The sequence below is a fragment of the Sphaeramia orbicularis genome, chromosome 8, assembly GCF_902148855.1.
Source record: "Sphaeramia orbicularis chromosome 8, fSphaOr1.1, whole genome shotgun sequence".
Taxonomy (NCBI): Eukaryota; Metazoa; Chordata; class Actinopteri; order Kurtiformes; family Apogonidae; genus Sphaeramia; species Sphaeramia orbicularis.
Window position 1 is genome coordinate 17,722,429 of NC_043964.1, and position 72,089 is coordinate 17,794,517.

At 33.7% G+C, this 72,089-nt stretch overlaps 2 protein-coding genes across 3 annotated transcripts; one reads left to right on the top strand and one right to left on the bottom strand.

Annotated features, from left to right (window-relative positions):
* Positions 1-22,829: 22,829 nt before the first annotated feature.
* zfand2a (zinc finger, AN1-type domain 2A) lies at positions 22,830-27,669 on the bottom strand. Of its 2 annotated transcripts, none has more exons than XM_030142197.1 (10): positions 27,491-27,669; positions 26,705-26,809; positions 26,511-26,605; positions 25,845-25,976; positions 25,585-25,736; positions 25,362-25,490; positions 25,193-25,268; positions 25,029-25,105; positions 23,305-23,435; positions 22,830-23,140 (listed from the first exon to the last, which is right to left on the bottom strand). In XM_030142197.1, exons 2-9 carry the CDS (start codon positions 26,757-26,759, stop codon positions 23,324-23,326), a joined length of 828 nt encoding a protein of 275 aa, XP_029998057.1. In that variant the 5' UTR covers positions 26,760-26,809; positions 27,491-27,669; the 3' UTR covers positions 22,830-23,140; positions 23,305-23,323. The 2 variants fall into 2 exon arrangements, with proteins under 2 accessions (XP_029998057.1, XP_029998056.1); XM_030142196.1 differs by having other exon boundaries at positions 23,351-23,435; positions 27,491-27,668.
* A 27,675-nt stretch (positions 27,670-55,344) lies between these two features.
* uncx (UNC homeobox) lies at positions 55,345-58,037 on the top strand. The gene is made up of 3 exons (XM_030142102.1): positions 55,345-55,603; positions 56,184-56,359; positions 56,976-58,037. Exons 1-3 carry the CDS (start codon positions 55,345-55,347, stop codon positions 58,035-58,037), a joined length of 1,497 nt encoding a protein of 498 aa, XP_029997962.1.
* Positions 58,038-72,089: the final 14,052 nt, after the last annotated feature.

Genomic DNA, 72,089 nt, shown 5'->3' on the forward strand with positions numbered 1-72,089 from the left:
ATCCCCCCACAGGAAATATACTGTCATTATGGGTGCATCTTTGAGAATACGAGGAGACACTGTTGTTCTTGATTAAATATTTATTACCACAATGCAAAAGAAGACTGAATGAATGAATTTTATGACAGCTGTCATATAAACAGACAGTTATTGAATACAGCATAACACTGCATGACTGAAAAAATATATATATTTCAATGATTTGCCTTTAGCTTTGTGTATTTTGTGTATTTTATTAACATGTCTAGACAGGAACAATGCACAATATACATTAACCTTAAACAAGAAAGATCACAGGATGCATCCACTATGACACTGATTATACCACACAAGGTTTATGCAATGTCCCAATAAATGTCACAACAATTATTTCCAGAGATACATTAAGTCTTGTATTGATGATGAAGAGTTGGACCACAATGTAAAGCATGGGTAGGCAATTAAGTTTCCTATGGGGCCACATGAGAAACTCTGACAGTTGTTAAGGGCTTAATCTCTCTCTCTCTCTCTCTCTCTCTCTCTCTCTCTCTCTCTCTCTCTCTCTCTCTCCATATATATATATATATATATATATATATATATATATACAGGGTGGGGAAGCAAAATGTACAATATTTTGAGGCAGGGATTGAAAGACAGTGTATGACCAATTAGTTTATTGAAAGTCATGAGAATTTATTTGCCACAAGAAAATTGACATAATAGAAAATGTTTTTATTCTATGTGTCCTCCTTCTTTCTCAATAACTGCCTTCACACGCTTCCTGAAACTTGCGCAAGTGTTCCTCAAATATTGGGGTGACAACTTCTCCCATTCTTCTTTAATAGTATCTTCCAGACTTTCTCGTAATAGTTTTGCTCATAGTCATTCTCTTCTTTCCATTATAAACAGTCTTTATGGACACTCCAACTATTTTTGAAATCTCCTTTGGTGTGACGAGTGCATTCAGCAAATCACACACTCTTTGACGTTTGCTTTCCTGATTACTCATATGGGCAAAAGTTTCTGAAAAGGTATGGATAATAGTGTTAGGTATGATTATGACATCAATATATGTTTGGTTTCAAAACAATTGACGTAGTGCCTGCTGAGAAAAAACAACTAAATGTTCATTGTAAATTTTGCTTTCCCACCCTGTACTTTACTATAATACAAAAACAGTATATGCAACAATACAATAATAAAATGAAAATGTGGAGCACAGAATACAGCTATTTAAGGAATATTCACAAAAAGACTTTCGAAAATGTGCAAAACCAGCTCTACATTAACCCTTTCATGCATAAGTCACTCCAGTGGACAGTTCTTCTCCAGCTGTTCTTTTGTATATTAATGGGTTTAGTTGTTTTAGTTCCATATCAGTCAACACAGTGGACACTTACGCATCATCTCATATCCTGACATTCATACCATTATTGTAACTTTGCTGTTCTTGATAAACCTGATCTGCACTAACATGTTTGAGTGTAAATCAACTGTTATTTGTTAGACAAGAAGTTTTTTTTTGCACATTATCTGGATGAAGTGAGGAATTAATAGCATTAGAATATGTTAAAATGTGAGAAGACCTCAGATTAACAGCATTAAACATGTTTTTATTTCATTGTTTTCATATCCCTCTCTGATATTGGGTTTTAAACACGTTTCTTTACTTCAAAAATTAAATGCATGGATATTTTTGTAACTCCACAGCAAAAAAAACCTTGATCGCATTGTTTTTTTCATGCCTAAGGAGGAATAAAACCACTGAAGAAAAAAATCTTGACTAAGGTTCTCACAATTAATGCATGAAAGGGTTAACTTTACATGAAAAACTATAAATGCATCCAGCTTTGTTTGTTTGCCTATCACAGTTCCTTTTCGTTTTCTTTACCTCTGACTTCAGTAAAGAAATACTTCCAAATCCATGTCTTGTTAAAAACTATGCATTCGGAATCAATCTTTTTTTTCTTTTTTTTTCTTTTTGCTGTTAGCAGACATCTTCATGGGCTGAAACTGACCAACAAACCAATCAGTGCATAAGCTTTATGCAAGTACAGAAAGTATGTGTGGAAAAAAAAAAGGTAAATTAGCAGATCCTTCAAAATAAAGGCAGTGGTGTTGTATTGGTTACGTCTATTATGATGATATATATTTGCATTGACTTTTAATTTGCCAATGACCTCATGTGGGCCAGTTAGGGTCAGCTGTCAGGCCGCATGTGGTCCCCAGGCCTTACAATGCCCAGGTCTGATGTAAAGTCTTCTCCATCACAGCCCAGTTATTCTCACTGGAGTTCAGGTCTGGAGAATGATGTCCAATCTATGTGAGAAAATTATATTTCATGCTTCTAAGTCACTCTAATGCAATATGACGTGATAAATAATGACATCATAATAATGGAATAATGGTGTCATCAACGAAGAAAAACTCCACTGATGTTCAGACCTGGTTATCCATTATATTCAGGTTCAGCAGACCTCATTTCATGGTTACATAATGTTGCTAAACCTAGACTTCATCAACTGTAGCAACCCCAGATCATAGAGTAAAGAATAAACAGCAAATATGTTTTAATACGAGAGTGTCAAACACACAACCCGCGGGCCAAAACCAGCACGCCAAAGGGTCCCATCCGACCCATGGAAAGAATTTGTGAAATAGAAAAATTACACTGAAGACATTAATAACACTGGGTTACAAAAAATGTTTTTTGCAAGTTGTCTAGGTTTTTTCAACTGAATTAGGACCATTTTACACCGCTAAATCCAAAAATGACATCTGTTTTTCTCAATCAGGTCAGGTTTTTTTGCTAATTTGATTTTGAAAAATTTGATCTTCTCACAAAATATAATAATTAATACCAAAATAAGATTGGTAAGCACACTTTATGAAACTTGTGACTTGATTCCTGTTGGGTACAATGGTGTATTCACCGCAGATGTAGCAGAATACGTCAGGCTTATTTTTGCAAGATCTTCTAGTCGAAGCCATTTCATTCACCTGTAATATTAAAAAAACACATTAATCATAAATTGGCAAAAGTAAAATCTTCAGAACTCGTTTATTGCAAGAAATATGAAAGAATTTTGTATCATATGATGTGAAAATGCCCATAAATGTAAACAAAAATGTTAAAAAACCTATATGTAGCATAGTTCAGAAAGTTGACCTGATTGAGCAAAATTAATGTGATTTTTGGATTCAGCACACCAAAATGATCCTAAATCAGCTCAAAAAACTTAAACAATAAATTTGTTGTTGACCAGTGTAATCATTTTAGTTGAGGGGCCACATTCAGCCCAAATTCTTCTCTGTGCAGACAGAAAAGAAAACATGGAATGTCTAAAAGCACTGTTTTTGTCAGTACAATGCCATAGTTATTGATGTAAGAACTTAAGTGATTTTGGTTATTATCAAGAAAACCATGAAAAATGTCTAGATATCAGCTCTGAAATTAAACTACTATGAGCCATTTTTGTTGTCATCATTATATTTGTCCAAACAAATGTACCTTTAGTTGTACCAGGCATTAAAATAAACAAGAAACGGAATAGAACAAGGGTGGTCTAATAATAATCCACTAGTTTTAAATTAGTTCTGTATTGTAAATACCACTGTCAGCACTGAAATATTGATGTATCATATTTTGGTACTTCATACATATTCTAATTGAACATACTCCCATCATGTCTGTTTTGTTGGATTTACATATGTGCTGTTTCTGTGATGAACCCAAAGCCCAGTTGAGCCACGTGAGCATCTGTGAAGATGATGCAGATGATTCGATCGACCGTCAGAACCATCTGGCCTGTTAAAGTGGGTGCCTATCTTCACATGAGGACTCTGCATACGTGAAATGTCCCCTTCTGTTACCATAGCGATCAATTCAGTAAAACTCCCTGGAAAGGTACTCATGATAATATGCATTTCAGAAATGGATGTGAAAACTACTTCACCTAAATAGTGTTGTTTTTTTTGTTGAAGTGGTCTGTTGATGTCTGCCTGGATCCAACAACTTTTCCATTCGAACACAACCAGCGTAGGAAAAATCTGGTCGACACTCCGCCTCCTGCTGCGTCGGGAAATGACACTTGTGACACACGGAAATTGAGTGTCATGTCAGAGTTTATGTGTTTTCCTCCTCAATCTCAAGGTCATGAATCTCCATCTGGGTGACATGTCTCCATCTACAGTTCTGACACTTGTTGTATCCAAGCCATGTGATCAAAAGTGTGTTTTTACAGAAGCAATTTGGAAGATTAATACAACTTGCATATCGGCTAAAATTTGCTTAGAGGTCTTATTTCTGTCTTTGTGCATAAGAAATTGATATAAGTGAGTCCCCAAAGGAACTTTGTGTTGGTAAATGCAAGTTATGCAAATTTACAGGATTTCAGTTCTGTTGCAACATATTGATGCTCATATGAACTATGTTTTCAGGTCAAAAATGTCCAATTTCATCACAATTAATGCTATATTTTCATGTCACAAATGACCAAGTTATATTTGAACTGAATTTACCTGAAAAACAAATATTCTATTCTTTTAGATTCCCCAATTTTTCTTACAAGATTCTATCCTACATATCACGTGTTTTATTTTTACAGGTTGCAATATGGAGTATGGTGCTGATCCATCCTGCTTATGTTACGCCAATACATACATTAAGAATGTCACACATCACTTTTTAAATCAAGTTTTCTAATAATAAGCATTTTTATAAAGAAATAACAATTCTATATTGTTATTTACTCTTTAGTATGATGATGAACTATACAATAAATAATTCTGATCCTAGTTTTTGCACAGGGATCATTTGTGGAAACGGTGACATGGCTGCCGAGCATCAGTATGATGGGATCTGTAACAACCATGTCACATCCGTCCACTGCCACATTTTGTGTTTTTGTGTCAGCTGTTATTGTTTTAGATCCACAATACTAGCATTTATGAATAAGAGGAGAATTAGCAATAGTAAGTCTGTAAGTTTATTCCTAATAAAGTACTGGTACTGACCAGAGCATCATGGGTAATGTCACGTCCGTCCACCAGCAAAAGTTTTCACATACACGTGCTATTCCAAATCCAATATTTCTGAAAATGTAGCGTCCACTGTCAAATAATATCAGTAGTCTGTGCACAAATGTATTAGCATTATTTCAACTCAGTTCTATGCATTTCTTACAACTTTTTTTTTTTTTTTTTTTGACAAAAATGGCCACTCATTTGACCCCCTGAGTAAATTTTAGCCGATATTTTTTCAGCACTTTTGCTCCAGGATTCCAATCTTATAATGTAAAATCGTTGTTGTTGTCATCATTATCTTTGTCCTCGTTGTCGTACCAAAATGGGGCACCTTAAAGCAACTGTACTTAGGGCATCCAAATGATTAGCAGTGGCCCTACCTATATCAGTCATGAATGGGACTGCAATTGTCTCCCAGAACTCCAATAAATGGTCTCCTCAGTTCTCAGATGTTTATGGACTGTTGTTAAAAAAACAATGGAGAAATGCACAGTGGTTACAAAAAAAAAAAAAAAAGCTCCGTCCCAATCTTTACCCCGGTATTGTTTTTGTTTCTGTTCGTTTGTTTGTTAACATTCTAGCAGCGAAACTATTGGTTTAATTTATACCAAATTTGGGTCATATATTGCCAGAGACCCAGAAGAGATCTCATTACATTTTGGGAATAATAGGTCAAAGTTCAAATTTTTTATGAATTTTTCAACCCCCCCTCCACCACCCCCCACCCCATTTACTTATAATGGGCAGAATTTCAAATGTCTTTATCAGCAAAATTGTTGGTTGAATTTATATCAAATTTGGTGTATAGATTGCCAGTGATACAAAATAAATACCATTACATTTTGGGAAAAATAGTTCAAAGGTAAAATTTTTTATGAATTTTTAAAATCTTTTTTTTTTCCTCCCATTTACTTATTATGGCCAAAATTTCAAATGTCTGTAGCAGCAAAACTATTGGTTGAATTCATATCAAATTGGGTTTATAGATTGCCACTTATCCAGAATAGATGTCATCACATTTTGGGAAATGTCAGTCAAAATTCAAATTTTTTATGAATTTTTAAAATATTTTTTCTCCCATTTACTTATAATGGGCAAAATTTCAAATGTCTGTAGCAGCAAAACTATTGGTTGAATTCAAACCAGACTGGGTTTATAGATTGACAGTGACTCAGAATAGATGTGGTTTAATTTTTGGAAAAATAAATCAAAGTTTGGATATTTTTTATGAATTTCTTAAATATTTTTTCTCCTCTCATTTACTTAAAATGTGCGAAACTTCAAATGTCTATAAAAAGCTGGATCGATGCCAACATAAGCTACAATACGTGCAAAGGGCAGGGTTTGTTGTGCCTGTTTTCGATCTCATATTTTTTTCCCAGTTTACTTATTATGGGCAACATTTCACATGTCTATAAAAGCATCAACTTTGTTTCAATTTACTTCAAACTTGGCACATATGTAGAGGCAGTTCATATGCTGACATCAGCACACGCATAGACATGATGACATCAGCTGGATCAATTCCAAAATAAGCTACAATATGAGCGAGGGGAGGGGTTTGTTGTGCCCGGAACCACTTGTTTGAAGGTGTTTTGCTTTTATCATATTTCATTTTGCGCAGCGTCCCAACATTTTTGGAATTGAGGTTTTACGAGTTACAATCACGACCCCAACCCATCTCTGTATCACCGAAGATACGTCTACATTTATTGTGTTACTGCAGCGATGACTCAGAGATTTGCTGTGGACTGGTGAACAATAACAAAAACAATCAACTCCTTTGCTGACAGCTGAAAGCACACTGAAGTTTAGTTTTGCCAACAAAACACATTGCAGCACAAGGGCATGTTTTAGCCATGCATTTAACTGTGAAGACACCGACGGAGTTTATGCCAGATGGCCTGAAAACATGTCTTTCTCCGAGGAGAATCTCAGAGGCATATTCATGAACAGTTTTCCATTCTCTGTACAAATGACACAGCATCAGCCTGTCATAAACTCTGAATATGCACCGGCTAAAATTTGCTTAGAGGTCTTATTTCTGTCTTTGTGCATAAGAAATCAATATCAGTGAATCCCCAAAGGAACTTTGTGTTGGTAAATGCAAGTTATGCAAATTTACAGGATTTCAGTTCTGTTGCAACATGTTGATGCTCATATGAACTATGTTTTCAGCTCAAAAATGTCCAATTTCATCACAATTAATGCTATATTTTCATGTCACAAATGGACAAGTTATATTTGAACTGAATTTACCTGAAAAACAAATATTCTATTCTTTTAGATTCCCCAGTTTTTCTTACAAGATTCTATCCTACATATCACATGTTTTATTTTTACAGGTTCAATATGGAGTATGGTGCTGATCCATCCTGCTTATGTTACACCAATACATACATTAAGAATGTCACACGTCACTTTTTAAATCAACAGTTTTCTAATAATAAGAATTTTTATAAAGAAATAACAATTCTATATTGTTATTTACTCTTTAGTATGATGATAAACTATACAATAAATAATTCTGATCCTAGTTTTTGCACAGGGATCATTTGTGGAAACGGTGACATGGCTGCCGAGCATCAGTATGATGGGATCTGTAACAACCATGTCACATCCGTCCACTGACACATTTTGTGTTTTTGTGTCAGCTGTTATTGTTTTAGATCCACAATACTAACATTTATGAATAAGAGGAGAATTAGCAATAGTAAGTCTATAAGTTTATTATTAATAAAGTACTGGTACTGACCAGAGCATCATGGGTAATGTCACGTCCGTCCACCAGCAAAAGTTTTCACTATCACGTGCTATTCAAAATCCAATATTTCTGAAAATATAGCTTCCACTGTCAAATAATATCAGTAGTCTGTGCACAAATGGATTAGCATTATTTCAGCACAGTTCTATGCATTTCTTACAACTGTTTTTTTTTTTTTTTTTACAAAAATGGCCACTTATTTGACCCCCTGAGTAAATTTTAGCTGACACAAAAACAAACAAACGACAGGAACCAGGTCCTCTTGATGAGACTAATAAATAAAATGGTTATCTGGATGGTGGAGTGATTTCAGTTGTGTTCCAGAGACCAGGTGTGCCAGCCTGTGCTTCAGTAATCTTTATTTCTCCCTGGACTTAAATCCTCACAGAAAATGGAGGCAAGTGATTCTGCTTCACACGGATCGCACTGCGAGTTTGTTCACCCAGAGAGATGACCTTTTCACAACATCACAGAGAGATTTTCTATACTTACACTCTGTTCATACCATCTCATATTTTAATAAGCACTACAGATCTACTCATTTAGAAGAAGGTTAGTATCATTGAGAGCAATAATGTTTTAAATAAATGTTATGACTATTGGTATTACTGCAAGATCATGGGGAAGAAGTGGGGTGTCCCAGTAATAACCTTCCTTTGGTGGTTTAGCTTTAACCCTTTATAGTTCACTCATAGAAATACTTTGAAATTCACAATTTCAGCCTTACACTGTTAAAAAAATCTGTAATTTAACAGAATTTTTACCATTTATTTCACAGATTTTTCCTGTATTTTTAAGATACAGTAAAATATCCATGAAATTACAAAAATAGACTGTGATTTTACATGTTATGTAGAAGAACATGAAAAAACTGTAACTGAATAACCGTAACATTTCTATTTTTTTAAAAAGATTTTATTTTTTCACAGAAAAATACAGTTAAAATACATTTGCAAATGTATCATAATTTCACAAATATTTATTTTCTATTCATGAGATTAAACTGGTAATTTAAAGTTTAATACTGTAAAAAAAATAATAAAACGAAATAAAATTACTGACAATTAACCATTAAAGAAGTATTTGTTCTGTAAGTTTAACAAGACTTGTTTAACTGACAAATATCTTGTGTAATTACAGGAGGTTTCACAATAAAACTGTTGAATAAATGTATTTTTGTGAATGTATAACATGTATAAGCACTGATAAACTGTCCAAATACAGTTTTTATCAGTGGACTGTACAATTTACTCTCACCGAAAATTATTTATATATATATATATATATATATATATATATATATATATATATATATATATATATATATAGGTAATTTGATTGTTTTAATACATGAAAATATTCTTTATTAAACATTAAAAAGTCAAAAAACAAAAACAAAAAAATCTCATGTAAAGTTAGGGCAAAAAACTGTATTTTAATTATGGAAAATTACCATATTTTTATGAGATGGTTATTTTCCGTTATTTAACAGTATTTTTTCGGCACCCCAGCTGCTGGAATACTATCGAGTTTTTTTTTTTTTTTTTACAGTTTTTTTTTTCTTTTTTTTTTTTACAGTGTAGTGTGTTATTGCAGGACATAACAACACCTAGATAAGAGCTCTGAAATTAAACTCTTAGGAGCTATTTTTGTTGTTATCATTATATTTGTCCAAAAAATGTACCTTTAGTTGCACCAGGCATTAAAATGAACAAGAAATTGAAGAAAACAAGAGTGGTCTAATATTTTTTTTTTTTTTTCTGTGACTGTAAATGTGGTTGCTCTGAGACAAATATTCCTTTTTGAGCAAAACCCACTCTCTCATTAATTCTGAAATTTCACATTTTGACCCAAGGCGGCATCTTGGAAACTTCAGCCAACCAACATTTTTGACTTGATTATTCTTTATCAGTGACTCACATGTGGTAAAGTTTCACTACTTTTATTATGGAAGCATTTTACTTGTAGACCAGTGATACTGGAGCAAAGACGATAAGAAGACTTTATTACTTTTGTGAAATGTTTCTTTTTTTTTTTTTTATTGTCATGTAGAAAATAAAGGTCAATGAAGTTACCGTATTTGGTTCCTTACCCATAAGTAGCAAAAAAAAAAAAAAAATCCAAGTAAGATAAGATAAGATAGGACTTTCATAGTTAATCCTTTATATGACACGCATAGAAATATTGTGAAATTCAAAATTTCAACCTTAGCGTGTTATTGGAGGAAATAACAAGACTTTATTGCCTTTGTGAAATTTTTCTGTTATTGTTATGTAGAAAATCAAGGTCAATGAAGGTACCATATTTGGTTCCTTACCTGTAAGTGGCAAAAAAAAAAAAAAAAAAATCCTAGAAATAAAAATGTAAAATCCAAGAAAAACACATGTAAGGTGAAAAGAACATGTATTTGAGAACATTTTTTCTTGTTATTGTTATGTAGAAAATCAAGGTCAATGAAGTTACCATATTTGGTTCCTTACCGGTAAGTGGCCAAAAAAAAAAAAAAAATCCTAGAAATAAATACATAAAATCCAAGAAAAACACATGTAAGGTGAAAGGAACATGTATTTGAGAACATTTTTTTGTTATTGTTATGTAGAAAATGAAGGTCAATGAAGTTACCATATTTCATTCCTTACCTGTAAGTAGATAAAAAAAAAAAAAATCCTATAAATAAATATATAAGGAAAACACATGTAAGGTGAAAAGAACATGTATTTTAGAACATTAGAACACCCTTAGTGTATTAGAGGAAATAACACTTTATTACTTTTGTGAAAATTTTCAAAATATTTTTTTGTCATGTAGAAAATCAAGGTCTGTGAAGTTACCATATTTGGTTCCTTACCTTTAAGTGGCAAAAAAATAAAAAAATCCTAGAAATAAATATATAAAATCCAAGAAAAACACATGTAAGGTGAAAGGAACATGTATTTTAGGCCATTTTTTTGTTATTGTTGTGTAGAAAATCAAGGTCAATGAAGTTACCATATTTGATTCCTTACCTGTAAGTGGGGTAAAAAAAAAAATCCTAGAAATAAATATATAAAATCCAAGAAAAACACATGTAAGGTGAAAGGAACATGTATTTTAGAACTTTTTTTTTGTTATTGTTATGTAGAAAATCGAGGTCAGTGAGGTTACCATATTTGGTTCCTTACCTGTAAGTGGCAAAAAAAAATTAAAAAAAAAAATCCTAGAAATAAATATATATATAATCCAAGAAAAATACATGTAAGGTGAAAGGAACATGTATATGAGAACATTTTTTTGTTATTGTCATGTAGAAAATCAAGGTCAATGAAGTTACCATATTTGGTTCATTACCAGTAAGTAGCAAAAAAACAAACAAACAAACAAAACATCCAAGTAAGATAAGATAAGATAGGACTTTCACAGTTACTCCTTTATATGACACACGAAGAAATATTGTGAAATTCAAAATGTCAACCTTAGTGTGTTAATGGAGAAAATAACAAGACTTCATTGCCTTTGTGAACTTTTTTTGTTATTGTTATGTAGAAAATCAAGGTCAATGAAGTTACCATATTTGGTCCCTTACCTTTAAGTGGCAAAAAAAAAAAAAAAAAATCAAGAAAAACACATGTATGATGAAAAGAACATGCATTTTAGAACATTAGAACACCACTTTTAGAACATTAGACCATCATAAGTGCTGATCCAGACCCCTGTCCACATCCACATTCTCCCTTTGAACATCATTCCTTACATTAGTACCATTACTTCATGGTACCTAACAGAGCAGGTACACTCACTGTTCATGCAGAGGTGGACCTTACAGACCCTGGAGGCCACATCGGACCTGAGATCATTGCCTCACTGTCCGCACTGTAACGATAACTGTAGCTGTCATGTAATGTATGCAGAAATAACCAAAAATAGTCACTTGCCCGATAAAGGGTTAAAAATTACAAGAAATGCAGGACAAAAAATAATAAACCGTCAGTTAGGGCTGTGCAATTAATCGAAATTCAATTACGATTTCGATTATTACACGCAACGATTACAAAAATTATGTAATCGAGAAAAAACAATTATTAATTTTGAGTCGTTTTAATTCACGCGCATGCAAGCTACCATGAGCTGCTCTGCCCCGCCCCCCTCTAAGGTACTGCTGCCTGCTAGCCGGCAGGTCCACCCCAAGAGGAAAGTTGTACCTAGCAGTTTGGAAAAACGGCAGGAGAATCACAGCAGAAGTGCTTGGTAAACAAAAAAGGCAAGTCCAATTCAATTGTATGGAATCACTTTGGGTTTGATGAAGAAGACGAAGAGCAAAAACACATTACGTGCAAAAAGTGTTTCGTAGTTGTGTCTGCACCGACCGGTAACACAACAAACCTTTTTAACCATCTGAAGTTGAACCACCACCACCTTTATCATAATCTTATGAAAAACTAAAACGCATAAAAACAACTTCGTCCGCAATGCAATCTTCAGTCTCAGAATCTCTTTACGCTGCAACTCCCGTATTAACCTAACCCTAACCTGTATAACCCTAACGGCGTATTCTAGATGGCTGATGTAAACAGAAGGCCTGAACTGAAACCTCACGATACGCCACTGAATTTACTGTTTCATACTACATTGAAAACACTTGAATTTATAATTTGCACTTTACGTGAGTTTTTTTTTTTTTTTTTTATTGCTACAGTTCTATGGCAAGTCTATAGCAGTTTAATTACAGTGCATAATTTATTTACAAAAGGAAACATACTTGAATTTACAGTACACTTATTTGCATTCAAAGATTTTTTTTGTTTCATACAAAAGTGAACATACTTTGTTTTAGTGGTTAAAAGCTTTATTTATGTTTAAAGAGTATATTTTACATTGCTTTGCAAGAAAAAAATAAACAACTTTAAGGTTAAAAAATAATTGTTTTTAATAATCACGATTTCAATTATTGCTAAAATAATTGTGATTTTTTTTTTTTTCCTATAATCGAGCAGCCCTACCGTCAGTCGTACATTGTTGTGCCAAACTCCAATTTCTACCCCTATTGTGAAGTCATTAGTGTTTCCCTCCACAGCCACTGCAGACTCTTAGAAACAGCGCCGGCGTAAGAGACGGACTGCATAATGTTCGATTTCTGCCACGCTAAACAAAATACAAGCTTCCTCTGCTCTAATTGAACACATTTTTTTCAGTGCATTGGAAAGCAAATACAGGAATTAAAAAAAAAAAAAAAAAGTATATACAGTCAGAATAATTCATGATTGTATATTCTCTTCAGGCATCTTAATGAGGTCATTTATGCAAACCCATACCTTCAAGGTGTAACGTGTGGGTAGAAATGAATTCCTCGTGTTAAGGAAAGCATCAAACTTTTGATACAATCCTCATTATTGTGATGCAAATGTGCGCAGTATCAACACGGTGTTTAATCAGATCATCCGCTGCATAATTCATGTAACTGAAGGACTTTTTCCATTACAATCAAAATCACAATCTCAGTGATCAATACTTAGAAACCGTAGTGTGAGATGACTTCGGAAACCACATTACTTGCATGTGATGATGGCAATTAGATATTTCATGACAGATTGTAATTGCAACAGGTTGACGAGGTCTTGTTTTGGCAGCTCTTCACTGCTTATTAGAGATTATTATGCAAACGACCTCAGGCAGTTAATGCCACAACACCCTGCTTTTTAGGCGTTTTAACTCTTGGTATTGTTGCTCACATTGGAGAACTGAAGGGGCTTACATAATACTTTTTAATCATACAAATCTATCGTGGCATGGAAAGAGGAAAGTTGGAAAGAGAAAAAAAAAGAACAGTACCAGGGGAGCGTTTGATACATTTTACATGACAAATGAATCCCAGGTGGATTAGGAGCAATTTGCAACAGCTGAGGTGTAAACATCAACCGCTTTTGATCAAATTTAGTATTTGATATCTTACTGCCATCTGCTGTACAAACCCTGAACAACTTTTGCAGCAAAAGACATAGGAAAAAAGTACATCTTTACTCAGACATAAACTGCAGACTTTGAAATGTACAAAGTAAAAAAAGACATTTACTGATTCTTTCAATGCAAACTCAAACTGAGCGTCATGTCATTTTAACCCTTTCATGCATAATGGTCACCACAGTGGACGGGTATTCTACAGCTGTTCTCTTGTATATTCATGGGTTTCAATTCATACCATTACTGTAACTGTGCTGTTCTTGATAAGCCTGATCTGCACCAACATGTTTGAGTTTAAATCAATTTCTAATTGTTATAAGACTCTTATTAACAGTTTTTAGCTTACCGGCCGACAGACCGTAAGCTACTGTCGTCATGCGGGGTTCGTCATCGTCGTCGTAGTCTGTCGTTGTCATCGTCTGGCGCTGTCTGTCGTCTGTCATTGTTGTCGTCTGGCGGCGGCATCTGTCGTCGTCTGGCGTTGTCGTCATCTGACGTCATCGTCTGTTGTTGTCGTCGTCTGGCGTTGTCGTCGTCTGTCATCGTCGTCTGTTACAAAATATTTCAATTGTCTTCTTCTCCGAAACTACAATTCCGATTATTTGGTAAATCTGGATACATTTCCCAAAGCTTTTAATTTGGCCGGTAAGCTACAGGGCCATTGGTCCTATTTTCTTAAACAAAAAGGGTTGTTTTTTTTAATATAACCCAATGAAGTGAGTAATAACTAGTATTAGAGTATGTTAAAGTGTGAGCGAACATTAGATTAGCTGCATTAAAAGTGTTTTTATTTCATAATTTTTACAGTTTATCACTTTCTGATGATGGTTTTAAAAACATGTTTCTTTGCTTTAAAAATTAAACACATGGTGTCCAGCTGAGTGGACATTTTTGTAACTCCATAAAAAAAAATTGGTTCATGAAAAAAACTAAGGTTTTCATCATTTGTGCATGAAAGGGTTAATATAACATGAACATTAATACACCATTATACAGCCCAGTTTGAACTGAAGTGGATTGGACAAGTAAAATACTATTATAATAACCTATAAACAAGTAGTGCCAGGTGCAACAAACCCCACCCCTCGCACATATTGTAGCTTATTTTGGCATCGATCCAGCTGATGTCATCATGTCTATGCATGTGGTGATGTCAGCGTATCAGTTGCCGCTATATATGTGCCAAGTTTGAAGTAAATTGAAACAAAAGTGATATTTTATAGACATGCAAAATCTTGCCCATTAAAGTTAAATGCATGGCTAAAACATGCCCTTGTGCTGCAATGTGTTTTGTTGGCAAAACTAAACTTCAGTGTGCTTTCAGCTGTCAGCAAAGGACTTGATTGTTTTTGTTATTGTTCACCAGTCCACAACAAATCTCTGAGTCATCGCTGCAGTAACACAATAAATGTAGACGTATCTTCGGTGATACAGAGATGGGTTGGGGTCGTGATTGTAACTCGTGAAACCTCAATTCCAAAAACATTGGGACACTGCGCAAAATGAAATATGATAAAAGCAAAACACCTTCAAACAAGTGGTCCCAGGCACAACAAACCCCTCCCCTCGCACATATTGTAGCTTATTTTGGCCTCGATCCAGCTGATGTCATCATGTCTATGTGTGTCCTGATGTCATCATATGAACTGCCTCTACATACGTATGTGCCAAGTTTGATGTAAATTGAAACAAAATTGATGTTTTTATAGACATGTGAAATCTTGCCCATAATAAGTAAATGGGGAAAAAATATGAGATCGAAAACAGGCACAACAAACCCTGCCCTTTGCACGTATTGTATCTTATGTTGGCATCGATCCAGCTTTTTATAGACATTTGAAATTTCGCACATTTTAAGTAAATGGGAGGAGAAAAAATATTTAAGAAATTCATTTTAAAAAATCCAAACTTCGACCTACTTTTCCCAAAATGAAACCACATCTATTCTGAATCACTGTCAGTCTATAAACCCAATTTGGTATGAATTCAACCAATAGTTTTGCTGCTACAGACATTTGAAACTTTGCCCATTATAAGCAAATGGGAGAAAAAAAAGACTTAAAAAATTCATAAAAAATTTGAGCTTTGAACCTACTTTTCCCAAAATGTAATGACATCTATTCTGGGTCACTGGCAATCTATAAACCCAATTTGGTTTGAATTCAACCAATAGTTTTGCTGCTACAGACATTTGAAATTTCACCCATTATAAGTAAATAGGAAAAAGAAAGATTTTAAAAATTCATAAAAAAAATTTTCACTTTGACCTACTGTTCCCAAAATGTAATGAGATCTATTCTGGGTCACCGGCAATCTCTAAACCAAATTTGGTATGAATTCAACTAATAGTTTTGCTGCTAAAGTGTTATCAAAGAAACAAACCGAACCAAAACAATAAAATTCTGAAATGCCTTAAGAGAAGCATTTTTAACAAAATGATGCCTGTTACTAAATATTTTGCACCTTTGTAGATCCACTGTGATCTGTAAGTTGTAATGCACATGTGTAAATGATAAGCTTACACATAGTATTGTTAAAATTGTACTTATTTTTGTTAGTACTACAATACATGCTACAATACATGTTCTTTTCACCTTACATGTGTTTTTGTTATATATTGATTTCGAGGATTTTTATTTTTATTTTTGGGGGCGGCCATGGCTCAGGTGGCAGAGCGGGTCGTCCAATAACTGAAGGGTTGGCGGTTCGAATCCCGCTCTGTCCATGTGCTGTTGTGTCCTTGGGCAAGACACTTCACCCTCCTTGCCTCCAGTGCTACTCACACTGGTGTATGAATGCGTATGAATGTTTGGTAGTGGTCAGAGCGCTTCTGTCAGTCTGCCCCAGGACAGCTGTGGCTACAGTTGTAGTTTACCACCACCAGAGGGAGAATGTGAGAGCGAATGAATAATAGATCAATAATGTAAAGCGCTTTGGGTGTCTAGAAAAGTGCTATATAAAATCCAATCCATTATTATTATTATTTGTAGTAGTAAATTTCAGGTTGTTCACAGATGTTCATTTTATTCACATTTTTTAAAGGATATTTAGTAGATGTAAACATTTTCATAATGTAGTTTTACTTTTTTCACTCTAAAACATAGAGAAAAGTTTAAAGTTGACATTATTTACAGATTATTATGATATTCTTTTACTGATCAGATCCTATCAGGCTGTCTGTGGCCCTTGAACTAACATAAGTTTGACACCCTAGGTCTGGTCTGTTTCTTGCCTCACTTTGCATTTAATTAACTTCATATAGTTCAACATCATTTGGAGGGAGATAATAATTACATACCATTGTTGGTGTGTAATTATTGCTGTTCTTTACCACTTGTGGTATTGCAGTTTTTTTGTTTTTACCATTGTTGGTATGTAATTATTATCATGTAAGTTTATGGTTAACTGTTACCTGTGGTAACACCACCAGGAATGTACTTTGTTTCTATTTTTTTTACACACCTTTTGGTTATGAAATGTAAATACTGTCAAATGAGTTTATTCTAATTTGGTATAGGCCTATTTTGTTCTATTTTGTTCATTGTTCTGGCTTGAAGTCAAAGGACAGGAGTGAGTATTTAGAATGTTATTATGTTCAGTTATTTGATGATGAGAATGGGGGTGGGATTAAATAAGTTTTTCTTCTTCCCACTCCTTTTCGAGTATAAATGAATGATTTTTTTTTCTGGGGGGGGTTGTGAATTTGTATTCTATAAATACTTGAAATAAACAAATGAAAATGAAAAAATGAAAGAAACAGATCTTGAAGACATCCTAAACATCAAGTTTCTTATGTGTTTCTTATTTAAACATATGCCTGTTAAGTCATTCTCTATTATCTAATGCACAGGTGTCAAACATGCGGCCCGGGGGCCAAAACTGGCCCGCCAAAGTTTCCAATCCGGCCCGCGGGATGAATTTACAAAATGCACAAATTACACTGAAGATATCAACAATCTGCAAGTTAGGGCTTCAAACTCAAAAATAATATCATAATAACCTATAAATAATGACAACATCAATTTTTTCTCTTTGATTTAGTGCAAAAAACATTACATTCTGAAAATATTTACATTAAGAAACTATCCTTTAACAATAAAAATGTAAATAACCTGAACAAACATGAACAACTTAAAATGTCTAAAGAAAATTAAGTGGAATTTTAACAATATTCTGCCTGTTACTAAATGCTTTGCACCTTTGTAGATCTGATCTGTAATGCATATGTAGCCTATACATGATGAATCGAGGCATAATATTGATAAAATTGTACTTTCATTTTTCAAGTTATTCACATCCTTTTTGTTTGGATAGTTTGTAAATGTAAATATTGCCATAATTGAATGTTATTTTTTGCACTAAAACAATTTGGAGTTGTCATTATTTATTGCCTGTCATACTATTATTGTACTGGTCCGGCCCACTTCAGATTAAATTGCGTTGAATGTGATGTGGCCCCTGGAAGAAAATGAGTTCGACACCCCTGATCTAATGAGTTAATATTATGGTGATTATACTAATAGTGTTACCTTTACATCCTCTGATCTGGGTAAATATGATGATATTGTGTGAAAAGGATCATCGGTGACATGTGTTCCATCACCATAGCAACCACTGACCTGTCACTGTGTGTCAACGTAAGGTGTGGACATACACGGAGGTGAGACGGGCCGTGTCACAGTGTTTATCACACAGAGACTTTATTGTGACCGGTGTATTAAATGGGTATTTATGACATTTCTGTCACTGTCAAGGATGTTATTCAGTGCAACGCAGACACACAAGGTGGTTCAGTGCTAACCTGTCAGACTCTAAGTCATGTGTCTGTATCAGCTTAGACCAAACAGACAGAAAGTGTCCTCTGCAGCCAAATGCATGCAGTGCTTCCTGGACAGACTACTCATATGATCCTTAACCCATAAAGACCCAAACATGCACTGCAGACCAAAAGCATCTACTGATCTAAAATGTTTAATAACTGTTGATCCATTCATCCTATCAAAACACGTAAATAATTAAGGTAAAATACAGTTTGTCGTCTTTTCATAGTCATCAGATGTGACCCATTTGGACGTTCAGAGGCTTTATAGTGAACATAGAAACACCGTCATCATCTGCAATATTGATTCACCAGTAAAACCCATATAGTCTGACTAATGACACTGGTTGTGGACATTTGGTTTTATGTTCAGTTTATGACATATTTTTTTGAAAAAGTCCAGTTTTTTTTTTTTTTTTTTTTTCAATTGATCTAATAACCTTTGAATTTACCCAGAGCTTTAGTAAGCATCTACATAATCAGTCATTTAAACACAGGAAAATGTCTGATTTTCTGTTTCTAGAATATTATACTAAATGGTGATAAACCACTTGGGAGGGACAAAAAAAATGGAAGTGACAAAAATAGTTGAGTCATTAAAGCAGGGGTGTCAAACTTGTTTTAGTTCAGGGGCCACATTAAGCCAAATTTGATCTGCAGTGAGCCGGACCAGTAATATAATAACATAATAGAATATAAATAATGTCAACTCCAAATTTTCCTGTATGTTTTAGAGCAAAAAAAGTAAAATTATGCGATAAAAATGTTTACATCTACCAACTATCCTTTAAAACAACATGAATAACATGAACAAACTGAAATTTCTTAAGAAAAATAAGTTCAATTTTAATAATATTATGTCTCAGTTTATCATTTACACATGTAAATTACAACTTATAGATCACAGTGGATCAACAAATACACAAAACATTTAATAATGGGCAGACTATTGGTAAACTTGCACTTCAGACATTTCAAAATGTTCATATTTGTTCAGGTTATTCACGATTTTGTAAAATGTTAGTTTGTTTTAGTATAAATACAGTACAATGACATGAAAATGTTTATATTTACAAAGAGAAAAAAATTTGGTGTTGTGAGTTTTTATAGGTTATAATGACAGTATTTTTATTTATTTATTTATTTAATTAAATATAACCTATATTTAATTGAAGGAGTTTTACAAAGTATTACAACACACAAACATACCCATCTATACTTAATAACCATATACATATTTCCCCACCTGTGTATACAGCCACCACCAAAATATACAATTATACTTATTCACAATGATGAATAGAAATAAAACATCTGTATATACACTCATACATAAATTTACATCAACATATATATATACACAATAACAAATGCACATGTGCTTAGAATAACATGCGTACATGTCTACACACACACACACACACATATACAAACTTACACCCTACATACACCTCTTCCCCCTCTTTTTTTTTTAATGAGAAACAGACTTAAAGGATAGTAGAGATAGTATATACTAGAAAGTATTTTACCGATCCAACCCATTGCATATTCATATGTTCAGTGTAATTTTTGCATTTCACAAATTCATCCCACGGGCCGGATTGGAACCTTTGGCGGGTCGGATTTGGGCCTCAGGCCGCATGTTTGACACCTGTGCATTAAAGGGTTAAAGGTTCAGGTTCTGTTGATCAGGTGTGAGAGGATGCCTTTGTGGTCCCAACGTAGCTGAGGGCAATTATCCTGAGTGGGTGTGGATATAAGGAGGCTGACACTCACTGTTCAGTTCAGTTGTGACCTCTGTGGAGTCAATATCTCTATTCTGATCTACCTGTATAGCCCTTAAAAGAAACGAGCCCCCCCCCCCCCCCCCCCAACCTATTGAAACTACTCACCACCCATTCATTTGAATTCTACTTGGTCTTTAGTTTTGTGGGTAAAATGACTTTTGTTTTTTGTCTGTCATTTTGAGAGATTTAGTGAATGTAGTGTCTAGGGCTGCACGATTAATCGATTTTAAATTGAAATCGGATTTTTTAATAAGGACGATTTTTTACAACGGGAAATCGTCAAATCGATTTCATCTTACTTGCTAAATTTTTCATTCACAAATGTACGTTCTGGAACACAAAACCAAATATTATTTATTTTTTAAAAGATGTTGAACTTTATTTAAAGCTGTTAGATAAATCTGGAAACAAAAAGGCTGTAAAAAAAAAAAAAAAACATCAGTATTTGCTCTGATGACATTTTATTGTAGTGTATTCCCCCTGGCAAACTTATGTTATTTTCTTGTTGTATACATTGTTTGTATACTCTACTTCATTCAATATAGATTTAATGAAGAAAAAAAAAAAACTTCTGTGGGTTCATCATGTGATACCATCACAGATTTGAGGTCGGAGCAGTGGCTTGCATTGCGGGCTGCTCATGAAAACGACATGCTGACTTCTGTTGTCTTTTGTAGTTTTACCCAAAAATTGAAAATCGAGTTTTTAGGGGGAAAAAAAAATCGGGATTTTATTTTTTGCCAAAATCATGCAGCCCTAGTAGTGTCTACCAAAACCATATTTTAGAACCTTTTTTCATCCATATTTGTGTAGTATTTTTTTGTTTCTTTTAGTTCTACCCCAAACCTCACTGAATGTGCGGTAAAGGTAACAAATTGAGGGCTCATCCGGGATCTAAAAGAAGTCTATTTTGTGGGTGTTGTCTGGGGTATTTAAGTTACTCGTTATCAATATACAAATACGGAGTTTAATTTGGAATAATTTATGGAAGAACCTGCATGGGAGTTACTCAAAGAATGCGAAAAGGTTGAACTCATACAAACTGCTCATTGTGATGGCATCATAGTGACAACAGGAAGTAGGAAAGGCTTGGTAAAACAGGTTGAAGTTGTTGAGTTATTGGAGAGGCAGATCCTCAATGATGTTAAATCTAAGTGGAGGTGAAGAGAGTGACATTTAGGAGGATGTTGCGGTCCTGTTTCAGTTCTGTTATGTCTTCATTACTACCTAGTGGTGCATGCTGGTGATTTGAGTTAATGGTATTGAAATTATTTAGCTGCTATAAGCATGACTTACTTTAATTTTCTAGTGGGAAAAAGTGACATTTATTCAGAAAACCTGTAAAGTTGGTTTTATTTTACTAGTTTCCTTATTTTCTTTTGATCAGGTGTGAGTGGATGCACCTGTGGTTCTTTCACAGCTGAGGATAATTGTCCTGAGTGGGTATGGATATCTGACACTCACTGTTCAGTTTGATTGATCTCAGAGTCAACATCTCACCCTCATTCATTTGACTTCCACTCAACCTGAACCACCTTTTTAGAAACATTTTTTGCCCTATATTTGTATAGTTTTTAAGTTTTCCTTAGTTGTACTTTAACAATACATTCATGTAAATACCCCATAATTTTACTTTTTTTCCCCCTCTCTCTATGCATGCACATTTTCTTGCACCTGGTCATGCCTTTAATCAAATACATAGTTTCATCTTTAACGTAATAGGAACAAATATTCTCCCAAATATTTTGTCAGGTTTTTTTTTTTTTTACAAATACAAATGTCTTATCTACTGGTAAATTCCACATTAACAAATGCAAATTCAGGAAGAAAAAGTCACAATTCCTCATGCTTCTGAAGGAAATGGAGTTCTGTTTGTATGATTTCCACCTCAAGTGAAGTTGTCAAAACAATTACTTCTTACAATACCCTTTTTAAAGTAGTAGTTTTTAACATTGTTGGACTTTTCCTTGCTGTTACTGAATATCTATACAGCTGGATTCAATAGCTTTCTCAGTTTAAGTTTTTGGTTTTATAGAACTGCTTAAATTAAGTGTTCAACAACAAACCAGTAATTACTACTTTTCACCAGGTGGGGGTGCCAAAGAGAACAAAACCATCATCCTCCTTAAAATTGATATTAAGTCTGACTTTATTTACTGTATTTCATTGTTCAGATTATCATTAGTTTATTTGACATTAATGTATAAGAGTTAAAATGTTATAAAAAGTGCCTTAGTGAAATGTCAAGGATCTATTTGCACGTTAAGCTTAAATTTCATGAATCATTTACAGGAATTGCCCTTGAGAAAATGGTGTGAAAGATGGTGCCTTTTTTATATAATCAGATATTTTTGTGAAAGTTGAAGTTACCAGAGTGACCCTGTTGAAAACCTGAATAAAAAGCTTGATTATTCCCTAATGGAGCTCTAATGAACCATCTGATTTACCTAACCAGCCCATTGCCTCCGGCTATGCATGAAGAGCATCTCCACATCAAAACCAACTGAGGAGCTCAGAATTCAGCGTGCATCTTTGAAATAATTTATTCAATATTCATATATGGTAATAGAATGGTTTCATAATCAGCATATAAAATATGTACAGAGCAAATCATTTGTAAAAATGACAGAACCTGCTGGGAAAGTATGTGCTTATATTGTAGAAGGCGGTAATATCTCAGCAACTTCATTTCCTTGGTTAAACAATCATTGATGCTGGATCGTGATATCCCAGACGTGCAGTTTCTAGTATTTTATTAGCACAGCTTGGAGTCTAAATGAAGGTCCCAGATTAGGAAAGGCTGCAGTTGGACTGTTTGGACTCTCTCCCCTGTGCAAAAAGGAAAAAATCAGTTAGCAACACAGACTCATTTCACCGTGTGTATGTTTAATTATTAATGGCACAGGAGCTTTAGAGATAATTAGACCCGCTTCATCATGTGCCAGTAATGAAAGTACAAAGAGGACAGGCCGCTGTGACGGCAGTGTACCTACACGTGTTCCTGTATGTATGCTACTGACGGCTAAGCTTTCCGGATACCTGTTGTCTCTGCTGCTGACGCCGGTATTCTTCTTCACTGGCAGCGAGAGCCTGAGCGAGAGCCAGATCCTCCTGCTCCTGAGGGCTGAGCAACACACAAAACCACAGAGAATGATGACATGAGCCGCATGACTTTAACAAGACGCTTTGACACAGATGGCCTCGTAACAAATCATAATAATCCCTGTTTAATACTTTGTTACATTTGCACTGTAACATGTATGTCTACACTGTTTACAATATTACATTTGAACATTTTTACATGACTTTTAATCCCTATTTGTACTGCATATGTCTAATTTGCACATATTTAGATTGCACACTACTTTGCATCTTCTATTTTTCTCATATATGTCTGTATCTTATTGTGTTATTTAGATGCAAGTGCACTGTCACTGGCAGAGACCACCTGCAATTTTGTTGCACAACTGGTGTAATGACAATAAAGCCTATTCTATTCTATTTGAAGTTGTACAAATTTAAAGAAAATCCACATCTCAACATTCAGTTATGTAGTAATGTCTCTATAGTTAATACAATGTCCTTTTGTTAGAGTCTTCACAAAGCTCTCTACTATGAAATATTACATCCAGTACTGTGTATGTAATAGTACAATATGTGTATAGTACATGTAGTCAAATGAAATTTAGTCTCAACAACTCTAAGATTACATAATAAAAATGGTGCTTTTTGCCAGTTGTAAAACTACTAGATATTAACAGAGCGCACAGGGACTTACATATACATTTGAGTATAATTTCCTGCTTCTTACAGATTGTCTTCTATCATTCTTATTGGCCTTTAATCATTTTATATTACGTATTATATGCAAAGTACACAGTTACACTACTTTTAATCCCCGTTTGTACTGTATGTCTCTAATTTGCACATATTTAGATTGCACACTACTTTGTATCTTCTATTTTTCTCATATATGTCAGTATCTTCTTGTGTTATTTAGATGCAAGTGCACTGTCGCTGGCAGAGACCACCTGCAATTTCGTTGCACAACTGGTGTAATGACAATAAAGCCTATTCTATTCTATTTGAAGTTGCACAAATTTAAAGAAAATCCATATCTAAACATTCAATTGTGTAGTAATGTCTCTATAGTTAATACAATGCCCCCCATACAGTACTGTGTATGTAATACTACTATATGTGTATAGTACTATATGTAGTCAAATGAAATTTAATCTCAACAACTCTAAGATTACATAATAAAAATGGTGCTTTTTGCCAGTAGTAAAATACTAGATACTAACAGAGCACACAGGGACTTTAAAATACATTTGAATATAATTTCCTGCTTCTTACAAATTCTCTTCTATCATTCTTATTGGCCTTTAATCATTTTATATTACATATTATATGCCAAGTATTGCAACAGTGTCTCATAACCAACGATTATTGTGCGCAAATTGCACTTTATTATCTTTTTGATGTTTCCTCTTGTGAATGAACAAGGTGATGTCCCCACACTTACGAAACAAAGGAGGTAAAACATGTGAAACCATGTATCCCAATTTTTTATTCACTTAATGTACGTGTGCATCCACTTTGAATTTTTTTACATGCAAAAATAATTGCACCAACTAGTATTTACTGCTTTACTTGTTTTCATTCAATGAACTATTTGTTTCCCGGGAAAGTAATGAAATTAAATGTGGATTCTCACCTAAGAGTTGGTTGAACTGGCTGTCTCGCCTCCGCCAGAGACATCTCCAGGGCCCTTTGTAAAGCCTGTTCCTCTGTCTACAATGACAGACAACAGCAGGACATTCATATTTGCACGTTCATGACATGAGTAAACAGTCTGAATGCTACAAACAATGAACTTACCATGCCGGCTTGAAAAGACGCTGATGGTGGTATTACATTCTGTGCTGAAACGGAAGTAGGGATTCGCTGGGTTGTGCTGAGAAAATAGACAGTGGATGATTACTATTTTAGACTTATTATCAAAAAGGTAAATGCTTTTGTTTAGATTTCTTAATATATACATGCTTACCCACTGTTGATGTTTCTATTACTTGCACTAACACCATTAGACACAGGTCTAGTGTTCCCTGAACTAGATGAACTAGAACTGGAGGCAGAGGTGGAGGAAGCACCTTGATTCCTCATTACAGCAGCATGTCTAAAACAAAACAAATCTAAGTAAATAAGACATTCTTTAAGTGATTTAAAAAAAAAAAAAAAATTCATTTATACACAAGTATGGTTGTACTCACCCAGATTTTGACAGAGGTTTCCCATCTGTCTTACAGTCATGATCTAGTGGATGCCGATGTTTAAGACAGTAATTTAAATGACACTGGTCACAAGTCACTCGTATCATTTCCTTCTGTTTACAGCCTCCTCTCGAACATTTATTTGTGAAAATCTGAAGAGAAAATACATGTATGAAAAAGGATGTATTGATTCCTAATACTTTAGTAGTTTGGAAATAGCTCAAAAAATTAATTTACATGTTAAGTTCATCATATCAAACCTTTCTCTTTCTTTGTGCTGGGTCCGATTTGCAATCTCGATCAATATGTTCACCGACTTTAATGTCGGGCATCTCTCCTCTTTTGATGGGTATGGGTGTGTTGCACAAAGGACAAACAGGAACCTGCACATCCTATAGGGAAAAATAAAAGATGATTAACCACGGTAATTGCTTTCTAATCTTACATCAGAGAGGAATAAAGAAAAAAATAATAGAACGTGCAATTGGATTTATTATTTACTTGGAAGTTCATAGTCCTTCCACAAGAAAATTCTACTTTTTTAATTAAAAATGAATAAATTCAGATGACGTCAAATGTGTACAAAAGTTTAAAAAAGCTAGTGTATTTTTTTTTTTAATCCTTCCATTAGTTTGACCACAAAATTTGTTACAAATGCAAGCATTAGATCTGGAAACAGTTATTCACTTAGTTTTAATGCCTCCACATTGATTTCACATTTGCTTAAGTGGTTCCAACACTGACTTGAGTGTCTCTAAGATGTCTAATAAGAGGGAAAGCACTGTTTGATGCTGTTTTTTTCCCCTTCATCCAATAATAACAGTGGCTCCATGAGGAGACAAAACGCAGCATAATTTTGTTGACTACACACAGACGTTAAATAAAAACACCAACACAAGGCAAAGCATACATAAGCTAATAATTACCTTTTTGTAGGATGAAGTACATTTGTGATTTGCATAGGTTATGTGGTCCTTGCAGAAAATCTCTTGACAGGCATCACATCTCATTGGAAGGAAATCTGCAATGTCAAAGACAAAGTGACATTTCAATTAGAGTTAAAACTGCCACCAGAAACTAAACCCAGCAGAGCAGATAATGTGTTGTAAACAGAACTCACCTAAACGCTTGCAGGATTTCTCAGAGCAGTGCTCCCCTAAATCTGGAAACTCCATTGCAGAAAAATGGCCCTGGAGCTGACTGTGCTGAAAAAAAAATCCGCAACCTGAAGGACACAGGAAGGAAATGTTTGTTGGCTTTTTTGGATAAAACTATGACAGACGAAGTGCTGAGTGTGTGGGTGCTGATTTAGAGGTTTATGACTGCATGCTAGCTCGTGTTAGCAGTGCATTTATGTTAAGAAAACTCTAAAAGGCTAACACTGATAGAATCGTGCCAATAGCTACTTCAAACCCTTTAATATTAACCCACATATTAGACTAGTTATGGCTGTACTCAGAGTTTGATCTCTTGGTTGTTATAACACTATTGTTAAACCGCTTGTTAGCTAGGCCAAGCCAAGTTATACGATTAGTTTTAGTTACATAACAAGCTACAGCTGAAGCCGATATCGATCGCACAGGCTCAGACATATCGCCGTGGCTGTAAATAACAATGCCTTGGAGTAAAATCGGATAATTCTGCGTTTTTAAGTCTCATCTTTACTGATCACACAAAAGCTAGCAGCTAGCTTGAATGTTAGTAAGCTAGGTTTAAAGTAAACCAAGTTGACTAGGCAAATCTGAAACATATTTGTGAACAAAATGTAGGTTATTTATATCTCTAGACGATTGTTTTTCTTGAATTTCAACATTTTAACATGTTAGGTCTTTACTGTTTCACAACCTGACTAAGCTAGTTAGATAAACTGGCAGCTAACCTTAGTTTTCATTATATTTTTACTCACCAGATCGCGTTTTGTCGTCGATGTCGCCTTAAAGCACAAGGCAACAATGTTGTCTCCAAACGAACAGGGTAGTTTTCCGTGTGTTTGTAGCTGTAGTGTAACCACTGGTCCCTGAGAAACACTGTCTGTTAGCTGTTAGCCGCTGACTGAGCAGCCGTCTGTTTGCATCAAGTTTTGATGTGTCACGCATGCTCCGCCCACCACGGTGACGTAAGCGACGTTGGGGAAATATACAAGTCACGCAGGCGTGGCGTCAGAGAACATCTGACGTCAAATCTAGAAACATCCAGACTTATTTAAGAAAATAGTGATACTCTTTGTTCTTTTTGCAGCAACACAGAGGAAACAATATGTCATTTATTTTGTGCGGTGGCCCAGAGGTGCAACAGCCCAAAAAATGATCCACTATAAGAAAAAAAAGAGAACAGCCCAAAAAATGATCCACTATAAGAAAAAAAGAGAACAGCCCAAAAGAGTATCCAATATAAGAAAAAAAGAGAGCAGCCCAAAAAATTATCCACTATAAGAAAAAAAGAGAGCAGCCCAAAAAATTATCCACTTTAAAAAAAGAGAACAGCCCAAAAAATTATCCACTATAAGAAAAAAAGAGAGCAGCCCAAAAAATTATCCACTATAAGAAAAAAAGAGAGCAGCCCAAAAAATTATCCACTATAAGAAAAAAAGAGAGCAGCCCAAAAAATTATCCACTATAAGAAAAAAAGAGAGCAGCCCAAAAAATTATCCACTATAAGAAAAAAAAGAGAGCAGCCCAAAAAATTATCCAATATAAGAAAAAAAGAGAGCAGCCCAAAAAATTATCCACTATAAGAAAAAAAGAGAACAGCCCAAAAAATTATGCACTATAAAAACAAAGAGAACAGCCCAAAAAAACCCAAAAAATTATCCACTATAAGAAAAAAAAAAGAGAACAGCCCAAAAAATGATCCACTATAAGAAAAAAAGAGAGCAGCCCAAAAAATTATCCACTCTAAGAAAAAAAATAAAGAGCGGCCCAAAAAATTATCCACTATAAGAAAAAAAGTGAACGGCTCAAAAAATTATCCAATATAAGAAGAAAAAAGAGGGTGGCTCAAAAAATTATCCACTATAAGAAAAAAAAGAGAGCAGCCCAAAAAATTATCCACTATAAGAAAAAAAGAGAGAAGCCCAAAAAATTATCCACTATAAGAAAAAAAGAGAGCAGCCCAAAAAAATTATCCACTATAAGAAAAAAAGAGAACAGCCCAAAAAAGTATCCACTATAAGAAAAAAAATAAAGAGCGGCCCAAAAAATTATCCTGTCTAAGAAAAAAAAAAAGAGAACAGCCCCAAAAATTATCCACTATAAGAAAAAAAGAGAGCAGCCCAAAAAATTATCCAGTATACGAAAAAAAGAGAGCAGCCCAAAAAATTATCCACTATAAGAAAAAAAGAGAGCGGCCCAAAAAATTATCCACTATAAGAAAAAAAAGAGAGCAGCCCAAAAAATTATCCACTATAAGAAAAAAAGAGAGCAGCCCAAAAAATTATCCACTACAAAAAAAGAGAACAGCCCAAAAAATTATCCAGTATACGAAAAAAAGAGAGCAGCCCAAAAAATTATCCACTATAAGAAAAAAAAGAGAGCAGCCCAAAAAATTATCCACTATAAGAAAAAAAAGAGAGCTGCCCAAAAAATTATCCACTATTAAAAAAAAAAGAGAGCCGCCCAAAAAATTATCCACTATAAAAAAGAGAGCGGCCCAAAAAATTATCCACTATAGGAAAAAAAAAAAAAAACATCATCCACCTTTTCAGTTAAGGGGGCACTGTTTACCTGAAAGGTCTCTTGCTTTAAAATTAAGGCCACCACAAAAAATAAAAGCATAGGCTGAAAATTTTTAAGGCCTTCAGCTAATGTGGCTAATGCTAATGAAGCAACCCACCAGAAGTGGAGGTTGGTATGCTAAAAATAAAGTTTTTTAAAAAAATATATAGTGGATAATTTTTGGGGCTGTTCTCTTTTTTTCTTATAGTGGATAATTTTTGGGACTGTTGTCTTTTTTTTTTTCTTATAGTGGATAATTTTTTGGGCTGTTCTCCTTTTTTCTTATAGTGGATAATTTTTTGGGCTTTTGTCTTTTTTTTCTTATAGTGGATAATTTTTTGGGCTTTTCTCTTTTTTTTCTTATAGTGGATAATTTTTTGGGCTGTTGCACCTCTGGGCCACCGTCATTTTGGGATTGCACCTACACACATATATTCTGGATTGATTTAAATAATTTTATAAACATAAAAACTAACTCTTCATGTAAACACAACATGTCAACACATTTTATTTGGCCTATCATAAATTGATAAAATAACTCCAGAAAAAAGATATATTATCAGCCTTTTGATTATTTTTGCCAAATTTCACATTCATTGCTCCAAATTTGCACATCAACATCCAAACATTACTGTTTTCAAAGCCCTTTTTTCCAATTATGTAGACAATTTGACAAACAGCATAAATTCTAAAGCAAATGAAACAAAAAAATATGTCAAGTACAGAATTTAATGTATTTTGAATGTGTTTTTTCTTATTTAATTTGTATAATTTCTATCTATACCTCGAGCAAATTTATTTATTTATTTTTAATTTTGTTATTTTATTTAATTTTTTTTCCTAATGTTTTTACTTACATGTATTTCTATATATTTGTAATGTAAAATATTCTGTGAATTATGAAACTTTCTATCCTTGTTTGTTGTATACTATTATGTATATATACAGTTCAATGTTCATTGTTAAAAAAAAAACAAAAAGAAAGAAACATCCAGACATGTTTTTTCATGTAATGTCACAAAGCAGTTTTGGTCTGACTTGTGTTCTTATATCTTCACCCAAGTTAACATATCATACTGTTTTTCCCTGAAAGATGTTATATGTTATTGTGAAAATAAGAACAAATATCTGCAATATTTAATTTTTTTTTTTTTTTTTAATTTATTGGGTAAATATTTCATTCATAAACAAAAATTGTCAGCCTCTAAACCAACCTTTCCTCATTTTTAAATTGAATTCAACTCACTTTATAACTCATTAACCCTTGTTAATAATACAAAAAATAGTAAATTTCTGGATAGCTATGACAAATTATTTAATACATCTTCTGACATTTGATGAAATTTTAGATAAGTGATTATTTGTCTATTTATTTATTTATTTATTTATTTATTTGGGTTATTTTTGTATATGTATTGTTGAAAATGTATTCAGTGCATATACTGATTTTATGATTATATTTTATTTTTATATCTGTATTCTTGTGTGTTATATGTTAAATGTTTGACAGTATTGTAAATTCATATTTAAATAAAGTTTATTAAAAAAAAAAAAAAAAAAAAAAAAGAAACATCCAGACTTTAACGTCGCTATGTGCTGCTGTGTATTTAAAAATGAGCAAATAAAAAGCTTTTAGTGTAGGTTTTTAGGTCTTATTCTTATGAGCTTAAAGTTTTTACCTGTTTTATCTGTTGTATCTATTTATCTGATTTTATTTTGTTTGTTTGTTTTTCTCATGCCTATACTTTTTATTACTTCTGCTGTAATGCTTTTAATGTTTTATGTAAAGCGCTTTGATTTGTCTTGTACATGAAATGTGCTATAGAAACAAACCTGCCTTGCCTTGCCTTAGATTTTTTATTTTAATCCTATGTCAACCATTGTTTTCTTCCTATTTCTGTGTATTTACATGTAAATACATAGACTTTTTGTCAAGGTTTCAAAATGTTGCATAAGTAAACACACAAGCATTTACATCATAATATGCTACCTAAGGTATAAGAGCAAGATAATTAAAAAAATCTGTAATAACATTAACCCTTTCATGCATAGTGGTCACTACAGTGGACAGCTATTCAAAGATGTTCTCTTGTATCCTCCTGAGACCCAGCAATGCATCTTTGTCTTCTGTAGTGGACAAGAGTTTCACATCTTTACTTAAAAAAAAAAAAAAAAGTCCACTGAAAAGGACATTATATATAAAAAATTATCTGTAAAAACTGTTGCATCATGTGGTTTCCAAGTAATGTAAAATGGCAAAAGTGTTTACTTACTGGGTCTCAGGAGGATATATTCATGGATTTTGCTGTTTTAGTTCCATATCCGCCAACACAGAGGACACTTATGCATCATCTCATACACTGCAGTTCATACCATTACTGTAACTTTGCTGTTCTTGATAAATCTGATCTGTAGTAATATGTTTGAGTGTAAATCAGTTGTTTGTTATTGTTATTAGACTGTCATTAACAAGTTTTTTTTTTTGGTTTTTTTTTTGCATATTCTCCATGAAGTGAGTCTTGACTAGTATTAGAGCAGGTTAAAATGTGAGAAAACAATAGATAAACAGCATTAGAAATGTTTCTGTTTCATAGTTTTCACACAATATATCAGTAAATACATTTTTCTTGCTTCAAATCTTAAACACATGGGGTCCAGCTGAGTGGATATTTTTGTAACTCCATGAAAGATAGCTTCCTAAGAAAATTTTCAATCACATTGTTTTTTTCATAACTAAAGACAAATAAAAACAGGGGGAAAAAAATACTGATTAAGGTTTTCATAATTCATGCATGAAATTGTTAAAGAGGTATAAGTAATGATGAATTAATCTGTCCAATTTTAGAGATCTTTAACCCTTTCATGCATAGTGGTCACTACAGTGGTCAGTTCTTCTCCAGCTGTTCTATTGTATATTCATGGGTTTTGTTGTTTTAGTTCCATATCAGCCAAAATAATGGACACTTATGCATCATCCCAAACACTGACATTCATACAATTACTGTAACGTTGCTGCTCTTGATAAACCTGATCTGCAGTAACATGTTTTAGTGTAAATCAATTACTAATTGTTATTAGACTGTAATTAACAGTTTTCTGAAACAAAAAGTTTTTGTTTGTTTGTTTTTTTTTTTTTGCATATCCTCCTGAAACCCAACCATGCATTTTGTCCTCTATAGGGGACAAAAGTTTGACAGTTTTACTTGAACCCTTTCATGCACGAATTATGAGAACCTTAATCAAAAATTTTTTTTCTGAGTGTTTTTATTCCTCTTTAGGCATGAAAAAAAAACAATGTGATTGAACATTTTCTTCTGAAAAAAAAAATAATAATAATAATAATAATTTTAAAAATTAAAAAAAAAAAAAATAATGAAAAAAAAATTCTTATGAACCTATTTTTCATGAAGTTGCAAAAAATTTCCACTCAGCTGGACACCACATGTTTAATTTTTGACGCACAGAAACATGTATTTACTGATAAATTGTGTGAAAACTATGGGGAGGGTTTGTGATTCTGGAGGTTTATGCTCAGGAGAGATCTACATAATGTTACCAATTCATGTCAGAAAAGATATGTAGTGTCTTAAAACTTTAATAAAGATATGTGTAAAAAAAACAAACAAAAAAAAGAACAACAAAATCCATTAATATACAGAAGACCAGCTGTAGAATAGCTGTCCACTGTAGTGACCACTATGCATGAAAGGGTTAAAAATGCTGTCCATTGTAAAGGACATTCCATTAAAACATCAATAAATAAATAAAATTATTTTAAAAATGTATCTGAAAAAAACGTTGCATTATGCAGTTTCCAATCAAGACAATTTTTTAATGTAAAAAAGCTGTAAAAAACTGTCAATTTCCTGGGTCTCAGGAGGATTTTATCTCCATGAAATGAGTAGTAACTAATATTAGAGTATGAGAAAATGTGAAAAAACAGTAACAATTTAGTGATTAGCGGCATTAAAAATGTTTTTATTTCATAGTTTTCACACAATATATCACTTTCTGATGATTATTTTTCAATAAAGGTTTGTTTGCTACAAAACTTAAACACATGGTGTCCCCCTGAGTGGACATTTTTGTAACTCCATGAAAAACAGGTTCATAAAAAAAAATAAAAATAAAAAATAATTGCATTTTTTTTTTTTTTTTTATGCCTAAAGAGGAATAAAAACACTGAAGAAAAAAATATTTACTAAGGTTCTCATAATTCATGCATGAAAGGGTTAAAGTAGCTGGAAATGGATTTGTACAATTCTGAGTACTTGTATCACATCAAATCCTGCTGAAAACACTGACTTTTTACTTGGATTTTTTGCATTTACATTTAATATTCTCTGATACTTGTATTTTATGTGCTTCAGATCATACATCGTGGCTTCAGTGTGAAGTGTGATTAACTTGAGTGTATTTAGTTTATAAGTGTTTACTGAACTCTAGTGGCATGACTGAGTATCTGCAGATTAGTTCATGGTTCATTCCAGTGATGGAGGATGTGTTCAGAGCTTCAACGTAAAAGTACCAATAACATACTGAGACAATACTCCACTACTTGTAAAAAATCTGAAGGTATTATTATTGTTTTTTTTTAAAGCAAAACATACTCAATGCTTGAGGAGTAAAAAGTTTTATAGTCCTTGTCAGTGTTTTTTGTGTTAAAAGTGATGTTTTTTATTTATCACAGCAGTGTAAATGTCTATTTCATTTCACTGCTGAAGATATTTATGGATGAATTGATTTCATCTACTTAATATAATGTTATGTTGTCTGGTTTAATCCACAGCCAAGCATCATAAATCCTTATGTTTGTAATGTAGTTGAACCAAATGTCTCTAAGAAGTCACATGTCCTCATCATGAATTTGCCATTGTTTATCTTTCATCTCTTTTTTCATTTAACCTGTTTAAACCCTGACCATATTTTCAGGGGAAAAACGTCAAAAAAGACATATCCGAAGTAAATGAAGAATTACTTATAATACTTATAATAATAAGGTTCATATGGATGTTCTTGGTGTCTACGGACATTTAGAGACCTCACAGAATCTATTCCCATTGTCTAAAATATTGTATCTATTACTATGCCTGAGTAAACTGTAACAAACTAAAAGAGAAATTAGAATTTTTTATCCTCACCTATTTTTTTTCGGCTGGATTGACGATGATATGCAGAAATTAATTGTTCGTGTCGGAGATTTTTAATAGCGTATATTTCACCCCACAAAGATTAAAAATCATGTTTGGACATAAAAGTTTGCACTAAAATACACTTTTGATGTACTTTTATTAACATTAGGGTCTAAACTTTGAGCAAATGTTGAAAAAAACATCCATTGTCCTGATTTATTTATTTATTTATTTTTATAGTAGATGAATATTAATATAATTTTTTCAGCCTGATAGAGCGAAAGGGGTTCAAATTCTGTATAAGTAGTGGTCTCACATCTTTTAGCTCAGTAAAAATTATCTATCATCCACCTATAGGGTTAAGTGTAATTAACACTGTAACATGGAAGCAAGTGTTCATTTTTTACTCTATTTGGAGTTAACCCTTTCATGCATGAATTATAAGAACCTTAATCAAGATTTTTTTTTTTCCTGAGTGTTTTTATTCCTCTTTAGGCATGAAAAAAAAACAATGTGATTGTTTTTTTTTTTTTTTTAATCAACCTGTTTTTCATGGAGTTACAAAATTGTCCACTCAGCTACACCATGAATTTTATTCTTGAAGCAAAGAAACATGTATTTAAAACCCAATATCATAAAGTGATATGAAAACAGTGAAATGAAACCATGTTTAATGCAGCTAATCTGATGTTTTCTCACATTTTAACATATTCTAATACTAGTTATTACTCACTTCATGGAGATAATGTGCAAAAAATAAATATTAACAAGTGATTTCCACTCAAGAACCAATCAAGAACAGCAAAGTTACAATAATGGTATGAATTGCATTTTATGAGATGATGCATAAGTGTCCACTGTGTTATTTGATATGGAACTAAAACAACAAAACCCATGAATATACAAGAGAACAGCTGTAGAGTAACTGTCCACTGTAGTGACCACTATGCATGAAAGGGTTAATCTAACTGTAACGTTTAGACACAAATTTAGGTAGGCATACAACCAAAGAAACACGGATCCACTGTTTTTTGTTTTTGTTTGTTTGTTTGTTTTTTCTCTTTAAAATTCTTACTCTTTAAAGTGTTACTTTAACACTTCAAAATTTACTGTTTACAGTACTAAGTAAAGTCATCAGACTTTATAACAGTTCACAGAAACACCCCCCCCCCCATATCACACCATGTGAATGTGCAGTCACAATGTAAATACCATTTAAATTAAAAAAAAAAAAAAAAAAAAGTTTAAGTCTAATTCTCTATTTATACTAATATTTATATAAATACCAAATTTCTCATTTTCCTTTACATTTTATTTCTTACTTTTGATTTTTTTTCTGCTTGTCTTTTTCTTTGCACTTGTAGAATAGAATAGAATAGAATAGAATAGAATAGAATAGAATAGACCAACCCAAATATTGATTCCCTTTGCGAGTGGAGCTGAACCAGGAGCCGGTGATTGGCCGTGGGAGTGGACTGATGCCGTTCAGAACCACTGCTCGCATACAAGTCAAACAACAAACTTAAAACGACAACACAATTTAGTCCACATTACTCTGTTGTTTCATTCCCACATGAGTTAAAGGGGTGTCAAATATATGGCCCGCGGGCCTAAACCGGCCCACCGTAGGGTCCAATCCAGATGACACTGAAGATAATAACAATCAAGGATGTTTAAATCATCTTAGTTCAGGTTCCATATTCAGAACAATTTGACCTGAAGTGGGTCAGAAAAGTAACATTTCCTTTCATCTTATTTATTCATTCCAATCTAAATGATTAGAAAGGAGCAGGATGACGAAAACTTATAATACACAGGTGTCAAACATGCGGCTCGGGGGCCAAATCCAGCCCACCAAAGGGTCCAGTCTGGCCCGCGAGATGAATTTGTGAAATGCAAAAATTACACTAAGATATTAACAATCCTTTTAGTTCAGGTTCCACATTCAGACCAATTTAATATCAAGTGGGCAGGACCAGTAAAATGCTATCATAATAACATAGAAATAATGACAATTCCAATTTTTTCTCTTTGTATAGGTAAATATTTTCATGTATTTACACTAAAACAAAGTATAATTTGGCAAAAAATGTGAATAACCTGAACAAATATGAACAACCTGAAATGTCTTAAGTACAATTTTAACAATATTCTGCCTGTTATTAAATGTTTCATGTGTTTGTAGATCCACTGTGATCTGTAAGTTATAATGTACATGTGTAAATGATAAACTGAGGCAGAATATTGTTAAAATTACACTTATTTTTTCAGTTTGTTCATGTTATTCACATCTTTTGAAAGGATAGTTTGTAGATGTAAACCTTTTCATCATATAAATTTACTTTTTTTGCTCTAAAACAAAAAAGTTTGGAGTTGACATTATTTATGTTATTATTTTACCGGTTCGGCCCACTGCAGATCAAATTTAGCTGAATGTGGCCCCTGAACTAAAAGGAGTTTGACACCCCTGGCCTAGTGCATTCTGGTAAATGAGCATTGTTGTTAATTTTTTGTCTTTGAAGAAATCAGCCCTTTTATCAACATGTAGCATGAAATGTAAAAACTCATTTATTGATTTGACCACTTTTGCAGATATGATGCTTTGCTACGGGTTAAAAGACCCAACGATGACTAAAATACTCATTCTTAAACATACAGCAGGAAAATGCAACATTGACTTGGAGCAGAATAATTCAAGTGTGTGTTATTAGGAGCTGGATCTAAATACTCCATATGCCACCGACTCCTGCTTTCAGAGGGGAAACGATTACATCCATTGTTCCCAAGTGGCCATATTAGAGGTTACAGCCCTGGATATCAGAGGCAATAACACAGATATTTATACCAATTACATCAGAATAAGGGCCCTTTATGGGTAATGTTTTAAGAAACTAACAGCAATAGTATATTATACTATATGTAACCTATGCACCAAGTAATATATTCTAATAATTATCTCTTTAAGTGCACTAAAATCCTGTCACCTCAGTGTCTGCGTTGCTAACCGACACCCCATGACACCAAATCCCAAATGTCTCAGCCCTGAAACCAGCTAATGACTGTTGCTCTACACTGCAGAGAAGCTGAGGATGGCAAAGTGATCCTTCATATCTCTTCAGCATCTTCATTTCACATGCAAATTACCTTTTTCCTGATTGCAATCAAGATCACTCAACTTGTCATGATTTTTTTCACAAGTGTATCATTTCCAGCCGCGTCCTCGACCATCTCTACTCGCTGATTACCTTCGGAAAGAGACTACGTTTTGAAATTAATTTGTCTTTTATAGCTCATTTCAGCTCTGCGCTGTTATATCCTCTCATTTCACTTCAACATGACGGATCAGTGTGTGTGTCTGTACATTTTAAATATTTTGTTTATGGAATTATTCTGGACAAAGTCATTTTTTATCCCTTAATTTATACATTTTTTCATAATTGCACCTCTATAACTTTCCATTTAGTGTTTTTTTTATTTACACTGTAAAAAAAAATCCTGTTATTTTTACGGAAAAAAACTGGCAGCTGTGGTTTCCAGAACAATATTGTAAAAAACACATCCAACTGTAAACATATTTATGGAGTAACATGTAGATTTAACATTGGATTTATCCCTCCGGTATCCGGGTGCGCCTTTTAGGCACACTTTGCACTTTGTTTTAAAAAAACTTCAAATTATTTTTCACAATTTAAATAAGGTTAGAATTCAAAAGTTGTTCATTTTTGCATGATCTTTAAAATTCTGGCCACCAACTAAAATGTGCACATTGTAAACAAAAGAAAATTACAAGACTAGCATCTGTCTCCCAAGTGTGCCTAAAACGCACTATTTCTTCCATTTGATATGTATGATTAAAGCTGACCTTGATTTACAAAAATAAAATCAAATTAGAGCAGAAAAATAAATCAATATATAATATTTAATAGTTTGATTTATAGGTGTGCATTTTACGCACACTTGGTGACAGACGCTAGTATTTTTGAACATTTGACCTAGCGCCAAAAATAATAATGCAAATTAACCAATGTTGGAGTTAATCATTGACATATGCCAGGCTGCAAAAATCAAATAATGTGTGATCCACTTTTTATGTAGTATATTAAAAAAAAAAAAATTGTGTGTTTTTTGCATCCAAAAAAATAGTTTGTTTACAATATAAAGACAGCATTTAAAGGGTTAAAAAAATGTGACAATTATTGAGTATTTGGTATTTTTATTTACGGCTCAAGTTGATGAAATAGAAAAAAGTGTAAAAGAATTAAAACAAATTGTATGAAAATTTTTTTTGACATTATTCCACAAATGTGCCAAAAACGCACACTTGGTGCTTAGTAAGGGCCTTATTGGATGGGATACCAGAGGGTTAAATGGTAAATGGAGTGCACTTATTTAGCACATTTTCTCCACCCTCATAGTGTCTAAAGTGCTTTCCAAAACCACCAGGTCCAACTGGGACCAGTTTAGGGTTCAGTGTCTTCCATGGACCCTAACATATGGACAGTTGGAGCCAGGATTTGAACCACCAACCCTTTGGTTATTGGACGAGCCGCTCTACCAGCTCTACCAACCCATTAATTTACAAGTTTAAAATGTTAAATTGTTAAATGTTTACTTTTTTATTAAAACAAACAATTAAAAAAAGCAAATAGGTCGTTATTTCAACATTATGGTCTTGCAATTTAAACGGCACCGCATTGTTTTTCAATTCACAGTTTTATTTGCTAAAAACAATAGAAATACATCATTTCTACAATTCTACAATTTCTACAAATCTGATTTTGTTCACATACTCTTCCTGTCACAACTACAGCTGTATTTGATTTAATCGTTAACCCAAAAATCTTTTCAAATAAACAACTTTGCATTGTATTGTCACTTACAGTTTTTTTTATGTTGAAATTTTACAACTTTTTGGTGTTAATTCTACAGTCATTTTTTACAGTGTAGATATAGGACAGTGTGTATTGGCATTAGTTACAAAGAACAAGATTCGTGCACCAGATTTAGCAGAGGAGCTAATTGCCATCTGTTGTCCTGGACAAATTGGGTCACAATTAGGTTACATTCTTAATTTTATTGCATCGTGCTATTTTTTTTAAATTTGGCAATTAGTATATTATCATTATTTTTTTTATCAGCGGGGTTGCATGACCTTCTAGTCAGTGCGCAGTGTTTATTTTTATAATCTTGAATCCTAATAAGTAAGTAAAATAATAGATTTAAAAATACAGCTGCAAAATCCAAGCCAATATCACTAAAGTACAACAACATGTGCATCAGAGCAGGTCTTAATCTTTTCTGTGCAAATCTGGTTTTTGCACGGGCTGCAGGAGGAAAAACAAACGTTTATTTTAGGTGTCAACGTCTAAACTGTAGGGTTTTTGCTTAAAAATCTAAATACAGGAGGAATTAAATGTGAAAAATGTGATCATTACTGACCTGACAATAAAGGCAGAACAGTGGCGTGTAGTACATATTAGGTACATTAATTGAATGTAAATGAATCTAATTTACTCTCAAAAGAAATCAAGGAGGGGATATTTTTATTCAGGTTTACTAAATTTTTTAAATAATAGCAGACATTAATTTTATTGCCATAATTTATTTTGACAACAGTCATCAAAATTTACATAAATGGATCAAAATACAATGTTTGGAAGTCTTTTTAACTATTATTTTATACATATATCAACTTTTTATGAACAAATTATCTTTGACAGTAAGAATAATAGATGTATAAAATGCATGATGATGATGACGATGATGATGATTATTTGCTACCAGTACAGCCAAGTGTAGAGCAATGACAATAGTAGGTGCAAAATGTAAAATAACCGAAACCTGTTTGTTTACCATGAATTAATTTTACAACCTCAAGTCCACAAAGTTGGGAAGCTGTGAAAAATGTAAATAAAAACAGAATGCAATAACCCTGTACCCTGCCTTCGCCCCTATGTAGCTGGGATAGGCTCCAAGCGACCCCCGTGACCCTAGTGAGGATAAAGCGGGTTCAGAAAATGAATGAATGAATGAAGAATGCAATAATCTGTACATTTCATAAACCAATAGTTTATTCACAATAGAACATAGAAATCAGAAATGTTTCAGCTGAGAAAATGTGCTTTTTTTAATTTTTTTTTTTTTTTTTTTTTTACTGAACTATTGACCTTTAACCTCATCAATGGTAAAAATGTTCCTATAGTTGTTTACTTTTTGTATCACTTACTTTTACAGCCTTTTGTTACTCTTGTCTCACTGCATTCACATTGAAAATTAACATTTTTTTCCCCCCTAAAATGGTATCTTTTCTCTGTTTTTAAACATTTTGTAAGTTCTACTTTGGTTAAATACGTTTTTTAAGACGTGTAAATAATTGCACTCTGTTTTTATTTTAACAACATCCTAACTGTTTTAGAATTAGTTTTATATGTCCATGTCATTTTCCACTTGTATCCGTTCTCAGTGTTCATTATTTTACTGTAATTGGTTCCAACTTTGCTACTAAATGCTTTAACTCTTAGACCAAAACCATCTTTTGTGTCTGAAATTGGCAATTTTTTCTAAAATATTCAATCATTTTTGAGCCACTAATCCACACATGTGCTTTAAAAAAGTCAAGTGGACTTCCTCAGCTTTTCAGTTTTCTTACCCTGCGGCCGAGGAGTATAATCGTTTTGTCATCTATCTGTCTGTCTGTCCATTCAACAACATAATCGCAATATTGACATATCTGCACCAAATTTATACAGGGTGTAAGAAAATATCGGTTCTGCAATATATCGCAATATTTCATTTCACAATACTGTATCGATATTGAAAAGTACTGTATCGATATTTTTAGGTACTTAGTCAAATGCAGATATTGTAGAGGTTCATTTTTGGGTTTTTTGTTTTTGTTTTTTATTATTTTACACTCTTTTTTTAAATAATGTTTGTTGGGATAGCACAAAAATACTGTTCTGATATTAGTTTTGAACATTTGAACAGGATCTTAAACTGTAATGTCTGTAAAAGAGAATTTAAGTTTTAACACAGGAACATTTTTTGATATAGCATTAGGTCCTGTTGTGATCAAATAAAAATGTGTTTAGTATTTGTGCATATTACTGGTGTAATTCAGTTCTTCAGCGAAATAATCATTAAAAAAAAAATTGCCTTAGTTGTACCAGGCATTAAAATGAATAAGAAATTGAAGAAAACAAGGGGTGGTCTAATATTTTTTTTTCCACAGCCATATGTTTCTATCTTTGTTGAAATGACATATTTTATTAGGGTAAATGTTGCTTTTATTGATTTCCTGCTCTGACTGGGCGCCTCTTAGACCCCTGTGTTTTAAAGCACTGGTGGGTAATGTGAGTTCATACATACAGCAGATCAGATGTTTAGATGCTGACTTGGCTTTTGACTGGGAGTCCAGCTGGCATCTGGAAGTGCTTGTGGGTTCCTGCTGGTTTAACCACAGTGTGTTTGAGGAGTAAATTTGCTCACTGGACCCTGCAATTATTCTTTTTCTTGTTATCATTAAGTGGATGGTATGTGAGAGTGGAATTGTGGATACAGTCCATGCTACTAATACATTTTATACACATTATACATGAGATACAGTCAGGGAGTAAATGTCCCAAGAGTTTAACTTTGCTGTTGTGTTTTTTTTTTTTTTTTTTAAACAGATACATGTCTCTATCTGTAATAGAAGTATTAACATTACACTGTTAGGGGCTCATAATATGTTTTAACCCAGGGGTGTCAAACTCATTTTAGTTCAGGGGCCATATTCAGCTAAATTTGATCTGCAGTGGACCGGACCAGAGAAATAATAACATAATAATATAGAAATAATGACAAGTCCAATTTTTTTCCCTTTGTTTTAGTGTAAAAAAAACAATTAAATTATGAAAATACTTACTTTTATAAACTATAAACTAGTTTGTAAATGTAAATATTTTCATAATTTAATGTTATTTTTTGCACTAAAACAAAGAAAACATTTTTTAAGTTGTTCATTCTAGATTTTTTTAGCTTAATTGAAGATTTTATTTTTTTTTACTTAATTGAAAATTTTTTTGGCTTAGTTGAAGATTTTTTTTTTTTTTTTTTTTTTAACTTTATTTAGGATTTTTTTTGCTAAATTTGAGATTTTTTGGGCTTAATTGAAGATTTTTTTACATGAAGATTTTTTTGGCTTAATTAAAGATTTTTTTTTACTTAACTGAAGATTTTTTTTTGGCTTAATTCAGGATTTTTTTTTCCTTAATTCAAGCTAATTCTTTTTTTGCTTAATTCAATTCAAGACTGTGGAATTTTTGCACTTGGCAAAAACATCCCAGGGGCCGAACTAGACCCTTTGGCGGGCCGCATTTGGCCCCTGGGCCGCATGTTTGACACCCCTGCTTTAACCCATAGAGACCCAAACAGCCACCGGTGACACAAACCACCTGTTGATCTAAACTGTTTAATACCTGTTGACCCACTAATCCTATCAATACATGCTGCTGCTACTGTACATGCACCACCACTTTGACTGTACTGTTGCTGCATACTGTGAATTTTGTACATATTAACCCCTGTATAGTGTTTGGGTCTGTGGGATCCATTGTCATTTTTTTTTTTTAAAAAGAAGAATACAAGTAATATTTTTTTTAATGAATTGTTTCCTCTCATATCTTGGTATTACTTTTTATTAACAAACAAACTAAAAACGACCAGAACTTTAATTCATAAATGTGATCTAGCAAAGGCTAAAGGCAAATACTGAACATATAGTATGCTTTTTATATTACTTGTAATTGGGATGAAGTAAAAATCTGTTGAGTATTTTAAGACAAAATTGTTTGATTATGTTGAATTAAAAACCCACAAATTCAGCAGGTCCACCACGCCCATGAACACTGGCTGAATAACAAAAATCTGAACACCAAACAAGGGATAAGAATTTAATATTATTGTTATTATTATTATTTTTTAAAATCTTTTTCAACTTTTTTTCTTTGCATATTTTATTTTGTTATGGTAGTTTTATTCTACCCTACTTACCATGTATATATATATATATATATATATATATATATATATATATATATATATATATATATATATATATATATATATATATATATATAGATAGATAGATATATAGATATAGAGATAGATATAGATAGATAGATAGATAGATAGATAGATAGATAGATATAGATATATAGATATACATACATACATATCTATCTATCTATCTATCTATCTATCTATCTATCTATCTATCTATCTATATCTATATATGTATATTATATATATATATATATATATATATATATATATATATATATATATATATATATATATATATATATATATATATATATATATATATGTATGTACAGGGTGGGGAAGCAAAATTTACAATATTTTAAGGCAGGGATTGAAAGACAGTGTATGACCAATTAGTTTATTGAAAGTCAAGAGAATTTATTTGCCACAAGAAAATTGACATAATAGAAAATGTTTTTATTCTATGTGTCCTCCTTCTTTCTCAATAACTGCCTTCACACGCTTCCTGAAACTTGTGCAAGTGTTCCTCAAATATTCGGGTGACAACTTCTCCCATTCTTCTTTAATAGTATCTTCCAGACTTTCTCGTAATAGTTTTGCTCATAGTCATTCTCTTCTTTCCATTCTAAACAGTCTTTATGGACACTCCAACTATTTTTGAAGTCTCCTTTGGTGTGACGAGTGCATTCAGCAAATCACACACTCTTTGACGTTTGCTTTCCTGATTACTCATATGGGCAAAAGTTTCTGAAAAGGTATGGATAATAGTGTTAGGTATGATTTTGACATCAATATATGTTTGGTTTCAAAACAATTGACGTAGTGCCTGCTGAGAAAAAACAACTAAATGTTGATGGTAAATTTTGCTTCCCCACCCTGTATATATACATATATATATATATATATATATATATATATATATATAGATAGATAGATATATAGATATATAGATATATAGATATAGATATATATAGATATAGTTTAGATTTTATTCTTTATCTTATGTGTTAAAAACCTAGACCTGTGTAACTACATTTCGTTCTATCATGTACCATTGATCGAATGACAATAAAGCTGAGTCTGAGTCTGACATGTAAATAATTGGTGTAAAATGCAGTTTGTCATCTTTTCATGGTCATCACATATGACCCATTTGGATGTTAAGAGGTTCCGTAGTTACCGTGGAAACAGTCATCTTCTACAACATTGATCCAACTCCATAGATTTTACTAGTGAATCGATGACAGTGCATGGACACACTTGTTTTTATGTTCAGTTAATGATATATTTTGTTGAAAAAGTCACTTTTTGTTTTTTTTAATGTTTTAATTTAATAACCTTTGAATGTAATAACCTTTGAATTTGCTTTGAGCTTTGTATGAACATGTACATGATCAGTGAATTAAATTTATGAAAATACATGATTTACACTGAACAATGCAAAACAAAGAAGATAATATTATCATAAATGGTGATAAATCACTTAAAAAATGGTTAAATATAAAGGAAAATGTATTTGGGAACTACCACAAAAGTAGCACTGGGTCTTTACTGACTTCACTTCCATTCCCTGGTGGTGCTGTAACATCCTCACAATCACATCATCAGCGATATGACTCCATAATTTGCTAATTAAGGTCAGGTTTTCACTCAAGTCATAATAAATTCAAGACAAATTTGTGAGGTTGGAATGATACGTCTCTCTCTGGTGGACGGACAGCAGCTCTGAAAAAGCGATCACTGAAGATCTGAAGCGGGAAAAGTATTAGCTTCGTTCTATCTTTTAAAATATTTAACCCCGAAAGAGTCTTTTAAAAAGCCCAAAGTAATATTCAGCATTCATGAAAATGTGCAAAAGTCAATTTTATTAGAAAGCGAGATAGAGCCGTATAATTCCAGTATCACAATTTGGCATGCATTATTGAAAGCCCAGTCCAATCAGGCGGAGCTTTTGACAGTTTTCCAAGACCAGATGTTAGATTATGACTGTGGATTTAAGTTTGGATTCTCAGATGAGTGAGTGTAATGGACTAAAATCGACCTCCACATTGTTTTAAATAGCACTCAGGCTAAATCTCTTGCAAACTGATGGCTTAGTGCTTTAAAATGTTAATTTATCAGAGGATTGAATTCTCTGTAATGCTCCCATGGCTGAGGGATGTCTTTGCAGGTTTTACCAGTTGATGGCAGCAGGATTCTTCTGGAAAACAGCGGATCCCATGAGCATTATACTCTATATGCACACATTATAAACAAGTGGTGCCAGGCACAACAAACCCCGCCCCTCACACATATTTCGCCCATTATAAGTAAATAGGAAGATTTTAAAAATTCATAAAAAATTGAAACTTTGACCTACTGTTCCCAAAATATAATGAGATCCATTCTGGGTCACTGGCAATCTATAGTGTCAATTTGGTATGAATTCAACCAAAAGTTTTGCTGCTACAGACATATGCAATTTCACCCATTATAAGTAAATGGGGAAAAAAAAGAATTAAAAAATTCATAAAAAAATTGAAATTTCAACCTACTTTTCCCAAAATATAATGACACCTATTCTGGATCACTGGCAATCTATAAACCAAATTTGGTATGAATTCACCCAATAATTTTGCTGCTACAGACATTTGAAATTTTGCCTATTATAAGTAAATGGGGAAAAAAAAGAATTTCAAAATTCAGAAAAAATTTTAACTTTGACCTACCTTTCCCAAAATATAATGTCATATATTCTGTGTCACTGGAAATCTATAAATGAAATTTGGTATAAATTCACTCAATAATTTTGCTGCTACAGACATTTGAAATTTTGCCCATTATGAGCAAATGGGGAAAAAAAAAAAAATTTTTAAATTCATAAAAAAAATTGAAACTTTGACATACTTTTCCCAAAATATAATGACTTCTATTCTGCGTCACTGGCAACCTATAAACCAAATTTGGTATGAATTCACCCAATAATTTTGCTGCTACAGACATTTGAAATTTTGTCCATTATAAGTAAATAGGGGGAAAAAATTAATTTAAAAATTCATTAAAAAAAATTGTAACTTTGACCTACCTTTCCCAAAATATAATGTCCTATATTCTGGATCACTGGCAATCTATAAACCAAATTTGGTATTAATTCACTTAATAATTTTGCTGCTACAGACATTTGAAATTTCGCCCATTATAAGCAAATGGGGAAAAAAAAATATATTTTAAGAATTCACAAAAAATTACAACTTTGACCTACTTTTCCCAAAATGTACTGAGATCTATTCTGGGTCACTGGCAGTCTATAAACCAAATTTGGTATGAATTTACCCAATAATTTTGCTGCTACAGACATTTGAAATTTCACCCATTATAAGTAAATGGGGAAAAAAAAAAAGATATAAAAAAATTCATCAAAAATTGTAACTTTGACTTACCTCCCCCAAAATGTAATGTCATATATTCCAGGTCACTGGCAATATATAAACCAAATTTAGTATGAATTCAACCAATAGTTTTGCTGCTAGACAAACAAACAAAGAAAACAAACAAACCGAACCAAAAACTATACCTCTTACCTCCTCTTTGGTGGTGGTGGTGGTGGTGGGGGGGGGGGTATAAAATCTTTGAGTGTGTAATTTTAAACCAAAAGCATCTTGACATTAATAATACAATTAAAGTGCATTTCTGCTGCATCCTTCATATTTTCCATCATAAGACATAGAATCCTTAGTAGAAGTAGGAGATATTTCTTCTCTGCTAAACTCAACATAATGCATGGAAATAGTAAATCATCTGAAGCAGCTACAAAACGTATAAATTTGCGTCCTGCTCTAAAACACCTGCAGAGAAGGCTGTGAAAGGTGCTTCCAGATGGTACTGAACACCTGGTCCTGCTCTCATCTCCCTACAGTTTTAGATCCACAGGGGTGAAGCCAAACCTCTGCCTGAGATGTTGGAATTTAAGCAGACGTATTAAAGAACGACTGACGTTTAGTTTGACTAATGTGTTGAGAAAAGCACCTAAAAACAGAGTGATAAAGATTTCCATTTTCATGATTTATGATTTTTTCTCAGTGAGGGGACTCTAAACGTTACCATTTTTTAAGAAAAAGAATGGACTTTAGGGAAAGGGAAATGATGTTAATCCTCCTAATGTTAATGCTCAAATCTGTGTTGTTTTGTACTGGCCTTTCACAAAGTTAGGATCTGGATCTATTTTATGCAGAAAGTATGAATAAATGTTCCTCTTTTTTACATACAACATATACATAACCACAAATTTGACCCACAATATCAAAGTATTTCCATTTTATGCTACTTTATATTTCTAGTCTATTGCATTTCACAGGGAACTGTTTTTACTCTGATACATTTATTTGACATTTTGACATTAAATAGAGTTTTTTTCTTACATAAAAACATATAAATGTACTCAATCATTCTTATATGCTTATACACTACTTATGTATCAGTAGCAGTCAATTTTAAATTACCTAAAAGTACAACAGTACTTACATGTAATTGTCAGTATCAAAATCAATAATATACATTTTCTGAATAATGATTAACTTTAATTTTAATAGTTAAGTGCATTTTGTTGAAAATACTTGGCGTTATTTGACTTAAGTAACATTTTAAACTCAGATTTACTTGCGTAGGAGTATTTCAACTTAATACATCTACTCCATTACATTTAGGCGAAGTACTTTACTTCAATACAATATTTGACCTTTTCATGTTAAATAGTTGTTTTCTTTAACCCAAAACTGTATGTATGTACTTTTATACCATGATTTGATGCAGTACTATATCACTAATCGACCCAGTATTTTGTAAATTACCTAACACTACAACATTGTAATGAAGTTACATGTTTTATTTAATGATAAAAAATAATAGAACACACTCTGTGCATTACAAATATTTAGTACATTTTGCTGAAAATGTTTTAGTTTTACTGAAGCAACATTTTGAATTCAAGGGTTTTAGTGGCTTATTTCTATGTAATACTTCTACTGTCTTATTTTGGAGGGATTTATTTGACTTTTTTGATGTTAGATGACTACAGTGTTACGTGTATGTATTAAACAATAATATACAATTTCTGCAAAACAAATAGCACATTTTACCAAAAATTCAGGGGGTTTAGTGTAGAGGAGTGTTTCTGCTCTATACTTCTACTCCCTTACATTTACAAGGAAAGTTGTTTTTTTTTTTCAATACATTTATTTGGAATGTATTCTAACATTAAAAAAACCTTGAGACATTTGTCATATTTTTTTTTTTTTTTTATATTTTAGGTTTTTTTTTTTTTAACCTAAAAGCATTTGGATATTGTATGTTTTGAAGCAGTATTATGCAATTAGTCTACCTAGTAGAGTACAAATTTCCTAAAATTACATTACAATGCATTGAAATGTATTTATTTATGTATTTATTTGTGATAAAAACTGAACCGTACACTTTCTGGATAACAAATAATTTGCACATTTTACTGAAATTATTATACTTTTACTAAGTAATGTTTTGAATTCTTTAGTTTTTGTTGTTGCAGAGTATTTCTACTTGTAATAGTTCTACTTTTACTCAATTAACCCTTTCATGCATGAATTATTATAAAACCGAGTGGGCTGTTACTCCTAAATCAGACTTAAATGTGTACAATTTGATTATTTTCAGTGATAGGCATACAATGTATTACATTAAACACAACTTTAATTATAAATATTGGGATAGTGTACAAAAACCTCTTTCTATAGATATATCATATAATTAATTTAGGAAAACTTAATCTAAAAGGTAACTGTAGTGGATGCATGTCAGTACTAACATCAATTATCTGATAATGTAGAAAAAAATTAATTAATTAGGCAATCCATGTTTAAGTTTTGGTGTTGTGCAATAATTAGGTCAAAAACAGCTATTTTGGACAAATTATTACAGATAGTATTGTAATTACACCATGCATGAAAGGGTAAAAGGATGAAAAAAGTGACGTCTTCCACCACAGACTAATTCAGACAAAAGACGATACTCATTTCAGATGTTTTGTGAGATGTCACTCATAGGAAATAGTCCTAACGTAGTGCTCGATATTCATTTAAATTCAATTCAGTTTTATTTGTAGAACCCTATATCACAACAAGATTGCCTCACAGGGCTTTACAGAATTAGTTGGATATAAAAACAAACAGTCAAATAAACAGTAGATGAAGGAGATGGATTTCACATGTGTATGAACCTGTCAGCTCCTCTTTTTTGAGATTCCCTAAACAGAATCAGGAAACAGCCACTAGAGGACACCACAGGACTTTTTATGCACAGTCAGTCCCAGTCTTGGAGAACAGAGGGGATTTGGGTTCATGGAGCCCTGATGGGAGGTCACAGGCCTATAGTTCCACTGGTGTTTCACAACCACAGTCCTGTTCTGTCTGCAAGACTTTTCTGAATGATTTCTGACCAAATGCTGGGTGAAAAATGTGATAATTGTTGTTTTTCTGCTGGACTTGTCAGTAAACTCTCCTTGATGATATTCAGGAGGAAACAGAAGCAAATAATCTGACTATCACCAAAGTATCTACACGGAATATCTATATTTGAACATATTTTCTGTTATTACACCAATCGTGGTTGTGTTATCTACTCAGACATGAAACATAAGCCTGAAATGTGTGATCCAGGCCTTTCAGAAGTTAACATTTAGCTTCAGCGTGACTTATTTTTGTGTTCGAACATGTTGTGTTGGTTTGCTGAAGTGCCGTTCCACAGTAAATCATCTCTGGGGTGTTTGATATTTATTTATTTCTTTGTACAGCAGCAGATGGCCGGGCTGCAGAGTACAGTCACCGCTCCCTCTCTCTTTCTCTACTACCAGATCTTTGTAATGTGAGGAAACAGCGAGGGATTTTGCTATAGCCATCCTGCCATCACTTCCAATTTGGCTAGAGCCAGAATAAACTGCACGAGCTGAACCACACAGTTAGTATTTGGGTACGTTTCTCTGTTTGCTCCCTGGTTTTTTGAGAGTTTTAGTAACTCCTTGAAGTTTAGATGCAGCAAACATGTCCAACAGAAAAAAAAATAATGGACTTTACTTGGTTTTTCTTTGGTGTTTTGATGTATTTTGCTGGATCTGTGCCTCTGTCCATGGTGCTGAAAATCAAGCCTCCATATATAAAGTCATGCACAGATGATATAAATATATATACAAACACCCAGACTACACATGATATGCACCTATTCATCCTTTCACCCATCCTAAACCATATTGGGATTATATGAAGGATGGCTTAAATTTTTTTTTTTTTTTTTTTTGGGATAGGCCACACTTTTCTTTCTTTCTTTTTTTTTATATTCCTGTAGAGTTGAATTATTAGATTGAAGTTGAATAATAAGCACTGAGTCAAACAGCACACCCTTCATCTGCGGAGCTGTAATTAACGGGGGCAAAATGCAGGCGGTGGTGAAGGGAAAAAAAAAAAAATGCAAATTATTCTGCACAAAGGCTCCTCACAAATTGGCGTCACCATTTCTCAAATTATATCATTACTATATTTTGAAAATGTTAATCTGTTGAGCGGATTTCCCGGGGGAGTTGAGTAAATTAGTTCTATTTCCGAGACTGCCTCTCTGCAAAGGCACGGCAGCGACAAGCACCTCTGATTTGCTGATTACAATTAGACTCCCCAGTTTGGGCTCCTTCAAGCATTGATAATTTTCGGCATATTAAGCACGTTTTAGCAAAGGTGATAAGTCAGTTTTAATTGAAATGAAATTATTATTCTAATGGAAGTTTGGTTATTATTATTAGGAGGCACTAGTCATTCTAGCTTCATTTTTAATATATAAATGCTGGGGAGTATAAAAAAAAAAAAAAAAAAAAAGATTTTGAAGGGCATTAGGGTGTCAGGATTGAATGAGGTAATTTGAAGGGAATTACTTTCTCTTCTATCAGAAATGAACTGAATTAAAAGTCCAAATCAATCGCTTTCACTTCTCCATTCTACTTTGACAGCGGCACAATTACAGATAATTAGATGGGAGGAAACTTTTAATTGTGGGATTAGAGGGAAAGAGAATTTGTAGGATCAGAGGAAAATTTCGAGGCAGAGTTTCTTGCTTAAAATCGAATCAAAGGATTTGCGAGCTTAAAATGGCAACCAGCTTCTTTTTTTTCACCCCCCTTTCATTCATTCTTTTTTTTTTTTTTAATGTTTAATTGGAATTGCATCTAGTTCATCCAAATCATCCAAAACAATTAATTTAGATTTAATTCTATAATTATCATCAAATCGAATAATGTGCAACCTAATTTAGATAGTTAAAAATTAACGTGCGTGAAGTTAATTGAGTAATTAAACTCCTAAACTGCTGCCTATTAATTTGCCTGCCTAATTAAAAATGAATTTGATTTTGTGCTGGTAAAGTAGGCATCAGTGTTGGATGGGCGTTGTGATAAGGCCTGCGTCTATTTTTTTTTTTTTTCCCGGATTGGGGTGTATCACTGAACACCTTTATTAACTTGGCATGCCCATGACTCTGTTATCAGTGCATCTGTTTAGTAAGTGACTCAGGTGAGTGTGCAGCTGCAAAATCCTCTTAGGAGACTCAGCCAAGCAGAGAAACAGCACAGGAAGTTGGCATTAGTGGGACTTATTTAGAGATGGGGGTGGGGGGGTGGGGGGTGAAGTGCCAGAGAAAAACTGTAGGTGAACTTGTCTCCTCACAAATAAACTTTGATTTGTAAATTCCTGGCGCCAGATTGTTGCGTTTGGACTCTTGAACCCGATTAAAAGCGCGCAAATGAGTCAGGAAGTTATTTGCATGTTATATGTGTGCACCATCATTACCACTACTGTTAGTTTTATTTTACTTTCTTTCTTTTTCCTGACACAGATCATCCCTAAACAGCTGACATATGGGACCACCCTACTCAAAACCACTCCCAAGAGATTTAACAGCAACATTTAATACTTCTAAACACTATAATGCACCAATAACGTTTATATGGAGCACAATCTCATGTGTTTGTGTCTTTTTGATCATAATATATAAAGATAAACCAGATAAATTATGCTTTAACCCTTTCATGCATAGGGGTCACTGCAGTGGACAGCTATTCTCCAGCTGTTCTCTTGTATATTCATGAGTTTTGTTGTTTTACTTCCATATCAGCCAACACAGTGGATGCTTATGCACTATCTCATACAAGATAATTCATACCATTACTGCAAGTTTATGTTCTTGATAAACCTGATCTGCAGTAACATGATTGAGTGTAAATCAATTGCTAATTGTTATTAGACTGTAATTAACAGTTCTCTTAAACAAAAAGTTTTTTTTTTTTTTTTTTTTTTTTTTTTTTAATCTCTATGAAGTGAGTAATAACTAGTATTACAGTATGATAACAGGTGAAAAAATATCAGATTAGCTTCATCAAAACATGCTTTTGTTTCATAGTTTTCACACATTTTATCACTTTCTGATATTGCGTATTCTGATATTACATGTTTCTTTGCTTCAAAAATTAAATCCATGGTGTCCAAATGAGTGGACGTTTTTGTAACTCCATGAAAAATAGGTTCATAAAATAAAAAAAAAAAATCAATTGCATTTTTTTTTCATGCCTAAAGAGGAATAAAAACACTCAGGAAAACAATCTTGACTAAGGTTGTCATAATTCATCCATGAAAGGGTTAAATATAAATGTGCATGAGGTTAAAAGGTTATAAGCGTCTGCAGCATTGAAGCAAAAGGTAATAATAGTCATGTAACAGCAAAAATGAAGTAGTTTTCTTTACAATATGTCATGATTTTCTTCTGAGCCTCACATCTATTTCATCCTGGAGTTTTATCACATGGATTGAAAGTTAATCAATTAGTCCATATAGGCTTTGTGCTCTTATTGATTTGGATCAAACAGCACATAAGCGCAATAAAGACGAGCTGTCCTGCAGACTGTGATGCTGCAACAAACGACTGAGGGAAAGAAAGAAAGAAAGAAAAAATATATTTTATTGTTATTATTCTATCTGAAGAGCTGCCAAAAGGGCCAGTTGTAAAAAAGGTAACAAGGCAGGGCAGCGGCGCCTGAATGCTGGCCTTGTTCGCCTTATTATCGGGTTAATTAAAGCTAGAATCTGACAATGTCACCCGGTTGTAGAAAAACGGATTTAAATGCAATGTCTCTGGAGACTGTGTCAAGGGCTGCTTTTCATTGAGCTCCTGCGCGCCTGACTTGGGGTGGAGGTGGTGATGGTGGTGGTGGTGGTGGGGAAAGAAGGGGGGGGGGGGGGGGGGGGCAGTCTATATATGTATATATACGCATGGAAATGACAAAAAGCAATTATTGAATTTTAGATGTCCAAAAAGAAATGAACGGGAGGAATTATTCATAAGATCTTGTCCGTGTGCGTTAAGAATTAAAGTTAAAATACAAAAGAGGAAAAAGGCTTCAAAAGACAAGCTGCTGGTACCACTAAGACTGGAGAGGAAGATGGATAAATAGGCAAGATCATTTCTGAGGAGTTCATTAAAATGTAGGGCTACACGTTGAAATACAGAGGGGTTGTTATTTGGGCTTGGGGGTCAAGTGACGAGCGGATTATATACTTCCTCATAATAATATTAATTAAACAATTTGCATGCTAATAGGGTAACAATTATCGCAGCTTCTGTTGAGAGATTCAGGTTATTACAACATGCCAATCCGGGTGCCAAGGGTCAGGGAATGAGTGGGGTGCGAAATTTCAACTCTGATTAACATTATGACAGCGCCAGACTTGGGATAAATAAAGTCGAATTAATTATTTGAAAAACCTAATGAGCAGATAGGATTTAGGCAAGTCACATATTGAGTGCATGGGGTTGCACAAAGTGGAGGAGCTTTCCAATTTGGTTTCACTGACTGGAAATAGGAAATGTTGTGAGTGTCTGCGAATGTATGCCCCCCCACCACCACCCCACCCCACTACACCCCCCCCCAATGGACATGTCTGCTCTATTCTACTCTTATTCTATTGTCCTGTTTATAGTAGAAGCAGCTTTCCTTTATTTGGCCATAAATTTACTTTATAACACATAGAGTTTTCATTTTGCTTTTGTGCCTTTCAGCAATATTTCAGCTCCCTGTTGTTGTTGTTGTTTTACGCGCAAGGTGTAACGTGTTTTAAAGGTAATCTACTAATATTATGATTTATCATAAGTCAGTGCTGCTCCAAAGGACGCAGACACAAGCAGAAATAAAGGTATTTTATTCACCATATTATTATTATTATTTGCTTATTATTTATAGAAAACGATGCGTAATTGCGCGTTTGCGTGCGTAAAATCACACGCCTTAATGATTTAAAAAAAAAAAAAAAAAAAAAAAAAAAAATGAGGTTAACTTTGCTCAAATAAAACCACTTTAAGTCCTAGATCGTATTCGCAGGTCCATCAGTTGAACAAAAAAAAAAAAAAAAAAAAAAAAGAACTCTGGCAGCCTCTGGCCCAACCTATCCGCCTGCAGTCTTTTTCTTCCCGGGAAATCTGCGAGCCCTTCCTCTCGGTGGGTCCCCCGTGTAGTTGCGATGTAGTTCTTATCAAAGCCCTCCTGTCTTGTTGTGACAGCTCTGATATTGTTTATTGAGGTGGATGTCAGCTTTAATTAGCAATCGATACGGGGAGCGTTTGCAGAGAAGCGTCTCTGACGTCAGAGTCCATTACCGCTTCTCATTGGGTCTCATATTCCCAGAGCCTGGGCTAATTATTGGGAGGTTCATGTGGATAAAGTACCAGCTCATCCCTCCCTTCACATCATGTCCCCTACTCGTTGGCCACACTCACTGCATGCTTTTTAAATTCCCATCACCGGCCTCCAGACGTCGTTTCCTTTTGCCTGCGGGATGATGGACAGCAGGATACTGGATCCACCTCACGCCCAGTTCGGAGGTTCTCTCGGCGGGATGGTGGGCTTCCCGTACCATCTAAGCCACCATCATGTTTACGAATTAGCCGGGCATCAACTTCAATCTGCGTCCGCGGTTCCTTTCTCAATAGACGGATTACTTAATGGTTCCTGCACGGCTTCAGTGGGTAATTCCAACCCCCTCTTGTCTTCAGGCTGCGGGATGAATGGAGATAATCAGCAGTACAAACTGACAGGTAAGACACGTTATTCTGCAACGATAACCTCCTCAAGGTTGGTTGCTTTTTGCACACACTGACAAAAACACAAAGACAGGATATTGCGATACAAGTGTTGTGTTTTTAAAGGGCAAGCCTATATATCCACATGCACAGGGATATTCCACCTCCTCTCCCCTCTTTCTTCTTCTTCTTCTCCTCATTCTTCTTCTTCATCGCCTCCCTTTTCATTTACCATCAACAGCAGAGGATGCAACCAAGCACACACCAAAAAAACAAAACAAAACAAAACAAAAACAAAAAAAAAATGTTTCTGTCAATAGCTTGTGTTGACATCCATAGTTGGGTTTTAAATCTGAAAAAGGATTTGAGCTGGAGCTGCAGGCTGCATGTGTGAAACCAAAACAGCATCCACATCCAGCATCTTCAGCTTTAAACTTTACAAAATAATACCAATAATAATATTTAAATTAAAAAAAAAAAAATCCTTATGCTGCAGCTTTAAACCTCAGCTGTGACAAAAAAAAATTAAAAAAAATGTGGTAATTTTCAACAGTTATTTCCCTTTTGTTTACATTTATTCTTATTCTGCTGTCAGACTCGGGGGACCCAGACAAAGATAGTCCTGGTTGCAAGAGAAGGAGAACTCGCACAAATTTCACTGGTTGGCAACTGGAAGAATTAGAAAAGGCTTTTAATGAGAGCCACTATCCCGACGTTTTCATGAGAGAAGCACTGGCTCTCCGATTGGACTTGATAGAATCGAGGGTTCAGGTAAATACACATTTTGTCTATTTAACCGTTTGTGTGTATGTATGTGTATGTGTGTGTGTGTTTATTCCTTTGTTATTATTATTATTTTTTATTCATTGCAGAGTCAGTGTATTAATTTAATGCAACGAAAATGCAAAATAAACCCTCAAATTGTACATATTTTAATATAGGGATTAATGCAATATATGTTGTTTTTTTTTTTTTTAAAGAAAGAATAAAAATAAATGCATGATATTTCTTGGCTTATGTTGCACGATTAAAATAATTTAAAATATGCATTAATATCAAATTATGTGTATTTTCATGCGTAAAACTTGTGCTTTAAATATGCAAGACCAAAAACATTCTAAATTTAACGCATAAATATAGAAATATTTTAGGATGACTATTTTTCTTGACTCAGTAAATATAATATTATCTCTTCAAAACAAAACTTGTTTTATTAGCTTCTTCCCAACTTTTTCCACTGTGTGTTTTTTTTTTTTTTCTCCATCCCAGGCCTGTGTCAAAACTCCAACACAAGGTCAAGATAGAAACCTCACAAGTTGTTTTTAATGTGTTTTTGTTCAGTTATTTTCACTTTTATAAGTGTGGGCTTTATTTTCTCCATCTGCAGGTATGGTTCCAAAACCGTCGAGCCAAATGGAGGAAAAAGGAAAACACAAAGAAGGGTCCGGGTCGACCTGCTCATAACGCCCACCCCACCACCTGCAGCGGGGAGCCCATGGACCCGGAGGAGATCGCCCGGAGAGAGTTGGACCGTCTGGAAAAGAAGAAGCGCAAACAGGAGCGACGGCTGCTTAAGTCCCAGAACAAACTGGTTTCTGGGGATTTATTTCACACTCCGGGTTCGGACAGCGACAGCGGGGTTTCGCACGTAACCGACAGTGACCACAACTCGAGTCTGTCTTTTGAGCCTGTGGTAGGGGGGAACCAAACGCAACCCAGCTGCGACCAAACAACACCTCATCACCCTCTGCAGACGCAAAACCACAACCAAAGACACTTGGACCGGGACGCTGGTGGATCCGAGCTGGACTCGCCAGAAGCCAGCCACCGGTCAAGCCTGTGCTCCAGTAACGACAGAGCATCCAGCCTGCAGAAACTGAACCCTTTCAGCGTCGAGAGCCTTCTTTCGGACTCCAGACCCAGACGCAACCCCGCGGCCTTACCCTCTTCACGGCCTTTAATAGGGAAAGGACACTTCCTACTCTATCCAATTACGCAGCCGCTTGGATTCATTGTTCCTCAAACTGCTCTGAAGGCAACAACAACAACAACAACAGCAGCAAACTGTGACAGTGGCCCGTCGGAGAGAAACCGCTGCAGCATCTCTGCAAGCTCTGCAGGATGTAGGACCAACCCCACGGACTGTGCAGACGCGTCCACGCAAAGAGGACAAACCGGATCAGAGGACAACAAACCCAATCCGGTGCGCACCAACCAACCGTCCTTTCCAAGTGGCAAAAGTACTCAAACCTCTGTTATTTGCAGCGATTCCACTTCTTCTACTTCCACTTCTACTTTTACCCACGAACACAGTCCCACTGTCACTTCCACACCTGTCGATGCAGACAGAAAAGAGCATTTAGACAACAAGGACCATCCCGAAAAACCTGTATTATGTGACAGTCCTGCAGAAACAAAGACAGACTTTAAAGATGTCGACATGGAATAAATCCTATAAAGGGGTAAAAAAAAAAAAAAAAAAGCAAAAAAAAAGCACAAAAAAAAAAAAAAGCAGAAACACAGATATAGCATCTAAACGACATCTCATTAGGCCAAAGCTTAACCAGAAACTACACTTTTTTTTTTTTTTTGCATCTAATTTCTAGTTTTCCCTCAAATCTGCTGATATTTTGACAATGTGTGCTCTCTCTCTCTCTCTCCATCTCTATCCCTATCTATTTTCTCTCTTTCTGCGAGTGTGTGTGTATGTGTGTGAGTCAGGAGTCTCTAGATATCATTTAATGTGTGATAACTTGTCAAAAAAAAAAAAAAAATGGAAAAAAAAAAAGAAAAACACAAGACCACGAACCATGAGACCAACAAAAATCCTCAAGAGCTGTAAAAAAAAAAAGGTATTATACTATTTATATATGTAAGGTTTTTCTTAAATAAATCTATTGTATACAAGCACCTCAAATCGTGTGAGACCTTAAATAGCAGCACATATACAGTGCAGGACTACAGTACAGTAAGGTAGTAAAGGAAAGGGGCTTTTCTTAAGAAATCTCATGTTGTACTTTGTATATTGCCTTAACAAATTTATTCATCTATAAGCCCCCACTGAAATGAGGTTACGAGCCTGAGGCGAAAAGGACCCGCTCGACTCCTGCAGAGTTTTGATATGAAAGTAATTATTTTCCCGGTGGCTACTGCAGGGGGATTCAGTTTATTTTAGCTCAAAGGGGGTTATAATACATTACCGATTTCTAGTGATATGAAATCACATAAACTTCCAAGAATAATAGAATTAGCATGAAAAGGCCTGGGTGTCAAATTGAAATAGGAAAATAATAGCCCCGGCAGCTGGGAGTGTGTGTGTTTGTGCATATTGGATAGGAGATGGGGATTCGTGGGGAGGCATTTTCATGAGCTTTTTTTTTTTTTTTTTCTTATATATTTTTTTTTTCTCCTCTCTCTCTCTCTCTCTCTCTCTCTCTCTCTCTCTCTCTCTCTCTCTCTCTCTCTCTCTCTCTCTCTCTCTCTCTCTCCTCTCTCTCCACTTTGTCAGGGCCCCTTGTAGCAGGGCTATATTAAGATAGATGTTCGATGATATCCCTCATTGTTCTGTCGCTTTACATTGATGTTTCTGTGTTATCAGCCTATTGATCATGCGTCGGCTGTAATAGGACGGGCTGGCAAACGTGCCTATTTACAATAGCAGAACACATTTGTTCTAATAGGGTTGGTGGTCCCCAGGGAAGCCATGCAGGATCTGGGACATCTGCTCCCTTTTGCAATATTAGCAGTGTTGACCACAATATCAAGTCGACCTATAAGGGAAAAAGAAATGTCGAGGCTGCGTTTGCGCGTAAAAGACAAAAACAAAAAAAAAAAAACATCCAGTCCGGCCATATGTAGAGCTCTTCATACTCTTGTTAAAATCCACAAGCCCTTTAGTGTTTTCTTTGGGTCTTGATTTGCAAATAAATTGAAAATAATCAGAGGGGTGAGCTTTATGTCTGAGCCGGCGCAAATGAATTTCTGAGCCAGTGTCCCTTTCAAAATATTTACATAAATTTCAACCCATGCAGCTGTTTGCTCTAGGAAGCAATGTCTTATTAGGTTGGTGGGGGGCAGGGGGCCGACACAGCCAACATGGCACATATAGAGTGAACATGCAAGAAGATTAAGGCCCTGCGTATGGGTTAGGGCTGTGCGTCTTTTGTGCGTAAAAATCATACATGTCATTATTTTGAATGAGAATTTTAGTATTATTATTTATTATTTTTTTCTTTTTTATCACCGTTGTATTCTGCTAGTAGAGTGGTTGTGGATGATATTATTGAACTTTTGCAAGCACTGCAAGTGTTTTTTATTTTTAATTATATTGTGTAAAAATGCAGACACGCTGCGTTTCTTGCAGCCTGCAAAATTTGTAGGGCCATTTTTTGAAATAACCCCTAAGATTCTTGGGTGTGTATTTTTCCATGCTACTCTTAGGCTATTTGGGACGTATGCCCAGTTCATCCATAATTCATTAGCACACTGAATAGGAGTATCGCTGGCTGCACATTGGTGGCCTTAAGGTGAAATTAGCGATTTGCTTAAGTAGTTAAGCTTTTCTTGCCTGAGAGCTGCACGCTGCATGATTCAAGACAAACTATCAATCGATATGCCCAGGCAGCCTCCAGGAGATGTGTCGTCCATGAATCATACTTTATGAATTCAATTTATACCCGGAGAAATTTTCAATTTGAACGCCGGATCATTATGGGAGAGTGTAAATTGTTTTTGCTCTATTATGCATCGGACGCCATCATTTTTCTTTCTAATTACGGAGGTGTCAGGTCGGGCTGTCATGCAGACGCTGATTTTCAATTTAACTGATCATCATGCATTCATTTTCCCATTTGATAAATCTGCTATCTCGAAGCTTCTCCATGCCCGGAATGCTAAAAGAGAGGCACAGATTGGCAAAGTAATAGGGGCCTGTATGCGGCAATAAGTGCAGATCAGGCAGCTAATTTAGCACCTCCTGGTATTTCCATTTCCATTTCTCATTTCCAACTCTCAAAGGAGGAAAAGCAGCCCAAAGGCAGAAAGCTGGTAGGCTTTTTACTATCGGAGAAAGACAGAGGAAAAAAAAAAAAAAATCTACCAAAACGGCTTGTTTTCAACCACACATTTCCTAAATTAGGATATCAAGCTTAATTAAGGCTAATAGAGTTTTCTCAGTATGTGTTAGTTTTATTTAATAGAAACAAATTTGCGCAATTAATTATGGCCGGGATATTAAGAGTCTCATTTGCAGCATTCGAGCTCCAGAATAAATCAGCTTCTCCAGAAATAAGCCTCTCATTTCGAAGCCAAATGACTAACCAAATGTGTGTTTTTATATATATAAATATATATAGCAGCTTTAATCACAGGTATCACGTTGTTTTATTCCTCAAGTATCTGGGAATACAGTCAGATTAAATAGAAGTGAAGTTTCTATCTTACTTTTTTTTTTTTTTTTTTTTTTACATTTTAGGGCTCAAATGCATTCATCTTCATATTGATTTTTGGATTTTTCTGAACAAAAAAATAACCTAATTTTACCTCCATCACTCATTTCACTCTTAAATAACAAAGCTCATATATATATGTTTTAATATAAATGTACAAAATGCAAAAAAAAAAAAAACAATTAAAAAAATCAGTGACAGGGAAGGATTTTTTGGAAGTTTCACGCTCAAATCAAGTCAAATGGACAACCTGTGTTCTCGCCATAAATCCGCCTGTCTGCACACGTTGCTTTTGTGCGCTTTGTGTTGCCCTGTGATATCTTCCAGGCTCTGAAGGCTCAGTTTGGATAAGAAAGAACCGTGTCCCTTTAAAAAAAAAAAAAAAAAAAAAAAAAAAGGATCCTCCATAAAATAAAATGGCACTTGACATTTGGCTTCTCCTGAAGCAACTCTGCCATGCCTTTTAGGATTATTTTACATCTCACACTCATTAATGCGCTGGTGGATTTAATCATTCTTATCTTTACTGTGCATACCTGGGATAAGCCTGAAATTACCATCTGCATTGATTTCTGGACGATCCTGAAAATAATTTTAATTATCCCGGAGTGTTTCGCGAAAAAAATCCGTCTAATGAGAATTTAGTAAATAATACTTCAACGTGAGGTTTCGTAGCAGTTAACGCCAGAACAACAAGACAAAACAAATCCTTATTTGACCTTATGACCTATTTAAGATCCAACATGAAGGCAAATACTGAAATAACACTTTTTGTTTTTTTCTCATCTTAAAAATTCCTAATAATAATTTTGTTGAACATTAAAATAAACACACAGGAGCTAAATAATATTTTACCAATTGCAAATTATTCTGCAGTTCTCATAATATTTAACTTTATGTAACAATACGATGAAAACTATGAACTGTTTTAGTGCTTTTATTTTTCTATTTTTTTTGTTAAAGTAATGACAAACTTATTGAAATGCATAACTATAAGACATATGAAAGCAACACAATATAGTTTATTCCAATATCAGGCTGCAATAAGATGCAATACACTGATAAAAATCAGGAAGTAGATAAATAATAATAATAATAAAAAACATGACTTCTGTTATTAATTTTCAGCTTTTTGTTTGCAGTGGCTTATGGGAAAAGTACTTTTTTTTTCATTGAATTTAAGCTAATGTTACACCCAGACACAGTGATGCCTATTTATTAGCATATTATTGTTTTAAGGAAAAAAAACATTAAAAAAAAAAAAAAAAAAAGCAAATATCAGTTTGTAGAGCAAAACAAAATGAAGTATGAATCTGTGATATAAAAGATAAAATGATCAATTTGTCCGAACATCCTAAAAGCATTTTATGGTTATTTATCTGCATTTTCCTCTGATTTATTCATCCAGGTGTAAAATGTGTAGGAATGGACACTGTATATATATATAAAAAAAAAAAAAACCTTGAAATTTTAATGTAAATCAGCACAAAAAGTGTGTATGTATGTAAAAGCACGATGAAACACGTCCCATCAGGACAAACCAAACATAAACCTATACTTTTACTTTTATTTTTGTACAGACGTCAGAGGCAGTGCACACACTCCTGATCCAAAGTGCAATATCTTAAGTGCAAAACTATTTCCTTATTCCTTTTTAAAAGTGTCTTTCTCATTAAATATTGCACATTTCTACATTATGCAGCCTTCATATTGTCTCAGAATAGCTGTAGGGGAGGATTAGATATTAGACTCCTCTTCACAATAAGAGCTCATGCATCCTTCTATGATGTTGGAAAGGTGACAGAATAGTCTCACCTGTTGCAATCTGCCCTTTCTTTTAAAATCTATTTATTAAAGTGACCTGTATTGTTAAGTTGTTCTTTGGAATTACACAACCTAATAATAACAGAAGAAACAGAACGCATAAAAGCAACACAGAGCTTGAAATGTTTATTCCTGCTTGAAAGGAATGTCAAAAAGCTGAAGTAATTCGGGGGTTATTTGCATTTTTGGCCGCGGCTTATACTTGGATATTTAACAAAAGCATCCAAAATGATAAAATTACACTATTATTGGCTATAGACTGAAGTTTGCATTAACTTCTCTGACTCTCCTGCTCTGATTTTACACGTCGCCTATAGATATTAACTGCAGCTACAATAAAATATCTTCCAGCCGACTATTAGACAAAAACGAGCAGCAACAAATGGACCGGAGAAACAGAAATCCTAAATAACTGTAACTTCCACAGACCGAGTGGGCTGTTAGTCTGACAACCAGAGCATAGGAAGCATCAGTTTATGTCTGAACGGTGTCCTCATATGTGAATGGACTCTTCAGTGTTGTGGACATGGAAGAACTCAGTCCTCAGTGGTAAATGGGCTGTACCAGAGGTGTCAAACATAAGGTCTGCGGGACAAAACTGGCCAAAACTGGGTCCGATCTGGGCCGTTGGGGTGAATTTACAAAGTGCAAAAATGACACTGACGTCGAGGGTGTTGAATTTATTCTAGTTAAGCTTTGCCTTTATTAGTCCCACTAATAGGGGAGAGTCCAGATTTGGAGCAGCAAAGCACACAAGAGCAAAAGAAAGTGCAAAATCAAAAATAAAGACAAATCAAAAAAGCTATAGATACTATTTACAGCTGTGCACATGTTGATCATGCCACAGGTTTGATAGGGATACTGTATTGTGGGTCACATATAGTCCAGAATAATAGCATAATAACCTATAAACCACAGGTGTCAAACATGTGGCCCGGGGGCCAAATCCGGCCCGCCAAAGGGTCTAATCCGGCCCGCGGGATGAATTTGTGAAATGCAAAAATTACACTGACGATATTAACAATTAATGGTGTCCAAATCATTTTAACCCTTTCATGCATGAATTATTAGAACCTTAATCAAGATTTTCTTTCCTGAGTGTTTTTATTCCTCTTTAGGCATGAAAAAAACCCCCAATGTGATTGAATTTTTTTTTTTAATCAACCTGTTTTTCATGGAGTTACAAAAATGTCCACTCAGCTACACCAGGAATTTCATTCTTGAAGCAAAGAAACATGTATTTAAAACCCAAAATCATTAAGTGATTTGAAAACAGTGAAATGAAACCATGTTTAATGCAGCTAATCTGATCTTTTCTCACGTTTTAACATATTCTAATACTAGTTATTACTCACTTCATGGAGATAATATGCAAAAAATAAATATTAACAATTGATTTCCACTCAAGAACCAACCAAGAACAGCAAAGTTACAATAATGGTATGAATTGCAGTTTATGAGATGATGCATAAGTGTCCACTGTGTTGGTTGATATGGAACTAAAACAACAAAACCCATGAATATACAAGAGAACAGCTGTAGAGTAACTGTCCACTGTAGTGACCACTATGCATGAAAGGGTTAATTCAGGTTCCACATACAGACACATACAGTCCAATCAGATTTGAAGTGGGTCAGACCTGTAAAATATTATCATAATAACCTGTAAATAATGACAACCCCAAATTCTCTGTGTTTTTTGGTGTAAAAAAAGTAAAATTACATGAAAATGTTTACATTACCAAACTATACTTTTACAAAAAACATGAATAACCTGAACAAATATGAACAAACGGAAATATCTTAGGAAAAGTAAATGCAATTTTACCAATATTCTGCCTGTTACTAAATGTTTTGTGCTATTGTAACGCACATGTGTAAATGATAAATTGATAAACCGAGGCATAATATTGTTAAAATTGCACTTGTTTTTCCAAAGACAATTGAAGTTTTTCATGTTATTCAGATTTTTAAGGAAACTGTAGATGTAAATCTGATCATAATATAATTTTACTTTTTTCACTGTTATTATTTTACTGGTCCAGCCCACTTGAGATCAAATTGGGCTGAATGTAGCCCCTGAACTAAAATGAGTTTGACACCCCTGCTATAAACAATCACAACTCCAAATTCTCCTTTGTTTGATGTGACAAAAGTAAATTTACATGATGAAAATTTACATTTACAAGCTATCCTTTCATAATGAAATGTAAACAATTCGAAAAAATATGAACAAGTCTTAAGAAACATAAGTGTAATATTAACAATATAATGCCTCTTACTGAATGTTTTGTGCATTTGTGGATCCACTGTGATCTATATATGTTGTTGAAATTGCACTTATTTTTTTTAACTCTTTGAAACCTGACGTGTCAGGGCTGACACACCCTGTGCATATACAGTTTAGATGGCTGTAACTCTTTTACTTTTTGCACAACTGGAAAAAATTCCAACGGTTTCTGAAACCTGAGACATTGCACTTTATAGGTTTTATTGTGTCATTATGGTAATTTCACTCATTCCTGTACTAGAAGCTGGAGAAGAAGCTGTTTTAGCAGAATTATAACATATAGTAAATTGTAAATGATTGCTACATTTTGACAGATCTGGGGAAAAAAAGGCTCTGGAAAAACGGGCAAACGGACTCATTCACAGCATATTTTCTAAACTTTTAGTTAGTCAAAATAGTCCAGGCGGACTGTTTTAGGCTTAGGGTTCAACAGGTTAACCCATAAAGACCCAAACAGCCACAGTCGACCTAAACCATCTACTGATCTAAAATGTTTAATAACTTCTGAACCACTAATTCTATCAATACATGCAAATAATTAGTGTAAAAAATGCTGTTTGTCATCTTTTCATGGTCATCAGATATGACCCATTTGGATGTTCAGAGGCTCTGTAGTTACCATGGAAACACCATCATCTTCTACAACATCGATTCACCAGTTAAACTTGTGGAGTTGGATCAGTGACACTGGATGGAGACATTAGGTTTATGTTCAGTTATTGATATCGTCACTGAAAAAATCACTTTTTCTTCAGTTTTCTCTGTTCTTGATATAATAACCCTCAACTTTAATCTGAGTTTTCATGAATATCTACATGATCAGTAAATTAAATATAGGAAAATGCCTGATTTTCACTGAAAACATGCAAAATACAGAAGATACTATTATATTAAATGGTGATAAATCACTTAAGAAAAAGCAAATATGGAGAAAAATACCTATTTTTGTTGAAATTGCACTTACTTTTCTTAACCCATAAAAACCCAAACAGCCACAGTCGACCTAAACCATCTACTGATCTAAAATGTTTATTAACTTCTGAACCACTAGTCCAATCAATACATGTAAATAATTGGTGGAAAAAATGCAGTTTGGCATCTTTTCATGGTCATCAGATATGACTGCAGTTACCGTGGAAACACCGTCATCTTCTACAACATTGATTCACCAGTAAAACCCATGGAGTTAGATCAATAAGAGTGGATTGAGACTCTTGGTCTGTTGTTATTGATATATTTCACTGAAAAAGTCATTTTTTCTTCGGAACTGCCCCAAACGTAGCACTGGGTTTTTATGGGTTAATGATAGATTTGACCGGAAAAGTTACTTAATCTTGTTTTTTCTTGTTTTTTCTCTGTTTCTAATATAATAACCCTCAACTTTAATCTGAACTTTGATGAACATCCACATGATTAGTGAATTAACCCTCCGGTATCCCATCCAGTAAGGCCCTTACTAAGCACCAAGTGTGCCTTTTTGGCACACTTGTGGAATAATGTCAAAAAAATTTTCATACAGTTTGTTTTTAATTCTTTTACACTTTTTTCTATTTCATCAACTTGAGCTGTAAATAAAAATACCAAATACTCAATAACTGTCACATTTTTTAACCCTTTAAATGCTGTGTTTATATTGTAAACAAACCATTTTTTTGGATGCAAAAAACACAAAAAAATAATTTTTTTCAATGTACTACATAAAAAGTGGATCACATATTATTTGATTTTTGCAGCCTGGCATATGCCAATGATTAACTCCAACATTGGTTAATTTGCATTATTATTTTTGGCGCTAGGTCAAATGTTCAAAAATACTAGCATCTGTCACCAAGTGTGCGTAAAATGCACACCTATAAATCAAACTATTAAATATTATATATTGATTTATTTTTCTGCTCTAATTTGATTTTATTTTTGTAAATCCAGGTTAGCCCTAATCATACATATCAAATGGAAGAAATAATGCGTTTTAGGCACACTTGGGAGATAGATGCTAGTCTTGTAATTTTCTTTTGTTTACAATGTGCAAATTTTAGTTGGTGGCCAGAATTTTAAAGATCGTGCAAAAATGAACAACTTTTGAATTGTAACCTTATTTAAATTGTGAAAAATAATATGAAGTTTTTTAACAGGAAGTGCAAAGTGTGCCTAAAAGGCGCACCCGGATACTGGAGGGTTAAATATAGGAAAATACCTGACGTTCACCAAAAAACCCAAAAAAACCCAAAGAAAATACAGAGGATAATATCATAATTAATGGTGATAAATCACTTAAGAGAAGTTAAATATACAATATACAGAACATTTTTTTTTTTTTTTATTGTAGAACTGCCGCAAGAGTAACAATAGGTCTTATGGGTTAAGACATTTCCAGTTGTGCTTGGCTGTTCAGGTTATTCACATTTTCATAGTGTAATTTAACTTTTTACACACTAAAACAGTACAAAAAAAAAAAATATGGATAATTATTTATAGGTGATTATGTTATTATTTTACTGGGCCCCTGAACTAAAATGAGTTTGACACTGCTGGTCTATACAAAAGAAAATGAAAATGTTATCGATTTAACTCTTTAAAAGTTTGCATCATGCTATTAATATCAGTGGTAATGCTCTACATATAAAACACAGACATTGCTCCAAATTACAGACATTAATAAGGCACCATGCAGCGTCTATACATGCACAGCTCATTCTGTACAAACCAATTATCACCTTTTCTAGTGCTCATGAAAACACACAGTCAAAACGTTTTGTAGTTAAATGCTTTGGCTCTAGGTTTGCGTGCGTGTAGGCTAATTGGCCAACGATTCCTCTTGTGTAGATTATATTTAGAGCATTTGGATGGTCTGTTTAGACAAAGAAGAATCCATCATAAACCATCACTATGTGCTGTTGGTCCAAGAACTGACATTTTAATTATGAGGTATGTAAAAGTAGTGAGAGTTTGCCAGCGACGAAAAGCATCTACTGATCTAAAATGTTTGATAAAGTCTGAACCGCTAATCTTATCAATACATTGAAATAATTCAGGTAAAATGCAATATCAGATATGACACATTTGGATGCTCAGATGCTCTGCAGTGAACGTGGAAACACCATCAACTTCCAAATCCATGTAATATGACAAATGACAGTGGTCGTAGATGCTTGTTTTATGTTCAGTTAATTTTTTTTTTTTTTGCTGATGAAGTCACTTTTTCTTCAGTTTGCTCTATTTTTATATAATAATCTTTGAATTTACTTTGAGTTTTCATGAGCATCTTAATGACAAATAGGAACTAAATATAGGAAAATACATGATTTACATTGAAACATGCAAAATACAGAGGATAATGTTATAATAAATGATGATAAATCAATTAAGAAAGGTTAAATAGAGAGAATTTTTTTTTTTTTCACTGAAAGTAATTTTTCATCAGTTTTTCTTGTTTTACTCTGAGTTTTTATGAACATCTACATGATCCGTGAATTACATATAGGAAACTACATGATTTTAACTGAAAAAAAACCAACCAAACAAACATAAAATACAGAGGATAATGTATAATAAATGATGATAAATCAATTAAGGAAGTTTAAATAGAGAGAAAAAATCTTTTTTTTTTCACTGAAAGTCATTTTTTGTCAGTTTTCCTTCTTTTCCTTTGAGTTTTTATGAACATCTACGTAATTGATGAATTACAAATAGGTAAATGCATGATTCTAACAAAAAAAAACATAAAATACAGAGGATAATGTTATAATAAATGATGATAAATCAATTAAGAAAGGTGAAACAGAGAGAAAAATGGAATTTACCCTGAGTTTTCATGAGCATCTTAATGAAATATAGGAAACCAAATATAGGAAAATACATGCTTTACATTGAAAAATGCAAAATACAGAGGATAATATTATAATAAATGATGATAAATCAGTGAAGAAAGGTTAAATAGACAGAAAAATTAATTTTTTTGAAACTGAAAAAGTCTTTTTTTTTTTTCTTCAGTTTTCTTTGAGTTTTTATGAACATCTACATAATTGATGAATTACAAATAGGTAAATGCATAATTTTAACTGAAAAAACATAAAATACAGAGAATAATGTTATAATAAATGATGATAAATCAATTAAGAAAGGTGAAACAGAGAGAAAAATTTAATTTAGTTTGAGTCTTCATTAGCATCCTAATGAAATATAGGAACTAAATATAGGCAAATACATGATTTACACTGAAAGATGCAAAATACACTGAAAAAACATAAAATACAGAGAATAATGTTATAATTAATGATGATAAATCAATTAAAAAAGGTTAAATAGAGAGAAAAATTCATTTCTTACAGAAAAATTCATTTTTTCTTCAGTTTTCCTTGTTTTGCTCTGAGCGTTTATGAAGATCTACATGATCGATGAATTACAAATATAAAAATACATAATTTTAACTGAAAAAAACATAAAATACATACAATAATGTTATAATAAACAATGATAAATCTATTAAAGTTTAAAGAGAGAGAAAAATTGCGTTAAACTACACTAGAACAGTGTTGAGTCCTTTAGTTGCTTGCAGTAAGACAAATAAACTTTGCCTTATTCTGAAAAAGTTTTCCCTGCATTAGTATAATAACTTTTGAATTTACTCTATTAACATCTATATGGTCAGTTAATAAAACATAGAAAAATAAATAACTGTCCGTGAAAAATGTTAAACACAGAGGATAATGAATGGTGATAAATTGCTTAAAAATAGTGACATGTAGAAGTTGCTGCAAAAACAGTTTGTCTTTAAGGGTTAAAAAAATTAAAATATGAAGTATTTTATCAGTGCAGTTTAATTTTATGCATCAAACACAGAAACTTTTATCATATTTTGGTACTAAATTGCAGTTTTTACTGTTATTCAGTTTTGTTTTGGGTTTTTATTTGTTGTAAAAATCTCATGAAGGTCTCTCCTAACACTTCCAGTACAACGTCGAATATATTTCCAAGGGAGGCTGGAGGTGACTTCAGGGTCACGGTGACAAATCCACATTGCATGATGAAGACGAGCTGTAGATGAGGAAGAATCCTTTCAGCATTTAAAGTCTAAAAAAATCTAAAAGTTACCACTGAGAAATAAGACCAGGGAACAGGTTGTCTCACACAACTGGGTTAAAGAAAGACCTCAGTTTGTAGAAACAGACACTTTGGCCATTTCTGAGTGAGATCAGTGGTCACCTCCATAAAACCATGTTGTGTTTTAGAAAAAAAAAAAAAAAAAAGAATCCATAGATACCAAGTAGGAATTAGCCGCTACTAAAGGGTGATAAATAGCTTAAAAATAGTTAGTTGTAGAAGTCGCTGCAAAAATAGTTTGTCTTTAAGAGTTAAAAAAGTTAAAATATGAAGTATTTTATCAGTACAGTTTAGTTTTATGCATCAAACACAGCCACTGTGATCATATTTTCATACTAAATTACCACATTTACTATTATTCTGTTTTGTTTTGGGTTTTTTTTGTCATAAAAATCTCATGAAGGTCTCTCCAAACGCTTTCCAATGTATTTCCAAGGTCTTAAACATCAGTTCAGGGAGGCTGGAGGTGACTTCAGGGTCACGGTGACAAATCGACATTGCATGATGAAGAGGAGCTGTAGAGGAGGAAGAATCCTTTCAGCGTTTAAAGTAAAAAAAAAAAAAAAAATCTTAAAGTCACTGCTTAGAAATAAGACCAGGGAACAGGTTGTCTCACACAACTGGGTTAAAGAAAGACCTCAGTTTGTAGAAACAGACACTTTGGCCATTTCTGAGTGAGATCAGTGGTCACCTCCATAAAACCATGTTGTGTTTTAGAAAAAAAAAAAAAAAAAGAATCCATAGATACCAAGTAGGAATTAGCCGCTACTAAAGGGTGATAAATAGCTTAAAAATAGTTAGATGTAGAAGTCGCTGCAAAAATAGTTTGTCTTTAAGAGTTAAAAAAGTTAAAATATGAAGTATTTTATCAGTACAGTTTAGTTTCATGCATCAAACACAGCCACTGTGATCATATTTTCGTACTAAATTGCTGTATTTACTGTTATTCAGTTTCGTTTTGGAGGGTTTTTTTGTCGTAAAAGTCTCATGAAGGTCTCTCCAAACACTTCCAGTACAACGTTGAATATATTTCCAAGGGAGGCTGGAGGTGACTTCAGGGTCACGGTGACAAATCGACATTGCATGATGAAGAGGAGCTGTAGATGAGGAAGAATCCTTTCAGCGTTTAAAGTAAAAAAAAAAAAAAAAAAATCTAAAAGTCACTGCTTAGAAATAAGACCAGGGAACAGGTTGTCTCACACAACTGGGTTAAAGAAAGACCTCAGTTTGTAGAAACAGACACTTTGGCCATTTCTGAGTGAGATCAGTGGTCACCTCCATAAAACCATGTTGTGTTTTAGAAAAAAAAAAAAAAAAGAATCCATAGATACCAAGTAGGAATTAGCCGCTACTAAAGGGTGATAGATGGCTTCAAAATAGTTAGATGTAGAAGTCGCTGCAAAAATAGTTTGTCTTTAAGAGTTAAAAAAGTTAAAATATGAAGTATTTTATCAGCACAGTTTAGTTTTATGCATCAAACACAGCCACTGTGATCATATTTTCATACTAAATTACCACATTTACTATTATTCTGTTTTGTTTTGGGTTTTTTTTGTCATAAAAATCTCATGAAGGTCTCTCCAAACGCTTTCCAATGTATTTCCAAGGTCTTAAACATCAGTTCAGGGAGGCTGGAGGTGACTTCAGGGTCACGGTGACAAATCAACATTGCATGATGAAGACGAGCTGAAGTTGAGGAAGAATCCTTTCAGCATTTAAAGTAAAAAAAAAAAAAAAAAATCTTAAAGTCACTGCTTAGAAATAAGACCAGGGAACAGGTTGTCTCACACAACTGGGTTAAAGAAAGACCTCAGTTTGTAGAAACAGACACTTTGGCCAT

What these genes read in the sequence shown, in the direction of transcription:
- uncx (XM_030142102.1), top strand. Translation starts at nt 55,345, where the DNA reads ATGATGGACAGCAGGATACTGGATCCACCTCACGCCCAGTTCGGAGGT. An exon ending in TCAGCAGTACAAACTGACAG is followed by an intron (nt 55,604 to 56,183) that starts GTAAGACACGTT and finishes TTCTGCTGTCAG; the next exon opens with ACTCGGGGGACCCAGACAAA. An exon ending in TGATAGAATCGAGGGTTCAG is followed by an intron (nt 56,360 to 56,975) that starts GTAAATACACAT and finishes CTCCATCTGCAG; the next exon opens with GTATGGTTCCAAAACCGTCG.
- zfand2a (XM_030142196.1), bottom strand. Translation starts at nt 26,759, where the DNA reads ATGGAGTTTCCAGATTTAGGGGAGCACTGCTCTGAGAAATCCTGCAAG. An exon ending in GAAATCCTGCAAGCGTTTAG is followed by an intron (nt 26,606 to 26,704) that starts GTGAGTTCTGTT and finishes TTGACATTGCAG; the next exon opens with ATTTCCTTCCAATGAGATGT. An exon ending in GTACTTCATCCTACAAAAAG is followed by an intron (nt 25,977 to 26,510) that starts GTAATTATTAGC and finishes TTTTCCCTATAG; the next exon opens with GATGTGCAGGTTCCTGTTTG.